The 60,948-nt window shown below is 36.9% G+C and overlaps 1 protein-coding gene and 1 pseudogene across 1 annotated transcript; one reads left to right on the top strand and one right to left on the bottom strand.

The window, feature by feature from the left end:
* Positions 1–11,416: 11,416 nt before the first annotated feature.
* LOC123827366 lies at positions 11,417–12,856 on the bottom strand (annotated as a pseudogene).
* Positions 12,857–15,359: 2,503 nt separating this feature from the next.
* On the top strand, positions 15,360–32,064 carry LOC123827364. Its single transcript, XM_045851884.1, has 5 exons — positions 15,360–15,453; positions 15,758–15,910; positions 18,213–18,267; positions 19,997–20,086; positions 31,827–32,064. The coding sequence occupies exons 1-5, from the start codon at positions 15,360–15,362 to the stop codon at positions 32,062–32,064; spliced, it is 630 nt and encodes a 209-aa protein (XP_045707840.1).
* The last annotated feature ends 28,884 nt before the right edge of the window (positions 32,065–60,948 follow it).

Below are 60,948 nucleotides of genomic sequence, written 5' to 3'. Positions count from 1 at the left end.
TGGCTATGGGCATAATTTGAAGTTGACAGACTTCAGTTCTTTTGGCTGACGCTGCTTGTACTCACACTTTCTGTCTGGTTTGTATTTCATGATCTTTCCAGATGAACTCATGCTGCTGGTTGCTCATTAAATTGTTCTTGCATAAGTACTTCCTGATCAATTCTATTATTATTTGTTCTTATTCTTTCCTAGTATTGATGTTAACTGCTTGGTAATTTCCTGGATCTCCCCTTTGGCACATCTTAAATATTAGAGAAGTTATTATTATAATTATTTCCTTGAATCTTTCCACAGCTCATCCATCATTCTCTATTTTCTGCATGTTTATGACTTGAAGATCTACAGGATATAAAATTATTATTCATATAAAACAAATATATTATCATGAGGATAATAGTCTCAAATATTTTTTAGCAAAAAAGATGATTCATATTTTGCTAAAATATGCTTTGAACATGCAAAAATGAGAGGCAAAATTAGAAGATAAAAATCTTAACAGCCTCTAAGTATGCCTCTAATGGCAAATTATTTGGCTTTTCCTGAATTAAAAAATGTAAAAGCCAATTATTAAAATTAATTACCTAAAATACAAAATACTACTTTATTTATACTATTTATCCATGAGCACCATTTTGTCTCTTTATTTTTTTGCTTTCTGATTTTTTCAGATATTGCTTATTATTATAATGTAGATATAGGCCAGTTTTTGGTCTTTAGTCTTAGAAGAGACACAATTAATTAATCAAAGCACCTATAATGACCACTGGATTAGGCCTGAGGCATCAGTAGGAGACAGTTTCTGAATATACGATGTTGACAATCTAATGAGGTAAGAACAGGAGGAATGTGTAATATTGTGTTTAAATATTAGAGGTTGCCCAGAAAATATAAAGAAGGCCAGAATTAACTCTGATATCTACAAGTTGGGGAAAGTATCCACACAAGTGTAGGTATTTAAGCCTTGCCTTGAAGGTTAAGGTATTCTACACAGAGGTCACTTTGACAGTGTGCTTTTTCCAACATGGGAAAAAAGGAAATGCAATGCTACTTTGTTTAATCCTGTTCTGTTCTGCTGAACTGGAATCCCCCTTCTGGTGGCCTTATTCACCAATAATCTGGCATAGTACTAGCACATAGTACATGCTCAGTAATATTTGTTGAAGGACTGAATGGATGAGGTGAGGACAAGATTGTAGAAGGCCAGGTTCAAGTGTGGACATATTTTGTGGGCAATCAGAGTCACAGGGGTCAATCAGCAGGAAGTCCTATGATCCCATTCGCTACATAGGGAGATGAAACGTAATTCTAGTAGAAATGCAGAGGATAGATCCAAATAGGACCAAACTGTAGGTCCACTGGGTTAGAAATTCCAGATTAGTTCAAAATTACAGAAAAGAAATGAAGACAACTTAAAATGGTGACTCTGTGGATGGTGGGACAAGCTTCCAAAAAGCAGTGGAAAGGATTCATTGACTAGATGGACATGAAGAGTGGGGAAGAGGTAGAAAGGAAAAGATGAGATTTCTGGGTTGGGAGGTGGTGGGTGGATGACAGTGTGGTGGAGGTCATGAAAAAAGGGACATATTTTAGAGGAAAGATGGGTTTAATTTTGGATGCACTCAGCTTGCTTTCTTGAAGGGCACCCAGGTAAAGCAGGATCTGGGCTGGAGTATGTAATTTTTTGAGTCATGTGTATAGAGTTGATGCTTGAGGCTGTGAGAGGAAATGAGGAATGCAAGAAAAAGTGAAAAGAGAAGGATAAAATGCAGATGAAATCTTGGGAAACATAGTTCTAAGGGACACGCAAGGGGGAAAGAGCCAAGAGACAGAAGAGCAAACATTGATTTGAACACAGACCTTGAAACAGATGCCATTTTAGGTACTTTGCATGTATTGCTTAGTTCCATTTCCACAACAGCTCTGGGAGGACTTATCAGAGAAGTAGGAGCTTTTTCAGAAAAGGCATCTTGAAACTTTGGCTGAAGGGAGCTTAAGTAGGCATTAGCAAACTTTTTCTGTAAGGGTCCGATAGTATATATTTTAGGCTTTTCAGGCAACTTTGCCTCCTCTGAAGTTCAAAAGCTGCCATAGACAAACACATAGGTGTCGCTGTGTCCCTGTAAAACTCTATTTATGGGCACTGACATTCACATTCTATATAATTTTCATATATCAACCATATTATTTTTCTTTTGATTTATAACCATTTAAAATGTGGAAACTCTTGTAAGCTCATGGGCTATATAAATGAGGGTGTCAAGTGTTATATGTGAGCCCTAAAATTATTACCGAATCTTACAAATAGGAGGCAGTTGGTGTCCCAGAAAAAATGGTTTCAGTAGAGTGGGGGGCAAGGCCCCGTCATAACAGGTTGGGGAATAATTAGGAGGGAGATAAAATAAGTGTAGAGACTTTTAAACAAGTTTGGCAGAGAGGGAAATGTTTTTTATTTTGTTTTATTTCTTTGTTCTATAATTTGGGCGATTTGACCACTTTGTGAAGGTGAAGGAGCCATGTGAAAAACAACAGAGACTATAGATTTCTCAGAAATGAAATCACTGGCAGGACAAGACACTGTGGAAGGCAGAGGACAGATTACCTTTGGTTTTCTGCCCTTTGGTAGAAGCATCTGAATGGTGCTTCTAAAATGGCTTCTGAGATGGCTAAGAGGAATTCATTTGATCTTTAAAATAATCCTGTCTGACAGATAATCTGGTGTTACTGTCTACATTGTACAGATGAAGAAACTGAGGATCAAGAGTTGAATGTATTCAGAGACATCTGGCAGATGGAAGGAAGATTAGAACCCAAACACTATTCTCGGCCCAATTCCCTTTCCCTTGTATTCTGCTTCCCTTCCCATTCTAAGTCATTTGCAACATGCTAGAGAGCTTAGTGGTGATGCAGGTAAAATTTGAATGATACCTTAAAGATCTTTTGATTTAGGAGCTTATGTTAAAAAGAAATCATATGCCTGTAGTTTTCTGCTCTGGAGGTCTGAAATAAATATGTACTAATTACTTTTATAGTTAAAGTTTTACTTTGGCTTCCAGTTTTTAAGACCTTTTAGGAAACCTGAATTACAACTCTTAGCTGCATAACTATAGTAATTCCTATCTATGCATAAGGCCTTGCTCTGGTGATGTCCTTTATGGAACAACTGTCATGGTAAGGCCATCCCCCAGTCCTTTCTAGCTACTAGACAGTCAGAGAGTAGGCAAATGGATGAAAAAAACTTGCCAAAAATTTAGGGAGGTTTGTAAGTAGTTGAAAAATAATGGAGACAGTTTATTTAATCCACATTATATCAAAAGCTCTATCTTTTTTCCCTTTACTTTAAAAATAAAAGAGATATAATCTAAAAAATAGTGATGGTGCATAAGCACTGGTGTTTAAAAACTAAATTCTACCTTCGGTTTGAATTTTGCCAGGGCCTCTGTGCACCCAGGGCAGTTTGGACACAATGCTGCCTAACTCAACAAAGACGTAACTCTCCTTTGACTCCTACCTCCTTGCATGGTACCTGCCTTTTGGTGCCATGCTCTGGTCTCACCTCTGCCGATGCAACAATTGCTGAAAACTTCAGCTCTATAGTTCTTAATGTCTGCTAACCAGGAAGGGCAAGGGGGCTCCAGGAAAAGTCATTTAAAAGAAAAAAATGAACAAGTGTAAAAACAACTATTGCACATGGAAACATTTTAGGTCATGAGAAAAGTATGCTGGGAAAGAGTTCAACAGAGAAAGAAAGCCTCAGTACAGCTTCAGAACACCTTGCACTTCAAAGAAGAAAAAAAAGTTTTAAAAACCGACAAAGAAATTACTCAAACCTGCAAAATTATTATTTAAATATTTCTCATTACCCATGATAAGTGACATCTCTAACATGCTCATATATGAAAGAAAACTCATGCCAAAGTTTAATGGAACTTTCTAAATTTCAAGGAATAGGAATCAATTATGTTATATTAAGACATCATTCTTTGAATAAATAATTTTGCATTTCATATTACGACTCTATTTCAAGTTGCATTTACTTTCAGTAGACCTTTTCGCTCCCATGCTGGTCCTGCTTTCTGTCTACTTCTCTGCCTGGATCCTGGAGTACATCACTTTCTCATCACTAGCCCAGACCCTTACTTACCCTGATAAATTACCTTGAGTCCAAAGCCACTCAGAATTCAATTTTATATATTTTCAGCACAATGATATTATTTTAATTATTTAACGATGTTTCCATACTATGATTCTTCTCTTCTGAAATCATACAGTTATATTCTCTGTGCCATATCTCCTTTCTAATACAGATGCTTGGAATGTGTGCTCTGGGACAAATAATTTCCATTAATCAAGATGTACCTAAGGTGTTTTTTCCATAGAGGTTGCAGGAATAAAATGTTTTTAGGATTTTTCCTTCTAATTTATTATATTCAGTGAGTGCTATAATTAAAGGTTAGGAACCAAAGGAAATTACTTCAAAACATAAAGTTTTCTGGAAAGGAAATATCTGTCTAATTACTAAGAAGGCTCCTATTTATAAAATTCAAAATATCCAAGTAAAAGAAACTCAGGTAATAACCTAAAATATTTTTTTTCTGCAAATATTTTTTTCTGCAACATATAGAAAAATACATAAAATAACATACACTGAAGCAAGTAATTGTAAAGCAAACATCCATGTAAACACCATCTGTTATCAACTGAATAGTATCCTCACAAATTTCATATGTTGATGTCCTAGCTCCAGTGTACCTCTGTGGATACAGGGCCTATAAGAAGGAAATAAAGGTTAAGTGAGGTCAAGGGTGGGACTTTAACTGGATAAGACTGGTGTTCTTCAAAGAAGAGGAAGAGAAAGTAGAGAGCTCTCTAGCACCCCACAAGCACACAGAAGAAATCCCATGTGAGGACACAGTGAGAAGGCACCCATCTAAAAGCCAGGAAGAGAGGCCTCAGTCCACCATGATGGTGCTGTGATCTTGGACTTTACAGTTTTCAGGACTGTGAGAAAATGAGTGTCTGTTGTTTAAGGCCCCCAAACTGTGGTATTCCATTATGGCAGCCCTAGCAGACTAGTACACCATCCTGATCAAAAAACAGAACGTGAACAGAGTGTCAGAAGTCCCCTATGTGTCTCTTTTCTATCACACTCTCCTTAGATCATCACTATGCTCATTTTTACGGTGATCATTTGTTTGTTTTCCTTTATACTCTTTCCACATATTCCTGTATCTCTAAACAATACCACTTTTAAACTTCATATAAATAGATCTATACTGTGAATATATTTGTCTCCATTTTGCTCAACATAATATTAATAAGAATTTTCCGTGTCACTGTTTGTAACTCTATTCTCTTCATTCACATTATGATGGAGTATTTCATTGCATAAATATACAATTGTGGGTAGACATTTGAGTTAAAGTTTGGCTATACGGGTATTGTAATGAATATCCCTGTATATGACTCCACTTATATTTTTTTTTCAGAGAAAAAGCTCTGGAATTAGGAGCATAGGCTTTAAATTGTTTACTTTGTAGTAGCTTTGCCACAACTACTTTCTTAGGAAATAAATTAAATGTTTTTTTCTTTTCATACTGTTGTTACTTGGTGAACTCCAAAAAGCATCCAGTTTACATTTCCAATTTCTATCTTAAGTCTCAAGAGCAGTTAGCTATCATGGTATTCTAATTAATCTGCATTTGCACTCCATACCTATCCCAAGTCCATTTTCTATTCTTCTCTTTCCTACTCTATTTCTTGGGAAGTTGACTCCTAGTGTGGGACTCATATGGTCTTCCTGATGATTAGTTTCTGGTTGGGTTTGGCCCATGGGGGATTGGGTTTGTTCAATGGGAGATTGGTATCTTGTTGAGTGTGGCTAATATGAGGCAGAGGCAGGATATCTGAAGGGTGAGAGGTTGGAACATCTTTTCCTGTCTCCCTCCCTGCTTTGGCATTGAGTCTCTAGCAGTGGTGTCACTCTTTGATGTATTTAGTTTTGTCTGGGAGGCTCAGTCTTCTTGGTTCTTTTTCTCACTGGATTATTTGACCAATGGTTCCTCCCTGTAGTCTCTTTAATCTCAGGGGTGGTAATGGCCTCCTACTATTGCTTGTCTCCAAGCACCTTACTGAGCCTTACTTGTTTCCTTATCCCTACACTCTTCTGCAAGGCTTGTGAAAATCTTCACTGATCTTTCTGGGGTGAAAACTGTTTCTTATTGGGACTCTGACTGATACCTGGATCTTGAATTTCTATTAAATAGAAGTTACAAGTATCTCTTTAAGTACAATGCCTATTCAAATTTTCTGAATAGCTGTCACATTTTATTTTAGGTTTAAGTAAAAAGTATTGCTAAAAATGAAAACACTGATCCAAATATAAAAAAGATGTCAAAGACTCACTAGTGTTATTGCATATTAGGCAAAATACATGGAAGTGAATTGAAATATGCCACATATGAATTAATCTAGGATCACAAATTGGAGCCCATATACCTTATCTTTAAGTTGGTGGCTAGTCAAATTATTTGTGGTTTTCTGAACCTCTAATACTCAAGGGTTTTTTATTTATCCCACTTTTATAAGTGCATTTAAGGAGTTCTTTTCTTTTTGAGACCTACTAAGCTATCCCCTGCATTTTGTATGAGTCTCTTCTGTTCTGGTCTCTGCAGAGAATACCTTGTACTTATGAGTGTGCCAAGGAGGCTGAGTCCCTGAAAGAGCCAGGAGCTTCAACGTATCAATTAGTCATAGGTTCTACCTCTGCTTTCTAACATTTAAGCTTGGAAGGAGAAAATATGCACAACTTTTCCAGAAGTCCTTTTCCTTTGAGCTCAGTACTGCGTGAAATCTTGGCTTAACTTTATAGGCTTTGTTGCTGTTGATGACTCTAAGCTTTTTGTGAATTCCTAATCTACACTGAGGAAACACCTATGTTTTCTAACCCATTTTGTCTTGCATATTTTGATTTTATCAAATTCTAGCCAAAAAACAAATGTTATTTAAAAAAAACTGTTACAGTTTAATTTGAGCATAATAAAAAATTGTCTTTTCATAGCACCATTTGTACAAGCATGAAATATTTAAGCACATACACCTAAAGGTTTCACACCTATACAGTGGAAAAAAGCCAAAAAACAAAAATAAGGGTCGATATATTCAGTTGATTCCAGAGATACTGGATTACCTTGAGTAGATATATGTGGTGAAGATTTTATTTGTTGATATATTTTATTTAGCTCCCTTTGAATACATAAACCTGAGTATGTAGCTAAAGTAATATAAGAAATCCTGGTCTTGGTATGTTATTTCCAAGGAAAAAGGTGATATAGTATTTTCCATGATATTCTTATTACTCAGAAGAATGTCTGGAACATAGTAGATGCTCAATAAAGATCATTTTTGTTGTTGTAGAGAAAGCCAATGTTATACATTTATTGAAGATATATACTTTGATTCTTTATACATACTAAATATTTATCTTATAAGATCATTTGATACTTTAACAATTCTGTTGCTTATACCTTTGGTATTTTGCATACAGTATGAAACATATCGTAAAGATGAACTACTACGGAGTATGCTGCGTTTGAAGCTAATTCCCAGCCACTGAGGTGCTGTTTGTATTGGTTAATAGCCTTTGAAATCAGTATGAGACTAATGTACAGTCAATAATTTTACAACTGTCCTCTCCTAACATAAAACATAAGGCTTTTAAATAAAGAGAACAAGTTAAATATAATTTGTACCAACACATTAGAGTAACATTTGCACTTATGGAAAAGAAAAAGAATGTAATGGGTTTCAGTGCATATTGCAGTAAAAGTGATGCTCAGCCTTACTTTCACATTGCAGTGTGTTAACAGTTTTTAAACATAATTATTATTTTTTTCTGTTAAATTTTAATTACTGAAACTTCTTAAATAAGTTAAAAATTTTTAGGATTTGAAATGAATTTATTATTTTAAATGTGTTTATATGCCATATGTATGTATATAATATTTTAAAGTTACCTAATTTCTGACTCTGGCTTCTGACCCTTGGCTATATTTTAACTGAATGTGTTCAATACTTGGAAAAATACAAGAAGAAACCAGTTAATAGCATGGAAAAAAACAGTACTAAGGTAGGATGTCAAAGTGAAATTAGAGTATAAAAAACATTGGCAATAGAAGGAGCAGGTTCAGCTGTGCCCAGTCAACACTGCCAGGTGAACTGATTCAAGTTCTTGGGTGCCTTTGAATCATGTAACAAGGCAGTACACATGTGAAAACACTTAGTACAGTTCTTGGAACATAGAAACAGCTCACTGCATTATTAGTAACATCCATCTTCCCTATATGTGACATGTTGTAATTTACCGACACATGCTTTAAAGCTTCCCTGATGAATAAAATCTGTATAGATTTCTCTCTATACTCTCCACAGACAGTAAAGCACATGAAAAGTGTCCTGTAAAGACATACTGATTTATAACAATTCCTAGAGCTGTAGAGAGCTGTAAAGAACTTGGAGTGCTCTCTCGTTGTGCAGATGGGGAAGCTGAAGCCTGGAGCAGATAAGCTACTCTTCCAGATTCACTTGTTACAGATAAAAACAGAATCTCCTGACTCCCTGGCCAGTGCTGTACTATTAGTACACATCAAATGATGAATTAAATTTATGAAGAATTGTGATAGATCAGAAAGAAATATTCTTCTTATAGTATAGGTTTTAATTTCGAAATCAATCCTTACGTAGCACAAATGTACCCCCCCAACAAATGGCCACTAAATGTAATAAATTCTGGATATTTTATAGGTAACAGTGAGATGTAAAAAGAAAACAAGAACTTTTACTATTTCACAGATTGATGATTTTAAGCTATTTTCTAAAAGCCCAGTAGAGAAGAGGAAATATAGACAGGGAGAAAACTGAGTTTTTGTCCTGAATTTATCATGTCTCAGCTATTTGACTTTGGAAAGATTATTTAACTTTTCTGAGTCTCAGAAACTTTGGCTTGAAAATGGATATATTCACATCTTGATTTTGGTGAGGAGATTATGTGATAACATTTTATAAACTGCAAAATATTATCATTACCTGGTAGAATTTAGTAGTTAAGAATGACTTGGATTATATTGTCTCTGTTGTAACAGTTTCTGCAATTTACTGGCAAGTTACCTTTCCAGGCCCTAGTGTCCTCTTGTATAAAATGGATACCACAATAGCACTTATATAGATTAATTTACACAAAACTAGCATATACCTAGCATACCTCATATGTTTTTCAATACTGTTTACAATGACATCAAAAGTTTTTATATTATAAAATTTATACTGTTTATATTGCTTAATTAATAATATGTTGTAATGATGGTAGTTATTAAGAAAGAAAAATATTATTATTTTTAAATAGTGCATTTTTAAAAATATATGACATACTGGTAAAAATGAAGCAAAGAAAAATTTCTTGAACAAATTCACATGGAGTTACTTGAGGATAAACATGAATGTTTAAAAATCAGGCTAATAACTATTCTTACTTAGAATACTTCTCATTTCTTGGCTCAACTGACTGTTATAACCTTATTTGTCTTAATGATAATTCCTCATTTTATTCTCAGCTGTGCACTATGTCCCAGAATCAAAGAGGAAAATAAAACGGACAGATTTTGGCCTGAGTCCAGTGTTCAGAGAGAGCAATTAAACATGTGAAGATTAGTAGTTTGTACTTTGCACACGAAAAAGAAGGAAATGAGAATCAATAAGCAACAGATAAATGGGGCTTTAAATAGACTGGTAAGAGTTTTGATCATAGAGTAAATCCCTTATCAAAATTTAACACTGCAACTTATTTAATTTAACTTTCTTTCATTTTTTTTACTGTGTTCAATTTATTTTTAATTTTTATTATTATTTGAAAAATTTAAATTATAGTTTATATTCAATATCATTTTGTATTAGTTTATGGTATGCAGCATAGTATACTTTATAAAGTGTTCCCCTGATATTTCCAGTACCCACATGGCACACATAGTTATTACAGCATTATTGACTATATTCTCTATGCTGTACTTTACATCTCCGTGACTATTTTGTAACTACCAATCTATACTTAATCCCGTCACCTTTTTCACCCAGTCCCCCATATCCCTTTTCCTCTGGCAACCATCAATCTGTTCTCTTTATCTATGAGTCTGTTTTTGTTTTATTGATTCATTTATATTCTTCTTTAGATTCCACATATCAATGAAATCATGAGGTATTTATCTTTCTCTGATTGGTTTATTTTACATAGCATAATAACGTCTAGGTCCATCCATGCTATTGCAAATGGTAAGAATTTTTTTAATGGACAAGTGATAATCCATTGCATATATGTGCCACTTCTTTGTCTACTCCAATACTGATGGACAGGCACCTGGGCTGCTTCCATAGCTTGTCTATTGTAAGTAACACCGAAATGAATGCAGGGGTGCATATACTCTTTAGAGTTTGTGTTTTGGAATCTTTCAGAATCACTGGGGCACAAAGTACTTCCATTTTTAATTTTTTTGAGGAAACTCCATACTATTTTCCACAGTGGCTGCACAAATCTGCATTCCCACCAGTGCGTGGAGGTTCCCTTTTCCCATATCCTTGCCAACACTTGTTTGTTGGTTTATTTTTTACTGATAGCCATTTTGACAGATATGATGTGATATCTCACTGTGGTTTTAGTTCACATTTCTATGATGATTAGTGATGTTGAGCATCTTTTCATATGCCTACTAGCCATTTGTATGTCCTCTTTAGAGAAGTGTCTCTTTAGGTTCTTTGCCCGGTTTTGAAATTAGATTGTTTGATGTGTGTGTGTGTGTGTGTGTTAAGTTGCATGAGTCCTTTTTTTTTCTTCTTTTTCTTCCTATTAAGTGGGTCTGTTATTCTTATGTTTTTCTTTTTTTTTAATCGATGGTCCCTTACCATCATGGAAGGTCCTCCTTCCATGAGTGGCCATGACCAGGTAGAAAAGGTGAGGAGAGCCAGGTGGTGTGGGGAGGGGTCATCTCTACAAAATTCCACTTATGCCCAGAACTAAACACATAAGCACAGAGTCACTGCTGTGGTAGAGGTTGACAGCGTGGGAAAAGGAGGATCGGGTGGAGAGTTGGGTTGTCATTAAATAATACGGATCCTCCCATACTGGAGTGACTATGGGGGCACCTGTTTTGCTTCAACCCAAGAGGAATCAGAGGATCAAAAATAGTTTGGGAAGGCCAAAACTGTCAGGGGTGGAAGGAGGATGAAAGTTCAGGGGCTGAGGGGGCTGTTTGGAAACTAGATGAAGGGATTGCCCTCACCCTGCTGCCCTCAGTCTGGCAGGAAGTGGGCAGCCTGCAACCCCATGGGCAGGTCTGGGCCTGCCAGATGCTGCAGGCAGGAGGCTGGAGGGGGTTCACAAAGGCTTGTCCTCCAGGGAGATAACAGCACTCACTGCCTGCCAGCTTCTCTGCCAGAGTGCCCCAGTCCTTGACCTTCTTGTCAGAATTTCCTTGTAATTCATGCTTGATGCCCATCAGCTTCTTCTTGATGGGGTTCTTGGTGTTGGCATAGATCACTTTGCTTGTAAGGGGTGCAGACTCAGGGGCCCAGAAGGTCCTCCTTCTTGCTGTTCTTGGGCTTATAGGTTGTGTCATACAGGTGTAGTGGCAGTCTTTGGCAGCATCTTGACAAAGACGGCATAGTGGTCGTCTACAATCTAGTATACCTCACCTACCATGATCTCCCTGCCCTCTTGTTCTTGGCTGATGTTCTTGTTCTCACTCAAGCAAAAGAGCTCCACCTTCTTGCGCTTCTTCATCTTCTCTGGTGTCAAGGACTTGGGAGCCTTCACATCATTGAACACTTTGATGACCCCATCAGAGACAGCCACACTGTGGGCCTTGTTTCCAGCAGAAGGGAGAGAGCAAGAAGAGCCTGAGAAGACAAGAGCCACTGCAGCTGCTGCTGGGATCTGGCTGCATGATTTCTTTCAAAACATATTCTGACAGTGAGAAAGAAATTCAATTTTCAGAAGGAAAAAAGCAGAAAGATTGCAAAGTCTTTGTGTTGATAGAGGTGTAGATTCTGTAACTGGAGGGACATTACATATTTACTTGAGATCTTTTTAGTGAACAGTCATGAAAATATTATCTTCAAGACAACTTTAGGGGTTTTGAAAGAAGATATTGTTGGGCAAACAAGGGGAGGTGACCCTCTGAGCCCATGTCAGGCCTTTCAGAGGGGCTTTTACTACAGGAAACTTGCAGCAGTGGCACACCTGCAGGTGTGTGGCCCCAGCTCTGAGGAAGCATGCAGAGATCTAGCAGTATCCCATGCCATTGCCAGACTCTAAGCAAAGGAACCCTTGAGCTGGAGACCTTTAAGCTGAATGATTGGGGAACACTAGTTCTCATCCTGCATGGATCAGGAGCTGAATGAACATTTCTTAAAGATGGTAAAGGGGCTTCACATGCTATGTTCAGCTGTGCATGGAAGAGTTTTATCATATTAGCTGGAAGCAGGACTTTGTTCCTGTTTTTATTTAGAAGTTAAATATGATTTAAAGGCATATATGGGTACCATGTTGACAAAAGGTGGACTACAATGGCTTTGGAATATGTGAACTTGGCTAGACTTAACTTTGTTTCTCAGAATTCCCTTCACTATATGTTTCCAGTTGAGGTGGGCCACAAGAGATATGTTTTGCAAGATTTGGAGGATGGAAAAGCAGCAGCCTCCACACTACTTTTGCATTCAGAAGGTTAATGCACATGGTACTGCATCTGACACATGTTGTCAGGTGCCGGCGTGGGGCAGCAACCAGGCCGGCTGCTTGCTTCACCTTCTTCCCCATCCTCTTTCTGCTTCCTTGACTCCTGGGTCAGGTGTGTGTTTAGTCCCATGATGGAGAGCACCAGCTCCTGTTTCTGACTGCATTAATTAGATACAAACACCAGCCCACCATTTTGTAGACTATTGGTTGAAGTGGACTCACTTTTTATTGACAAGGTATTTTAAAATCATAATTACAGGTATAATGTGTTACTTTAGAAAGTGGAGTCTGTTTTTCAATCATTTTTTCCTTTGCTCTTCAGGTATAGATGTATATCTAAGTGTGTCCATGCTTATTTCTGTGTGTCTTTGTGTGTGTATATGAGTGTGTGGTTGGGAGGGAGAGACTAGCTAAAGCAGAACATCTAAATATGGCAGTGATTATTTCATAGTTAACACAAGTTTTTGCTGTCATCCCATCACCATGCCTTTACTGTATTTAAATTCAGGAACATAAGCATATTTATCTGGTCAACACTTAAAATTCAATGAATATACAACTGTAAAAGTCCTTTATAGAAACAAGTATGAAACATGAAGAGTTTCTCTCTCTTTTTTTTAACTACGTAACTCATTTTTTAATGTTCTGCTCAAACTAATTCATATCATTTTACTCTCCCCATCTACTATGTATCTGTAAATTGGATAAGTAGGGTTTTTATAATAACTAGGATGTCACTGTGAACAAGTTGTTAGTAAAATCGAGTCACCTACAATGCTAGTCATTTACTTATTTTTTCATAAAATGCATAAAGTCTTTGAGTTTATGTGTAAAATTTTAGAGACTTGAATGATGGATAATTCCCCATAATACAGATTATTTTTTGTCTTATAGTAATAAAACCCTGCCTCAGCCATGCAAAATAAATGAAGGAAATTTCAGAAATAAGGCCATTTATCAAAAATGTTCTCCCTTGTTGGTTTCTTAGGAATCTCTCCTGAAATGTCATGCATATCACATATCATTCACTTCTTAAAAGCAGAGTGACTGGAGATATCCAAAACTTGTATGTTTTGCTTAATCTATCTATCTATTTATCCATCCATGCTTCTATCCTGCTTGCTTGTTAGTTAAATGCAAATATTTATTAGATAACTGCTATACACCAGATACTATACTAGGGGAGGGGCTACACTACCTGAATCTCCTTTAATCTTTATAAAAACTTAGTATCATCCATTTTACAGATGATAAAATTGAGATTTAAAGTGGACAAATTAATTTGTCCAAGGTCCTGGCATATAAGCACTTGAGCTGGGGTCAAATTCAGGTATGTCTGACTCCAGACACTACACATAGTTATCTCTTTTGGTAATTTTTTTTTCTGGAATGGAAGGAGTGGGGAAAGGGGAGAAGAGAGGGAACTCGGCAGCAGTTTGACTGAATCAACTTGTCTTACTTGTTTTTGAGTTGGAGGTTCAGCACTGGAGAGAATGGGGAAAGGGTACTTTATATCATATCTTAGTATTAAATAAAAAAGGCACTTCTTCCTTCAAACCAGAGTACACAGGCCAGAGAGCAGAGCATACACTCTTAATTCCAGCCCCTACTCGCCTCCTTGCCAGGTGTCCTTTTGCAGGGTGCTGCCTGCACAAGCATTTGTGGTGGTCCTGAATGGAAGCATATACCAAGGAGGCTGATAGGATGAAGGTAGGAACACAAGGCAGAAGACTTTTCTTGCAGCTGACTCCCACCCAGTTCTTGCATTCTCACCTTCAATGCCTGCTTCATTTATAAAATGGAGAAGGAAAGTAAAATATTATAATTGTATAGTTAAAAATTAGCTAATTTTCCCCATGCTACAAGTATGGGAAGTGCCTAACTCAGAATGCTTGGCTAGGCTGGCAATCTGGCTACAAACCCACTTCTTGTTGTGTATCCCCACCATCCTCCCTGCCTGGCATTTTCAAGTACATGGTATTTTACACAGAACAGAGCTAAGAAAGTTCTCATAAATGATAAAAGGAAAAGTAACATAAAAGTTAATAAAATATAATAAAGCTAGCAGGTTAAATAATAACATGTAAGATAAATATACCATGTTGTATCCCCAGTTAAGTACTGGAATAAAACAATAAAAATAAGGTTCTCTTTGCCACATAGGTACTTTGGAGAGATAATCTTCAAGGGAGCTGAGAATATTGGCAAGTGATTGCTGGAGAAGTGAAATACTAAGGCTAATGTTGAGAAGGAAAATGAGGAAGCGAGGAAGGATTGGTGGTTTGGAACAAAGTGGAGGGGTTGTGGGACTGGAGGACCCAGAAAGTAGAGGAACTAGAGGAACAAGAAAAGGAGTAACTGCATCAAAGAGTGGGCAGGAGCAAAGGTTGTAGTGCCAAAGCAGGAGGCTTTAATTTAGTTCTTTGAGTGCCTGTTTCAAGTCCAATGTTGCTGTGAGTGAACTGGATATGTGGGTCCCTGGCAATGAGAAGGTCAAGGAAAGAGGTCATGGTGTTGTATAGTCCCTGTGGACATTGATATTGCTCAGGGTGACATCAGATCTTGGGTGGAGAAATACAAAAAGATGGGTGCTATGTCTTCCAAAAGTGGTGGTGATGTGGAGGATGTTGCCAGAGAAGAGGAAGATGTTGCTATAAAAGTTAGAGAGAGGTGTAGAGGTCTGCAGGTGGCCCTGGGGAAGTGAGCTGATGCTGTGTCCCCTGTGAAGCTACAGGGAACATGATGTCCGATGAGAAAAAAAACAGTTTCTGTACAGGAAGTGGGAGATGAAATGTTTAGTTAAGAAGCTAGTACAGAGGATAGTTTGTTTATGATTCCACAAGGTTCCAGAGGGCACAGTGGGAGGATCTGAAGGGAAGAGTGAATCTGTTGGGTAAGAGGGCTAAGCAAGACAGGAATTAAGGAAGTAAAGGTGTGAGCCATGAAAGCTTTCATTGCTTCTAACTTTTGTGGTGTTGCCAGCTGTCTCCTGGTGTCTGCTCAGAGGAGAGAAGGATCAGGCCTTTGAGGACAGCTCAGCTCTTCCTGAGATGAACCACTTGTCCTGGGATCTCTTGGCAGAGATGATCAAGCTGGCCCTAGGACCTTTGCTGCTCTTATATCTAGTCAAATGTTGTGAGTTTTGCACTGAAGACTTGCACTTTTTACTTGAGGGTGTTGTGGGAAATATGGGAGAGTTTACACAGAACAAAGTAGCTAATTCCAGGCCCCTTGACTTTTAAGATTGAATTTCAGTCAAGTATAGTGTTTCCTAGCAAGGCAAGTTAACTTTTCAGGTTAATCTTGGGCTAGTGATAAATCCTAGAATGAAAAATGACACATGGGGATTGAGAGGACAGCAATTCCTATACATGGGCACGACTACCCCCAGGGTGGAGAAAGTGAGCATGTGCAAGTGAGAGACGATGTGAGAAAGAGCTGGAGTTGGTATTGAAATTTAGAGGATGAGCAACCACCTCTGGCTGTGAGGGGAATAAGTGGAAATGTTTGCCTGGGAGTTTCTTCCTGAGTGGTCTGAGTTGAGGATGACTTGGGGAAGGGCTGTGCCGCCAGTCCTGCTGACCAGCTGTAGACCAAGTGGGAATAAAAACTTTTTCTCAACACCAACATCTTTCTGACCCACAAATACTTTGATAGCTCTGAGACCATAGGAAATGAGAGATGTAGGCATAAAGTCATCAATCTGGTTCACCAGGTGGAGCGACAGGGCAGGGCACTGCATCTGTAGAAGAGTGTATGTAGTACCATTCAGGGGTGAAATCCCATGGGGTGCCTGGGAATATAAGGAAATAGAACTTTGCAAAACAGAAGTCATACTGGGAGTGTGAGTATGATAGTGGTCAGATTGTGAGCCTAGTCTAGGGGTCTGAACTTCATCCCTGAAGTCCATGTCTATGCTTTATAAAGAAGATACCAGGAGGCATAACAGTGTGATTCTTTATATACCTATGGAGTAGGTGGGACTCTGGGTCTTTGACCCAGAAGCAGAGTGCAGAACCCCTTCCCAATATCCTCAAGTAATGATTTAGTCACTTTTATTGACAAAAACCTGGAGAGTTTCTTATGCTAATTGCCTATTCTGATGAAATCTTTGGTCATCCCAACAGTTTCAACCCACTTCTGCTATTAAGAGAAAGAGCTTTGTTGTTATAAACATTTGTGTATCTGTCAGGGTGTTTGCTGGGTAGTTTAGCAAGCCAACAGGGAAGGATAAATAAACATGTTTCTCGGGGCAAGGAAGAGATTACAGATAATATAAAAACCTTTACAAAGCAGACTTGCAAAGAAACATTGTGTTGGAAAGTAATTTTAACTTTCTTATACAAATCATGGAGATAATGTTAAAAGAATGGAGATGAGAATACTTTTAGAAATTAAGAGTGTGAACATTTCTCCTCGAAAAGTTGAAGACCCAGTATATTCAAATATTCTCTTTCAATACCAGTTACAAACTTTTAAAATAAATAGACTGTGTTTAAATGATTTTTGTAGTAACGAAGAGCAGTGATCATTATTCATTATTTATTAGTTGAACCTAATTGAATTTTAGAGAAAAGCATAGTGGCAAATACAATTAAAGTAGCTCACACATTGTGTTTGCCTAGTATTATGGAGATATCAAAAACATGCAAAACACATTCTGAAGGAAATACATTTTTTAGTTCCTATGGTAAAATTTGTTTCTCTGTTTTTATGTGTTTGTGTTTGTGATCTACAGCTTACTTTTAGAACTTGTCAAAAGAGAAGAACTCAGACCAAAATGCTTCTGGTAGCTTTGATACTGACTGTAAAGTTTTCAAATTATTCCTGGTAAAGGGTAGGAGTGTGGGATGGTCAGTGATAGATAGATGCTGAGCAGGAAGAGGAAAAAGTAAGACCTGGTTGAAATAATAAATTCAGCACTATTTACACATTTTAAATTTAGAATACTGGAAAATAAGGTTGGCCCAGACCCATAAAAACCAATTGGGATTTTACCTTTCTTTTTTTTCTAAGACTTTATTTATTTATTTTTAGAGAGGGAAGGGAGGGAGAAAGAGAGAGAGAAAGAAACATCAATGTGTGGTTGCTGGGGGCTGCCGGGGGCTGCTGGGGGCTGCTGAGAGCTGCTGGGGGCTGCTGGGGGCTGTGGCCTGCAACCCAGGCACGTGCCCTGACTGGGAATCAAACCTGCGATGCTTTGGTTCGCAGCCCGTGCTCAATCCATTGAGCTATGCCAGCCAGGGCTGGGATTTTACCTTTCTTAATCTTTTCTACCCTCTTGGGAAGTAAAAAAAATACTCAAATAATAAATGTTAGAGAAAAAACAATTTGAGCCTCTATCAGAATGCATTTGTACACTTTGAGACAAGAATTTGCTAAAAAAAAATCACCTAACTACCTCTCTTTTTGTTTATTTGTTTATTTTGGATTTCAGGTGTACAGAGTAGAGTTTATACCAGTCCTCAATCCATGTCATGGTATCCACACTGGTTGGTGCAAGACCTCTCTTTTATTTTATTTATTTATTTGTTCTCTTTTACCCCTATTTTCCACCATAGCAATTCTAATGTGTTGAATGTACTCCCTTTTAATTTATGTGTATTCCTTAACATGTGTGCTGCTGTTAACACACATACACATTTAATTTCTATAAATGGTATCTTCAGTTGTGTTCCCTAGATGCAGAGCCTGAGACAGGAATTCCTGTTCAAGTAATGTACTGAGGGAAGCACACTTGAGAGAGGGGGAGTGGGGGAAGTGCTGCGGGTCAGAGAAAAGAGCTAGGCAAGCATGGGGCCTCAGAGACTGGCTTCAGTCTGATTCCACAAGGAAGCTTGGGTAGCACAAACTGTGCTACAGATGTGGTCCACCTTGAAGTCAGGGGCTGGACTTTTGTATACTCTGCTAGTTGGTCACTGGCTGAAGTCCTCCCACTCCTGGGTATGTTAGGGCAGAACTAGTTTGAGGACTAGGAGCTTCCCAGAAGGAGGCAGCTGTGAGCCATTAGCAGGCAACACAAGAGCTGGGAAAAGAGCACACCAGCTAGAAAGGTATGTAGATTAGACATTGATGGTGTCCACTACTGACTCTCCCTTGCATCACTCAGAAACACTGGCTTTTTACCTTAATTTTGCCCCATCCAGGCACAGCTTCTCTAGGGTTCTGTTTGGTTACAATCTCTGAAAACTTATAGAGGGAGTGTTAGCAGGACAGTGGACCTGATGCTATAGTGCATCTCAAAGGCTGTAATTGACCCTTCTATTTTCATTCTCCACCACTCATTCTAGATCCCTCCACTTTTGGCTGTCACTTCTACTGGGCTAGCTTTTTAGTATAATGATATCTTTCTTCAAGTGGGAGCCTCGCTGCTGAAAGTTACAGGGATACAAAGCACAAATTCTTCAAGTGGGTCTCTGGGGGTCGTGATGAGCAGTGCCACTCTGACTTCTACCACTTGGTTTCTGCACCCACATATTTTACCAACATAATAGCTTCAGTTTAATGGGGTTATCACATCCTAAAATACAGCACCTCATCTTCACAAGATACCATATTCAGGCTTGAGCCTCAGCTATGCCTTCGAGAGGCCATATCCTTGCTGGATAGGATCATTGAATCACATACTCATTTACTCATGACAGTACTTTCTTTGCTTGAAAATGGGTCTCTTGGTTTCAGATATTGGTATGTGTGGTTTTGTGAAGGTAGAGCAGATACTTCACGATACCTTAGAGAGTGGTGCTACCTGAGGCACTGCATGCAGGGAAGGTAACCCATACCCAGTGCACATGTTACAAGTTAAGGTACAAGAGGTTATCTTGTCTCCAAGTGGCTGGAAGTTTTCAGTGAGTGATTGGACCCAGACAGGGAGCTCAGCACTGGTCTCTGTTGCTGGCAGGTCAATGGTGGCAGTAGGTATATAATCCTCGGTGGGAGTAAGCCTGGGCTGTTAAGACCAGGAATTGCCTCCAACTCTGCAACCATAACTACTCTATTCATGAGATAATTGTGGAAACATTGGGATAGCTAAGAGAGAGACTGTCTGACATCTATGGACTGAATCCATTTGGTTTATTTAGTGACTTTTTTTGTGTTGGATGCTAATTGGTGGGCATTAATTGCAATAAAAATATCTTCACATGTTGTGGACACTTGTATAGGTTCATTCATATGCTTCTTTCTCAAGTATCTATGATTTTCCATCCTTATTTCTTTCAGGTGTCAGATCCACCAGCTAAGTCATTCTACACTGTCCATGAATCTTTGTGGATCTTCACTTGGGGCTACTTTCTCCACACAAAGTGAAAGGTCAGATATGCTGCCCATTTGGAAGACTCCTCCTCACGATCATCTTTTACGTCCACTTCTGAATGAGATTGTAGTGCCGCTCTAGTACATTTGGTATTTTACCCACTTAGCAAACCAATCCATTTGTGAGCCAAGCTCAGACTTTTTCCTTTTTTATCCACTGGCCATAGGTGTGAGTTGAAGAAATGATGTCAATGCAATAAGGGTAGGTGACATGGGACATCTGTTACCTCAGCTGACTTTTGCCCTCTGAACTTAAGCCCCAAACTGGATGTCTTATTTCATTTGGGCTGCTATCATAAAATACCATAGACTGGGTGGCTTATAAATGACAGAAATTTATTTCTCACAGTCTGGAGGCTGGAAAGTCCAGGATCATGGAACCCGCAAATTCCATGATTGGGAAGGGCCCACTTTCTGGATCATACATGGTGCTTTCTTGTTGTGTCTTCATGTAATGGAGGGGGCAAGAGATCTCTGTGGGGTCTCTTTTGTAAAACTTCTTATCCCATTCACAATGGCTCTACCCTCATGACCTACAAACCTCCCAAAGACCCCACTTCTTAATACCATGGTCTTTGGGGGTTAGGATCTTGACATGAGAATTTGAAGGCCTTCCATTTGACAATAGAAGCTACTGCTCTCCCAACTCTATTTCTTCATTGGTTTCATAGAAACCAACTCATGATAGGCAATTCTGTCTGTATGGTCACTTGATGTCCCATGGTCTTATACCCAGTTCCCATCAGGGCCAAGTAGCAGGCCAAGATGAATAATATACTTTTGAAGTATATATTTTTCTTTGCCACAGATGGTCTGGCCTTCTCTAAAACTACAGAGATCTTCACCACAACTCTCCTAGCATGCCAGACTTCTCATGATGTTTTCTTTACCACTGCTTGGATCTGTGGCAAAGCTCTGTTTGACTCTGGGCCCCATTCAAAGCAATCAATCTTCTGCATGATTCAGTAAGAGTTATTTTGGTATTCCCAGCTGTGGACTGTGCTGCTTCCAAAACCTAAAGAGAACCACCAAGTAATGTAATTTTTTTTGTCAGTGAAAGGAGGTATATTTTACTTTGAAAAGTATATTCCAGCATACTTCAGAATGCTTAAAAACTTCACTCAGATTGAACCTTGATCATTATAGGATTTGTTCTCCCACCTTCTAAAGCTTGTGTCTTACCAATGCATCCAAAGTGCTTGCCATTTCTTACCAATAAAGTCAGATTAACATGATTCATCAGTATAGTGGGCCAAAAGTGATATTCTGAGTGATGATCAGATAATAGAGTTTCCTTTGGACTATATTATGATAAACAGCAGGAGAATTAACATAGGTCTAAGGAAAAACAATGAATGTTCACTGTTGTACATTCCAAATGAATTCAAATTGCTTTTGGTCTTCCTTTTTGATAAATATGGAGAGATTCATTTGCCAAATCAATAGCTGAATATCATGTACCTGACACTGTGTTAATCTTTGTCATTAAAGATACCATATTCAGCATAGTAGTTGCAACTGGAGCAATGACTTTGTTAAGTTTGTGGTAGTCTACTGTCACCCACTGTGATACACCCTTTTTCTGCGAAGGCCAGACTAGTGAATTAAATAGGGATATTATGGAGATTGTGACCCCTACATCTTTTAGGTCCTTGAAGTTGCCGCTAATCTGCAATTCCCCCTGGGGGGAATTGTTACTATCTTGTTGTGATTTACTATCTTGTCAGAGTAGATAAGTAGTCTCAGATGTTTCCACTTGATGTAACTCTTGATTCTATAAACCAAAAAATCAGTGTGCTGGTTTACTAAGTGGATATACTAAGCAATGGTAGAATGTTTAGTATATCCATTCCAATTATTTATTTGAGAAATAATGAAATAATGATAAGATGGATTCATGTAATCTCTGTGAGACAGATGTGGGCAGGGACTCTAATTATTATCTGACACAAATATATCCCTTCTTTAACAGAGGAGTCATAACAGTGTTTTTTTTTAGATGCCTGAGTCAATTTTAACTTGGGCCTAGTATCCAGGAAGTGTTCCCCTTCCCTTAGTATATGGGTACCTGAGTGTCTGTAGGTTCCCTTTGGGGGTGAACTGAGAAATCACTGCTATACATATTTGCATGATGTGGGATGGTCCTTTCTTATGGGATATTGCCTGCTTTTAGTTGATTGGTTTTGTGTTTGAAAATGAGTCATCTAATCAATACTAATGCTCTAAATGTTGTTTTTCATGTTAAAAAATCAGAAACTCTTAAAACTCGGCAATACCTGGCTGGCATAGCTCAGTGGATTGAGTACAGGCTGCAAACCAAAGCGTCACAGGTTCAATTCCCAGTCAGGGCACATGCCTGGGTTGCAGGCCACGGCCCCCAGCAACCGCATATTGATGTTTCTCTCTCTCTCTCTCTTTCTCTCTCTAAAAATAAATAAATAAAATCTTAAAAAAAAACCCCAAAACCCCCTCACAATAAAAAACACACAAGCAATTTGATTAAAAATGGACCAAAGACCTTAATAGACACCTCATCAAAACAGAAATACAGATGTAAATAAGCATATGAAAAATATTTTACACCATGTATCATCAGGAAAATGCAAATTAAAACATCATTGAGATACCACTACACATGAATTAGAATGTCCAAAATCTGGAACAATAACAAGTCCAAATGGTACAGCTACTTTTCTTACAAAATTAGACATACTATTACCAAAAAATCCAGCAATGATGCTTCTTGGTATTTATCCAAATGAGCTGAAAACTTATGTCCACATAAAAACCTACACACAGATGTTTACAGCAGCCTTGTTCATAATTGCCAAAAAAGGGAAGCAGCAAAGATGTCCTTCAGTTGGTGAGTGGATATGTAAATTGTGATACATCCACACAAAGGGTATTATTCGGTGCCAAAAAAAAAAAAAGAGCTATCAGGCCCTGAAAAGACATATAAGAACCTTAGATGCATATTACTAAGTGAAAGAAGCCAATCTGAAAAGACTGTGTACTATCTGATTCCAACTATATGACATTCTGAAAAAGGCAAAACTATGGAGAGAATAAAAAGATCTGTAGTTGCCAGGATTTGGGGGAGGAGAGGAGAGAGAACATGAGGAACACAGAGGGTTTATAGAGTAGTAAAAATACTCTGTAGGATGTGGTGATGGTGGATAAATGTCATTATGCACATGTCCTAACCCACAGAATGTACAACAGCAGGAATGAAAAACTCGAATGTAAACTATGGTCTTTGGGTGATTCTTATGTGTCAGTTTAGGTCTACCAATTGTAATAAATGCATCGCCTCATTGGGAGATGTTACTATGGAGGAGACTTTGCATGTGTGAGAGTAGGGTATATGGAAACTCTCTGTACATTCTTAATTTTGTTGTGAACCTTAAACACTTCCAAAAAGATAAACTCTTAATAAAAAAAGAACAGTATTTGTTAACCAGCAACAAATGCTTAACCAGCATTTGTTGACCAATACAAAAATTGGAAATATGTATTCTTCCAGAGAAAAAGTCAGTTTCTGAGATGATACATGGTATGGTAATTCCTTCCTTCAAAGGGTTTACGATCAGATTGTGGAATTAATGTCTGTGTATATGGAAAAGTTATTGAAGTCTTTTAAGTAGATGGCTGATTACAGTTCATCTTTTTTATAGTATTTTTATTGATTATGCTATTACACTTTTCACATTTTTTTCTTCCTTTATCCTCTCTCCACCCTGACTCCTCCACCCTCTAGCATTCTCCCCCCTTAGCTCATGTCCACGGGGTGTCCTTATAAGTTCTTTGAGTCTTCTGTTTCCTATACCATTTTTTATCTTTTCCTGTCTATTTTATGCCTACTAATTATGCTTCTTCTTCCTTGTACCTTTCCGGCCCTACTCCTCCCTTCCTCCTTCCCACTGACCTTCCTTTGTGTGATGTCCATTTCTCTGATTCTGTTCCTGTTCTGATTGTTTGCTTAGTTTTGTTTTCATTGTTTTTCTTTTCTTTTAGGTTTATTTGTTAATAGTTGTGAGTTTGTTATCATTTTATTGTTCTTCTTTTGATCTTCTTTTTCTTGGATAAGTCCCTTTAACATTTCATGTAATAAGGGCTTGGTGATGATGAACTCCTTTAGCTTTAGTTTACTGGGAAGCACTTTATCTGCCCTTTCATTCTAAATGAAAGCTTTGCTGGATAGAGTAATCTTGGATGTAGGTCCTTGCCTTTCATGACTTTGAATACTTCTTTTCAGTCCCTTCTTGCCTGTAGGATTTCTTTTGAGAAATCAGCTGATAGCCTTATGGATATTCCTTTGTAGGTAATTTTCTCCTTTTCTCTTGCAGCTCTTAGGATTCTCTCTTTACATTTAATCTTGGTTAAGTTAACAGTGATGTGCCTTGGTGTGTTCCTCTTTGGGTCCAATTTCTTTGGCACTCTCTGGGCTTCCTGGACTTCCTGGAAGTCTATTTTCTTCACCAGATTAGGGAAGTTTTCCTTCATTATTTTTTCAAATAAGTTTTCAATCTCTTGCTAGTGTTTCTTTCCTTCTGGCACCCCTATAATTTGGATGTTGGAATGTTTTAGGTTGTCCCAGAGAATCCTCAGCCTCTCTACAATTTTTTGGATTCTTGTTTCTTTGTTCTTATCCAGTTGGATGTTTATTTCTTCTTTTTGTTCCAAATTGTTGCTTTGAATCCTGGTTTCCTTCTTGTCACTGGTAGTTCCCTAAATATTTTGCTTTACTTCATTTTGGGTATCTTTCATTTGTTCTTTCATTTTTTGACTAATCTCAATCAATTCTGTGAGCATTTTGATTACCAGAGCTTTAAATTCTCCATCAGATAGGTTGGCAATGTCCTCATCACTTAGTTCTGAGGTTTTGCTGTGTTCTTTCATGTGGGCCATATTTCTTTGTCTTGGGGCACCTGCTAAGTTGTAAGGGGAAGGGCCTTAGGTATTCACCTGGGAGGGGCAACTCTCTTTGCTGTGCTGCTTATGGGGGAGGGGCCAGAGAGGGAAAATTGCAGCTTGCCTGTTCATCTCTAGCACTTTCTAACAGACTGTCATGTAAGACTGGAGGTATCTCTCACCATGGCAGCCCCAGCCTAGCCCACAGTCAACTCTGAGTCTTAGTTTTCTCCTTAAGTCAGCCCCTCCCACACAGCTCTGTGGAGCTCCGCAGTCAGCCTCACCCCCGAGCCGCCTCACTTCGGTTTTTCTTAGTTCGTCCATGCAGTCCACCTTACTGGTCTGGTTGTTCTGGTTGATTTTTTCTTAAGTTTTTGGTTGTTGGAGTTCCATGTAGTTTGATTTTCTGGCATTTTTGGTTGTTTATTGATTTTAGATTGGTTGTTGTCCTCCTCTTGGTTGTGCAGGGAAGCAAAGGGTTTCTACCTACACCTCCATCTTGGATGGAACTCTACAGTTCATCTTAAAAGAATTTTCTGAGTGTATTCAAACTCACCCAACATTTTTATGGTCTGAGAAATGTGATTTTTGAAATCTGCTTTTGCAAGATTAATGCTGTTTCTAACACTATGTTTCACCTATAAAATGAGAATCCTCTGTGGATTCAACTCCTCTGACAAAATGTAAATTATTTTCTCCTTCAATTTAGGAAACTTTAATTAGAAGAACTACGTATAATCACTTGTTCGGAATTGTAATAAATGCAAAATGCACATAACTCCTGAAATTGAGTGGTTTGAAAATGGAGAAGTAAAAATCGAACCTCTTCTGTTAACAAGTAAATATTATACACTCAGCATGGAAAAAACCCTTTGGAAATACAAACCACATTTTCTCCTTGGCAGGGGTATGCTCCCCTGGTATTTGTCATACCTCTTTTTCTTCACAGGAGATGCTATTTCCAGGTGAATATCTAGAGGAATGTATAGAAGGTAATTTTCATTTGGTTCAAATGATGCACCAGGGATTTCTTAAATCTAAGCTTAAAAAGATTAAATTTACTTTTATTTACTGTCTCTTCAAATAAGTCTCTTTAAACTCACCCTTCTTAAATATACTTCACTCACTTCAAGTTCTCTCTTAATTACAAAGAGCTAAGTAAAATACTGCCAAGAAAAAGAGATAGCTACTCTTGCCAATCTTTTTTTTTTAAGAAATCTGGTTTTTTCAATGTACTTCTTGTTATGGTTTTCACAATTGATCATGTACTTCAAAGTCATATATACGTACATGTAAATACAAATTTAATTATATATGTAGTATTTCCTTTTGTAACTAGGGGTATTAGAAAGAGTACCGTAGGGTAAGTGGAGGCAGTCTGGCTTCCTTGTTCAGGTGTGTGGGTAACTAAGGGAAGCAGTGTTCCCATAGCCTTAGACGGGCCTGATAACCAGTGTTCTCATGGCCTTTCAACTGGGTCCCATAAACTGTTTTCATAACATTAAGAGAGCTCACCTGGGCAGAATTATGTTATGTTATATAATTTCTGGCATCTTGCCGGCTTTGTTCCCCTCTAGTACGTAAACAGGTAGGGACTCCCTGCTGGGGGTGATGATAATGAGAGACACGCAAAGGGATAGCTGCCACAAAGGGTGCTACTCGGGGGAGCAAGGGCCACGACATGAGACATGTAGACAGACACATAGCTTGCAGCATGTGTGGCTCGCCCACCCATGAATACAGGCATGCCAGACATCCCAACAGCTCTGTGAATTTTTGTCTGTCTGCACGAATACCATGAACCTGCCTGGCCTTGAAGGGTGGCAACACAAGTACGCCATGCCTCCATTCTCAAAGTTATATGTGTTAAAAAAAATTCATGATATGACTAAGTAAACCTTTAGGTAAAGAACTAGTAGTGGAAAAAGATACAAATCCTAAAAATAATGTCATTCAGGAAGGGAAGTTCAAACATGTTCCAGCAATATAGAAATAGTTGCAAATTCCCTTGCCCATGTTGCTCTGTCATGTCTGGGACACTTAATTCCTGTTTTACCCTCTGATAGAATTTCTTTTCTGCACTTTATCCTTTGTACTCACTACTCCTATGTATCCTCACATTCTCTAAATCCACTTCAAACATGGCCTCAGCCAAGAAAGCCCCCTGGTAGCCCCACTAGGCTGACTTACCTCCCTTTGTGTCCCTGGCATGTTGATGTGTGGCTTTCCATGAGATCCTGAGCTCTGGACTACAGGGATTTGTCTAGTGAGGTGCCCTTTGCAGCATTCTGACAATGAATTCATTGCATGTTCTTTAGTGAAATGTATTATTTTAAATAGCTCTTAAGGATTTTTTCAAAATTGAGCAAATATTGCTTGTCATTTGGAATGTAAATACTATTTTAAAATATATGGGACATCAACCATAAAGGACATAGAAGCTAAAGAAAACACCACTAGTTTCCCCATGATTCATTTTTCCCTCTGAGAATTATTCTCTGTGAAATTATGTTAGCCTAAAATTGTTTGTTTTTCTTGAAGCTGTGTTTATGAGACGCTGTGTTTAATGCAGATGATTTTTCTGAGTTAGATAAATTCCACACAAGTTCATCTATTTAAACACAAAATACTTGACCCTCATTTCATTTCAGTCTTCTAGTCAGTTTAAATGTTCCACACACCTCACTCTCACGTATTTCCATATCCCTTCCTCCTTTTCAACCACCCATACCCCTCACATAACCTTCAGAGGAAGAGCAATTATTTGAGAAAATGAAATCAAGCAAATAAGCTCTATTAAAAGAGAAACCAAGTAGCCAGCCATATTAAAATATACAGGGTTTGTGTGTCTTGGTGAAACAACAATAAATATTTATTGTGATGTTTCCTTTTATGAGCATTTCAGGGCTCATCTGTGGTATTAATGGCTTATCAAGCAAACCTATGCATTAAGAGAAACTGTTTTCATTTAGATAAATGCAAGCAGAGGCAAGGGAAAATGATGCAAGGTTCACCTTGTGAAAGTCACAAATTAGATGCGAAGCACTGCCACAGGCGAATTTGAATTCAATAGAATAAAGCTGGCAGCCATGAACATAAGGTAATAGGCTTATCAAATGAGGTTTGTATTTTTTTAATAATGTACATTTCATGGGGACCAGCATAAAACTAGTCACGAGAATAAAATATAATTTAAAAAGAAAAATTCAACAAGAGATTCTTTTTGTAAATTGAAACACCAACTGCCTCAAATTTGCATCAAGTGAAGGGCACAGAGAAGTTTGTGAGTAGACTTCCTCACCTGCTAATGCCTCTGGCTGTCCACAGTGTTTCATATCCTCCTTCCATGTATCCCTTCCTCAAGAACAAAATGAAAGAATGAAATACACAGGTCAACTCTGAGGATTTAAAACCACGCATATTCGACTTCAAAGGTTATTGTCTTTGCTTAGTGACATTATTCTGTAGGTGCATTTAACCAACATTCATTGAATACTCAATATATTCCAGGCCCTACTCTAGATGTTTTTATATTTATTATCTCATTTAATGCTCAGAAAAGTTTCAGCAAAAAATGAGATTATACCTTTTAGAATAAAATCCACTTATATAAAGCACAAACAATGCATATATGCCATAAAGTTTTTATGATGAACCATTTGTCTTAACCTAGGCTATCAGGTTTTGGCCTTATATCAGGATCTGTGTTTCCCTTAAACATTTGTTAAGTTTAGAAATTTATGGAAATGCATATGTTTTTCTCTTGTTGTCTTATTTGTAAGGCTGCATTGCTCATACTCATTCAGTGAGTAATTAGCAGCATACACTAAGATTCCTTCCCTTCATTGCTGTCTTCGTATTCCAGTAGTTAGCAGATTCTGTGTCTAATCCTCCATGGATCAGATTAATTTAAAATAAACAAAGTCCTAATTAGGCAGAAACCTAGCATATAGTCATAAATCATCTCTTGTAGCACCATTCTGCTAGGAGCTTTAGAGTATAGAAACCTGACAAATATGTATGTTGTAAGGTTGGCATATTTATAAACAGAGAATTCTAAAATATTGTGACATGCAAAAGTGGAATTATGTACAAACTAGGGAAGTACATGGCAGGAATGGAGCCCATTGACAGAATAATGCTCCACAGAAGCTTAGAAGCTGGGTTTTAAGGATTAATACAAGTTGATCAAGGACAAAGGGCTGGAGAGGTGAATGAATAGGCAGAGAAAATTCAGTGTTACAAGCAGAAGGATCGGTGTGTATAAACACATGAAAGAATGAAAATGCTTGGTCAGCCCGGGAAATTGCACACAGGTTGTTACTGCTGAAGCATGACACGCGCTCATGGTGAGGGGCTGGCGCACTCATCAGAATCATTTATGCTGCTGTTATAAGCAAGTCTCTAAATTTCAGTGGATGAACAGAAAACAGGTTAATTTCTTATTTATGTAAGGAGCCAGTCAGTGTCTTCCTGATCAGAAATGCCTTTCTTCTGTGCCCATGGAATGATTCAAGGATCCAGGCTTCTTCTGTCTTGTGGGTCTATCATCTCCTACCATCTGTTTTGTATCCAGCTGGCAAAAGAGAAAAGGAGTGAGGAGAAGAAATATTCACTTCTTCACATGTCTTGGCTCAGAAGTGACCCATCTCACTTAAGTTGACAGCCCATTGGCAAGAACTAGCCACATTGGCTCCACCTGGATGCAAGGAGAGCTAGGGAATGTAGTCTCTGGCTGGGCAGCCACTTCTCAGCAGCAGCTTATACTACGGAAAAGAGGAACACCAAGTGTGGGGGCAGCTAGCTGTTTCAGACATGAGAAACAACTTGCACCTTTAGCCATGTTGACTTCTGATTAGTTTAATTAAAGGCTGAAAATTGAGCTGAAGAATTATGGCAGCTGGTAGAGGGCGCATGGATGGTAGAAGGATAGTAGTCCTTTCCACTCTTCCTGGAACCCCAGATTTTCTAGAGCAATTGTGGATCTATTAAAGGGTCACTTATGCCCTGGCTGGTGTAACTCAGTGGATCGAGCATGGGCCCGTGAACTAAAGGGTTGCTGGTTCGATTCCCAGTCAAGGTACATGCTTGAGTTGTGGGCCAGACCCCCAGTATGGGGTGCACAAGAGGCAACCACACATTGATGTTTCTCTCCCTCTCTTTCTCCTTTCCTTTCTCCACTCTCTAAAAATAAATAAATGAAGTCTTTTTTTAAAGAAAGAGTCACATCTGAGGATCTTCTGAGTTGATTTCTCTTCAGTGGATCTACCCTTGCTTTAGAAAACTTGGGGGCTTCAGGAAGGGTGGAAAGAACAGCTATCTTATTCCCCCAACCTTTGATGATTAAATTTAGTTCTCATTTAATTGAGAGGTCAAAGAATTCATGTTCACTTTACTAGCTCCTTGATGGAGAGTTTAGATAGTTTTGTTTAAAAACAGTGTTTATTGTAAAATTACCTGACTCATGACAATTTTAAGAATTAAACTGTATATCAAATGTTTATGTTTTCCATTTATGGTGAAAGCATGCATTTACTTATGCACTGATTTACTCATTTAACAACATTTTGACGTATAGGAGGCATGGTGCTTGAAGAGGGACAGAGCTGTAAATATATCTTTGTGTGGGTGGAATTTAGAAGAGTAGTTCTCAACTTCTTTGCCAACATACACACCTAAAGGAAACCACATAGTCACAGTCAACAGATGTGGCTCATTGTGGCACCGATTTTCAACTGGTAGAAACTGTAGTTTCTCTCCCATTCCCACCTGCAAGGGGAAGCAGTACAAATCTCCAGTGACAGACTTCTGTAGGTGCAGCTTGACAAAGTACTATAGGTGATTCTGATATGACACACTGTGACAAACCATGTCTCTATATTGTGTCCCACTGCTAATAACTGATGCTGAGATTCAGCTACCACCTCAATGTGGCTGAATGGGCTCCACAAGAGTAAGCCAGAGACCTCACTGGTTAGAAGTGAGAATAAGTACTCCAGCTAAACCACCCAACTGTGCAATAGCTACCTACTTACTAAAGGCAGCTTTTTGACAGATGTTATCTGGGTGGGTATTTTTGGACCTGAAACAAAAAGAAAAAATTATATACTAATATGCTAAATTAAGATAAAAAATAGGAGAAAGTTTCAGCACTCTATGTTCTCGTGCAGTTTGACGATGTTAATATGCTTGAGTTACTGTTGAATAAAAAGGCCCAATTACAATGGTTGTTGCACATGTTCAACAAAATAGGTCCCTGGTGAGTCCAGATCCTTTGAAAGGCATGCATTTATGTAATCACTAAGAACTGTTTGTGCAAAATCACGTGCCTGGTCTGCTTATACTTTGCTACACAAAACTCCTTCACATTATTTAGATGAATTAATAACCACTACAGTTTCTAGCTGCATGAGAAGCAGAGGCTCTACCTTGAATGTTTATAGAAGGAGACATTTTGCTACTACTGTGGATAGATAGCAATCGTCCACTCAGGATTCCACAGATCTGGAATAGTTTTTTCCCTTCTGTAGCTTTAGGGTCAGTTTCTTGCTGTGAATGAGAAGCTGCCTTTGCCCTTCAAGAAAATGAAATAAAACTAGAATAACCTTCCTGCTCCCTGGCCTGCTTTCCAAGCCTAGTATTTCAGCAACTGAAGGGTTATTTTTGGATGTCATTAAATATAGCTAGTGATCCTTTAAATGAAATGGATTACATGGCAAATAGCTTACCATCTTCTGTCCTTTAGTTTGGTCACCTGAAAAAATTCATGATTCAAAATATGATGTAGAAAGTAACCCTAGCTTATATCTATTTCTGTTTTTCTTAGGGAAAAAGTTTCATTGGTGATAATGCTACAGTGTATGCTGATATGGGTATCTGTCATCAACATCTTCTTAACAGTAGAAAAGAAACTAGTCTCCTCAGTTGCCACACTTGAAATTTGGAAGTCAGCATGGTTTCCAAGATTTTATTCAGGAAGAAGAACTATAGTCACCTCCCCTCCCCAATATATGTTTTTGCCAATCGAGAGTTTCCTCTCTTTAAGAATTTTTCTAAATATGTGATATGTCAAGCTATTTATTTCTTAATTCCAACAATTTACTACCAATAGCCCTATAAGCAAAAAGCTGGGAATATATTGTGAAAGTCCTTTTATAATATATTAAAAATATATTGTATTATTAATATAAAGTTATAAAAACTATATATTAACAATATATTGTAAAATTATAATAAATTGGGAATTTATTGTAAAAGCTCTGCCTATGACTTAAGTGATTTTATATATATTTGTGTGTGTGTTTGTAAAAGATATATTTGTATATACATATAGCTGATGAAACAATTTGAGCATATTAATGATTAACTCGAAAGTGTTTTTAAAACTAAAGAACATCACCTCTCACACACCCTTTCTTTTGTTATTTCAAGGCTAAAGTCTTTTGTAATGAAATTCAGAATTGATTGGGCACATGAGCAAGTATGGATGTAAATATCATTAAGAGGAAACTTGGGTAAAATACCAGAAAATTTTTCCTTTTAAGATAACTAATTTATTAAACTGTGAAATTTTTTGGCTTTAATAAATATGTATTGGACACCATCTGTAGGTACAGAGATGAATCTGAGAGGGATGCGTGTGGAGCGGCACACGAAAGGTCTCTGGGTCCGCAGTCCCTCAGAGGCTGAGGATTTGGGACTGGGTTTAATTACGGGGCTTGCCATTTTTTGTATGAAAATAAATCAGAATCCAATGGTTGCAACCCTTGTCCCTCACTGTTTTCTCTCCCATTGTCAGACCTACTGTAATAGCCTAGGATGTGGAGAAATCAGTGTGACCCAGGTGCTTCGTAACTCTTCCCTTAAAGGAAAATAACATGTAAATTGGATTTTCCCATAAAGTAAACTCATCATATGGGTTAAGTCAAAGGATTAAAGAACAAAATATTCTTAGCTTGTCCTTCTTTAAGTTTCCTCAGTTACATGAGAAGGTTAACAGAATAAAAGTGTAGCCAGGGAATCTGAGGCAAAGTGTGGTTTTGTGTTATTATTAATAAAAATGAATAGGCTGAAAATTCCACACCTAATAATGTTTTAGAAACTATCATCTAATATGGGAGGAATGCTCATATTCTTATAATGTAGGCAATCTGCCAGAAAAATACTGATTTATCCAAGTATGAGGTGGGATAACCCACATCTGCCCACCCTTGTTGACAATGCCTGTTCTCACTTTATCCTTTCTTTCTGGATCAATACAGCATAAGTAGACTATAGTAGCCCACATGGACAGAGGAGAAGAGGGTTAGCAGGTGCAAAGAGATGTTCACAGGCTCTGATGATAATAGTGACCGCTGTGAAAACTTTTTGGAGAGTAATTTGGTGGTATGAGTCAAGACTTAAAAATACCCTTTGGCCCAGCAATTCCACTACAAGAAACTTATCTTAAAAAAACATCAGAGGAGTGTACAGAGATGAATGAATAAAAATGGGTTCTTCATCATAAGGCTTTTTGAATAGGGAAAAATCCTCTAAAAGAGGGAGTTATTTAATCAGGTGTAAAGCCAGTGAAAGGAAACTGAGGTCAGTCAAGCTGGCTGGGCACAGGACAGCAGAGGCAAATCTGCTGTCCTGTACCCTGTGCAGAGGTGCGGCAGACCCTGCAGGCAACCCTAGTGGATGGCTAGTTGGGGCTGTTGGCTTTGAGTTGTCAGAGTTTTGATTTATCAAAATAAACTGTAAACCCATATTTTTTGTAAGATACTTTAAAGTTTATAATTATGTACTGGAAAAACCAAATGCTACTGTGTGCTCCAAGGCATGGGCTGACACTATACACCATTTTACAGATCAAGTATAGGAAAATCTGCAGTGGAACAAAAATGCCATTACTAAAAGTGATGATATAACTGTTCCCTAACTGACATATAAAGATGTTCCAGCTGTTGCAAAGTAGCATGTGTAATGCAGTCTCAATTTTTGCAAATACATGTATCATATTTTTTTGCATTTGATTTGTATGCAGAGGGAAAAGACTTGATTATATCCACTAAAATCCCCTTGGATGAGGAATTCAGGGACATTTTAATTTATATTTTATAATTTTTCTACTTTGAGTATATGTTGGGTAATAAAGTTCAATTAAAAATAGCAAAACATCTTTGATTCTGCAATGGAAAATGTGATAGAAAATGCAACAGGAGAACAGAATGAGAAGAACCTAAAGATGGTGGTGAATTTAATAGAAAATTTAGAATGCTCAAAAACTGGTGGGACAAATTTAATGCATTCAAAAATCATTTTGACAAATATGTTTTATATTACTAGCAGAATTATTTTCCCAAAGGATACCAAAGTTACAAAGATAAATAAGACAGAATCTTTTCCCTCTAGGAGTCCACAGTCTAATGAGGATCTCCTGGTGTTACCTTTTCATTGTGTAACCTAGAAATGTAATCACAGAAAAGAAGACATAGGAACAAAGAAATTTAGAAATTGGGAAAACTGTAATATTGTTTTTGTGTCTTGGTTTAAAATGTCAGAATGATAAAAGTCTCAGAAATTGATATTGTTGTGAAATTATACTTGATTTTAACTGGGAAAATGTCATAACACAATTTAAAACTTTTAAAATAGAAAGGAAAATGTAATACTGATACATTTATGAGAAGATTCTACACAGAAAAATCACAAGTAATGTGTTTTCTTGGGATTCCAAACATAATTAGGTAAATACTATGTTTATCTAATTACCAAAATATACCAAATATAACATCATACCAAATATAATGGTTATTCCCTTTTGCTGGTGTCAAGTTCTACATCAAGCAGGTGTGTTTTGGACAGACATCCAAAGAAGTTTAATTGCCAAAAGTGTTCCATATCAATAAAAGCTGTTAAAAGGGTCACAGACACTTTCAGGAGATAATACTTTCAAGAGATTTTGATGTGTTTTTATTACTGTAACAAAAAATACTGAAGAGATTAAAAAATAAAAATTTCAGATAGTTAAAATTTTAACTTGTGGGTTATAAAAGCATCTTGTGGAACCTTACAAGAAGCATTAAAGACAATTAAAAATATATAAATAGACTGATCACTTGTGAATTAAAGTAGGAATTGACATGATGAAATGTGCAATGAAATAAAATGATAGTTGGGAATGCTAGACTTAAAGGACAAAATATAAATGATGGAATTGGCTGAGTAGAAAGAGCATAGGTAAATAGGTGGTATCTGTAACAGAAATGCAAGGTAATGATCCTAGACATCAAATTCAAAAGAAATGTGCTGTTAGTAACCACATGCTGCAAAACATTTAAGAGGATAAAATCTCTGCATATTGGTGCACATAGAATCTTCTGCATAGTTTTTCATAGCAATAAATCCTCTGAACAATTCAAGGAGCACTAATAAAAGAATCATGTTTTTGTGGAGGAAATTATGGAAGAATTTTTAAAAATATAACTGGGATTATATATCAAAGTCCATATACATTTTCTTTACTTTAAAAGTAGAGAGATGTTAAAGCTTAGAGAAACAGTACAAGCCAAATGACAAAAATCCAAGATTCGCTGAGAATAGAAAAAAATGAGACACAAAAGAGTACCAGCAGCAAACAAGGCTAAAAGAAAGGAGTTTAGGTGACAGTTCTGTACTTTTGAAAATAAACCACATTTTCAAATTTCTGTTATTTTCATAAATTCATTTCTATAATGTTTTTATTTTACTGATTTAAGTGTAGCTCTCTCACTAAACTAGAACAAATAATCCTAAAATTTATATGGAACCACAATAGAAGACCCTGAATAGCCATAGCAATCTTGAGGGAGAAGAAAAAGTTGGAGGTACCTGATATTAAACTATACTACAATGTTACTGTAATCAAAGCAGCATGACACTTACATAAAAACAGACATATATCAGCAGAACAGAATAGAGATCTCAGAAATAAACCCATGCCTATATGGTTAATTAATATATGACAAAGGAAGCAAGAATATACAATGGGATAAAGACAGTTTTTTAAATAAATGGTGTTGGGAAAACTGGACAGATACATGAAAAAATGAAACTAGACCATTTTCTTATACCATATACAAGAGTAAACTCAAAAAATGGACTAAGGACTTAAATGCAAGACTAGAAATCATAAGTTTCAGAAGAAAACACAGGCACTTAACTCTCTGACATTGCTCTTAGCAATATATATTTGTTTCTGATATATCTTCTTGGACAAAGGAAATAAAGACAAATTAAACAAATAGGGCTACATAAAATGAAAAGTTTTTGCACAGCAAAGAAAATCATCAACACAACAAAAACTATCCACTGAGTGGGAGAAGATATTTGCCAATGATACACTCAATAAGGGGATAATATCCAAAATTTATAAATAATTCATAGAACTCAACCAAACAATCCAATTAAAAACAGGCAGAGGAACTGAATAGACATTTCTACAAAGATGACATAAAGGTGGCAAACAGACATGAAAAGATCTTTGACACCACTAATCATCAGAGAAATGCAAATTAAAACTGCCCATACCCATCAGAATGGCTATCATCAATAAATCAACAAACAGTGTTGGTGAGAATGTGGGAAAAAGGAAACTCCTATGTACTGTAGGTCAGATTGAAAATTGGTGCAGCTACTGTAGAAAACAATATGGAATTACCTAAAAAAATTTAAAATAGAACTATCTGACCCAGCAATTCCACTTCTGTATAATTATCTGAAGAAACCAAAACACCAATTTGAAAAGGTATATGCCCCTCTATGTTCATTGTGGAGTTATTTACAATAGCCAACATTGGAAGTAGCTCAAATGCCCATCGGTAGATGAATGGATAAAAAAGCTGTGATACATTTATGCAATGGAATACTAGTCAGCCATAAAAAGAATGAAGTCTCATCATTTGTGACAACATGAATGCTTAGAGAGGGTATGATGCTAAGTGAAATAAGTCAGACAAGAAAGACAAATGCCATATGATTTCACTTAAATGTGGAATCGACAGAACAAAATAAACAAAACAGAAACAGGCTTGTAAATACAGAGACCAGACTGATGGCTGCCAGAGGGGAGAGGGACTGGAGGGCTGTGTGAAAAAGATGAAGGGGTTAAGAAATACAAATTGGTACTTTCAAAATAGACATGGGTGTAAAGTCCAACACAAGCAGTACAGTCAATAATACTGTAATAATTGTAGGGTATCAAGTGGGCACTAGACTTATTGGGGGATCACTTTAAAATTGTATAGTTGTCTAACCACTATGCTGTCTACCTGAATCTAATACAAAATAATATTGAATGTTAACTTTGATTGAAAAAACAACAATAAAATAAACCCAAATCCTTCCTCAATTTAATGTCTAATGTGTAACCCAATTTTACAGGCTGTATCGTGGGGAGTAGGAACAAGGTACTTAATGTGTAAGGCCTCCTAACATTGATCACAGTTTATAAAATTTTGAATTAAAATAATTTGAAATGTGACTTCAAATTTTAATGAGATATTACTGTAAAATGAAGTTGGTGCTCAAATGACATCCCAGTGGTAACTTTTCTCACACTTCTTGATCACAACCAGAAAGTGCAGGAGGAACCTGAGGCCCTGCTGTGTGTCCTGCCTTTACACTGAAAATCAAAATCAGAGGATCATTCCCTATGTTCTAAATTTAAAACAAAAATAAACCCAACAAAATCAATACTTTGTGTATATTCAAAGCTGATAAGCTGAATAAATTGTAAACCAGGGTGTTTGTATAGCTGGTAAACAGAGATGACAGCCAACCATGTCACAGACTTACTGACACTGGCACTTCTTGGTGCGTTCACTAAGCGGTGGCAAAAGAGCTAGTGCTGATCCACTCACCTTCAAGTCACTAACTTTGGAACCAAAGCTGGATGTCAGAAAACTATTGCCACACATTTAGGAGAGTACACTCTGCCAAACACCAGCAATGGTGGTGAGAAAATACAAAGGCAGCATTAAGTAAAAGTACATTCTGAAGATTGTACACTTATGCAAGCCAGGATGTATCCATACTTTCCATTTATCCCAATGGGAAAATTAATCTGAATGCCAGTTTCGAGTTATGGGTGGCCCTTCAGGAATACATGCCTGCATTGCATAAAACTCAACCACTCTGTAACTCAGAGATTGCCAGGGATCTCCTGCATCCTGACTTCTCTGCAGGCAAAAGGCAGTCTGGCAGCCTGGGGCTTCAGCTGCTTGAGATTTTTGAACTCCAATAACCCAGACAACAGAAACTCTGGAAAATCAGCAGTACCTGAAAATCAGCCTGCAGCTCTGCTTGTTTCACTACTGTGTGGTATCATGCAGCAAACTTAGTTTCTGCAATAATAGAAAATAATCAATATATTTAATTGTACACTTTTTATTTTTTATTGATTATGTTATTACAATTTTCACAATTTTTACCCCTTTATCTCCCCCTCCACCCTGCCCCTACAGCCCTCCACCATTCTCCTCCCTTAATTCATATCCATGTGTTGTCCTCATAAGTTCTTTGAGTCCTCTGTTCCTTATACCATTTTAATCTTTCCTTGTCTATTTTATGCTTATTAATTATGCTTCTTCTTCTCTGTACCTTTTCCCCACTATTCCTCCCTTCCCCCTGCCCACTGACCTTCCTCTGTGTGATGTCCATTTCTCTGATTCTGTTCCTGTTCTGGCTGTTTGCTTAGTTTTTGTTTTCATTGTTTTTCTTTTCTTTTAGGTTCATTTGTTAATAGTTGTGAATTTGTTGTCATTTTATTATGTTTTTATCTTCTTTTCTTAGATAAATCCCTTTAACACTTCATATAATAAGGGCTTGGTGATGATTAACTCTTAGTTTATCTGGGAAGCACTTTATCTGCCCTTCCATTCTAAATGATAGCTTTGCTGGATAGAGTAATCTTGGATGTAGGTCCTTGCCTTTCATGACTTTGAATACTTTCCAGCCCCTTCTTGCCTGTAAGGTTTCTTTTGAGAAATCAGCTGATAGCCTTATGGATATTCCTTTGCAGGTAACTATCTCCTTTTCTCTTGCCGCTCTTAGGATTTTTTCTTTGTCTTTAACTTGGGTAACTTAATGACAATGTGCTTTGGTGTGTTCCTCTTTGGGTCCAATTTCTTTGGGACTCTCTAGGCTTCCTGGACTTCCTGGAAGTCTATTTCCTTCACCAGATTAGGGAAGTTTTCCTTCATTATTTTTTCAAATAAGTTTTCATTTTCTTGCTAGTGTTCTTTTCCTTCTGGCACCCCTATAATTTGGATGTTGGAATGCTTCAGATTGTCCCAGAGTCCTCAGCCTCTCTTCATTTTTTTGGATTCTTGTTTCTTTGTTCTGATCCAGCTGGTTGTTTATTTCTTCCTTTTGTTCCAAATTGTTGCTTTGAATCCTGGTTTCCTTCTTGTCACTGGTAGTTCCCTGAATATTTTGCTTTTCTTCATTTTGGGTATCTTTCATTTGTTCTTTCATTTTCTGACTAATCTCAAGCAGTTCTGTGAGCATTTTGATTACTAGGGCTTTTAATTCTCCATCAGATAGGTTGGCAATATCCTCATCACTTAGTTCTGAGTTTTTGCTGTGTTCTTTCATGTGGGCCATATTTCTTTGTCATGGCACACAGGTCTGGTTGTTCTGGTTGATTTTTGCTTTAATTACTTGGTTTTTGGAGTTCCATGCAGTTTGATTTTCTGGTGCTTCTGGTTGTTTATTGATTTTAGATTGGTCGTTATCCTCCTTTTGGTTGTGAGAGGAAGCGAATGGTTTCTGCCTATGCCTCCATCTTGGCTGAAACTTGATTGTGTACTTTTGAAGACTTTTTCTTAGGTTAAACTGTTTGCCTAGAATTTTATGTTGCTGCTGCTGTTGTTCAAATAGATCATTGTTGAAAAGCCTGGGTGTACATCCCTTGTACAAATCCTGAGCTCTTTGGGGAGGTGGGCTTTCTCTATTATATTACAGTAGCTTTCCAGTTTCTTAAATTGTGCTAGATTGGTACTTGATAAACACATGTCAAAATGATGGAAAGCGTGAAATATGTTTTGTGGTATTACCTAGCTGCCTAAATAACGTTCATACCACTTCATCCATAAAGTAGATTTTGAGATTCAATTAACTGAGTTACAAATGTGCTATTGGAATTTATTCTATTGATTTAAATTAAGGCTGGTGTATAAACAATAAGTTGAGAATCGTAGTTTCAAATAGATTATTTGTGTGCATAGTAACATGGCAGAAAGCAAATGTGTCACATCTCTGAGGTAGCAAAACTCTTTTTAGTCAGGCTATGATGACTGAGTTTTTAACTTCCCCATCTTTAAGAAATGAATCTTTCTTTTTCAGCTGTAATCATCTTTATCTTGGCTCAAAAGACCTGGGCATATATATTTTCTTTTTTCTGCAAAGGCCTTATGATTCATTATAAGAAAAGGAAACTGGCCAAAATAAATTGTGCAATGATTCCTCAGGTAAAAGATTCAATTTTCCAGTTCACATTCTTTCTATAAGTTAATTGTGTCTTTTTAAAGTAAACAAAACAAAACAAAACAAAACAAGGCATGATAAACAAACTAATAAACACAACCTTTCACTTAGGACATTCTTTCCATCATGCTTTCGTATCTTTATTAATAAAAATGCACATATATTCCTGGCAATATTGGACCAATGATGCTCAGAGTCTGTGAAATGGCAGCCTCAGAAAAGACATGCATCACTGTCATGCTGTTGCTTGGCCTTCCATTGATTGGTTCAGAAACATAAATACATTGCACAACTATTGTGCAGCTTAATGACCCACTTGATCCATAGGAAAGTTCATAGATCAAGTTCAAAGAGTTGTGAAAAGCAAAATTATGATTTGAATATGAAATAAAAATTTTCCAGTTTTAACAAAAGAAGACTAAAAGATGGAGGGCAACTTGCAGAATAAGTGAATGCACATGGCTTATGAAATACAGCTCTCAAATTGTCATCTTTCTTATTGTTTTCACAGAAAATCAAGACAGAACTTAAAAAATTTACAAAAGGAGCTTGCATGCAGCAAGAGTATAAGCTAACACTGAAGATGTTGATAGTGCTAATAGCTAGTGTGATTTCTGTCATATCAACCATTATTCTAAAATGCTAAGTGGCTGATAAAGAGGTTGGCTGAAATTTCCATCTTTTTTGGTAGTCAGAGTGTAAAATGCATATACTCTGTCTCTAAATTGTCACTTTTTAATCACAAGTTGCTCATTATATTTACTTAGACTTGTGAAATGGAAAATATTTTATTTAAAGGAAATAAAGGCAGAAAGCACTGAATAAAATGGCACTGACTTTTTATAGAATATGCATCTTAATATTGTTAGCAGTGGTTATAGGCTATGAATGAGTCAATAGAAGCTAGGAATTCTTCTGGCAATTAAAAAGAAAAAAAAAGGAAAGCAAAAGCTAAACTAATATAGACAAATACAACCTGGGCAGGAGTTCTGGATTTTTTAAAAATTAGAAGTAATTTTGAAAGTCTCATTTGAATGGGACCTCAGTTAAAGCAGTTCAAGAAGCTTTTGAAATCATGTGTAAGTTGCTGACTTTAATCAGAATATATACTGGTTAACCTTTGATGGTTATAGGTACACATATAAATGAATATAATGCTACATATGAAAAGTTGTTAATACTGAAATGTCTCATTCAAAGATTAAAATGTATATAGAATATACTAGAATTTTGATCTAGTCTAAATACCAGAAGAAAGAAAAAAATGTGAGGAAAAGAGTTTATATTGTTTTCTTTAGGAGAGAATGTGGCAAAACTAATTTAGTTTCAGGATAAAATATTACAGTTTTTGAGTTTTATTTATTTTTATTGAGTTTAAGAGGTTTGCAAAATCATACAGCAGATAGATGCAAATTAAAACCATGTTGATGTATCACCTCATGCCTACCAGAATGGCTATCATCAATAAATTGACTTTTATTTTTTATTCTTCTTGTGGGGCCATTTCTTAGATGCTTGACATCAAAAAGCCAAGAGATAGTATGTTGCAGAATTTGAATTTATGTTAAACTTCCCTTTATACAGAATTCAGTTTGTACTCTGAAACATGTCCAATAGATAGAATTTAAATGCATGTATGGTACAATGAGAATGGCTGTACTTAGTAATAACCCACAAACTACCAGACCTTCAAATGATTTTTGAACCATAATCACAAAAAAATATTAAATTTTGTTCCTGGGTGACTTTACTCCATATATTTTGACTGGAGTTGAATTCTGTAAGAATTTCAAATATGTATGTAATATGTGTGAAATATCTCAGCTTATCAAAAAATTAACTGTCTCCTGTTGTTCTGAATGCATTAGAGCTGATTGTATCATATTATTATGATTTTTAAAAAATGCTATTTCAAAGCCAAATTCTTCATGAATGGGTAAGCTTTTATAATATAGAGGGCATTATTATAAGTATTATTTTTAAAAAATGTGTCTATAAAAAATAAGGATTTTATTTACTAGAAATACCTTAAAAGAGTAACTGTAATGTGACATCCATCATTTTAAGCCAGTGCACTAAAACATTATATCGATAGTGTGTGAAGTTTCTAATATATGCCTTTTAATCATGCTTCTTGCTTCTTTGAGCAAAAATCACTTACACTCATTGGCATTAAATGACAGAAATCATAGTTAGTAATTCTGGTTGAAGTCTTTTGTTAATACCTCATATTTATCAAAAAATTCCCTTTTCTAGGTTTTAATGTACATTGCAATTGAAAAACACAAATGGTACCAGAGAGCATACGGTTTTTTAATTTCCTTAAAAAGAAAAAGCTAGGGAATTAAATGCCTGCTAATGAAGTGTTACATTTCTTAGTTTTCTGCAACTCATTTTAATTGAAAAAAAAATCCCTTTAAGTGTCTCCCATTTTCCTATTCTCAGAAGAGAAATAAGAATAATCCATAAAAAAAACCCCATGCAGTTCAAAGACTAAAAAAGTGAATCAAGAGGAGGAATTCTCTTTAAAATCTTGCATTCCTTTTACATATGTGAGAAGAGATATAGAGTTCAGATGTTCAAAAGTTCATTTTTAACAGATTTTTTTCAACAGAATAGTCTCAATAGTTTATGGGAGTGACAAATGAACATTTTAGGCTCACCTGACCCGCCTCCCTGCAATAACACTGAACTAGATTACTTGTCCTCCAAATGGATCCCTCCATACATCTCTCTCTTCCCTGAAATGCCAATTAACACAGCAAGAGGCTGATGAAAAATACGTTGTGTTGACACAGGGATAAAGTAACAATGGGAATGTGTGAAATCATGATGTGGCTCTGGGACCAGGTCCCACATGGACAGCAAGATATGAGAAGACTTTCTGAGGCTCAGTGCCTGGGACAACTTGAGATGCATAGCCCAAGGGTGGCTGGTGAGCTTACGTCTGCAGGGCTTCTGTATGACCTGGGATGTCTAAGTTCTCCTTTGTGTCCTGCCTTTGACTCAAGGCAAGAATAGTGCTATTCATGAGGGACTGTTTCAATAGCACCCTTGGTTTCGAGATACTTTGTTATTAGCCATGGAATGAGCATAAGAAGCACAGAACAGTGGTTCTACATATGCAGGACGTTGTCTCTTCAGACCCCTTAGAAGCTGAAGAGAGAGAATGTGGTAGGGAACTGTGGAGAGCAGGACCAATAAAATGGCAGTGGTCTGATTAAGACAGCATAAAGTATATGAAACAAAGTGGAGTCACATGTCAATTAAAATGGCTTTCAGTCAGCCAAGACAATTTGGTTCAAGAGGAAAATTACTTATGTCAGAGCAAATACATCTGACAAGGAGAAATATCTGCCCATGTGTCAGAGCAGACACATCTGGCAAAGAGACTCACTTGAGATATCTGCCCATGTGATCAGAACAGCAATGTTTGCTGAGCGGGACCACCCATAGATAGTCTCCTGGGGAAATTCCACACTCGCCAGCAGGGGTGTCAAGCAGAACAGCCATGTACCAACCATAGGCTCCTGGGAAAATTGCACACTTGGCATCGGGGGTCCCAGGACATCTATTGAAAGGACCCAGAAGGGTAGAGTACAGCATTTTCAATGTATTGTTGAGGCAGGGTCCAGACCACTGCTGAGAGAGTTGAGCTCCACACGCCAGAATGCTGCTCCACGCCACGGTGATCTGTCTTGGCATCGGCTGCCCGAGGCTCTGCCCTGCTGGACTGAGGACTTCGTCTACCCTGCTGCCCACCTGGCTCTGGAGATGCTTCCTTGCAAGACGCTGACAACTCCCTTGCAACTTGCCTCCAAGACTTGCAGACTGAGACTCTGGGGTGTGGGTTAATTATCCCCCATTGATTGCTGTGTATGTTTTATATTCCTCTTAGATTACTAGAGTGTGAGTAGGATATTAATATATGTTGATGTTTTAGTTTGAGTGGACCTACATTCAATAAAGCTGAGTGAGTAGCATAGTTACTGTGTGTGACTCTTGTCTATTTGTTGGTGCCAGCCTGCCCAGCAGGCAGCTAGCTGAGCAGTTGCCCAGCTGACTTTAGGAAAGACTATATGACAAACATATGCTCGTGACAGGAATATGGAAGAAAGAGGTGGGAAAGGATGCCTGAAGGGAGGGGAGGGAAGGAGAAAGAAGAGAAGAGTACAGGGGGAAAGTAGCAGAGGAAGTGGAGGAAGAAAAGAAGAAATAGAGTGGGAGGCTGATGTCTCTGTTTTTTCTGGTGAAGCATATCATCTAGAATCATTGACATGAAAGTACCTTTGAGATGGTAAAATACTACCTATGTGTGCAGCTACTTGTACTGGAGGGTGCACTTGAGGCCCCATGCAGGTATGTGTGCAATGTTTGCTCATCTGTTCTAGCTTTTAGCTTCCTCTCTCAGAAAGCCCCTGGGTGGTAGGGGCCTCAGTGGCACAAAGGATTGGACTCTATGTTCTCTGAGAAGATTGTGGACACGTATGTTAGAACTATGGGGCTTTGCTCCATGTTCAGGCAGAGAAAATGTCTTTTGACACTCCCCCAAATCCCTTTGCTCTTTGGATGTCCAATCTCCAGAATTCTGAGGATGCCTATAACCTTGTTTTAAAGGAATTTAAGTGCCTGGGATATCTTAGTATCTAACTATTTAACAAAGCTATTTTATTTACCTAGTTCCTGCTCTTCATGGAAGGGTGAAGTATCTCATAGAGAGGGGAAACATGGTAGTATCTGCTTCAGAGACATGAAAATTAAATATGAACTTATATTTTTCATAGGATACTACTCTTTTAGAAAATATGAAACATGTACAGCATGCAACATTTATACATTTCCCAAGAGTACAAATATTTCTTTTACTAATTTATGTACCTATTTTTGCCACTTGTAATTCAAAGCAGCAGTTGAGACCATATATGTGATCAATTTTTAGAAAATTGATCATGAGAGTAGTTGAGCAGGAAATGAATAAAGTAGGGTAATAAAGTAATTATTCCCTGTATAAATAAGTTCATCAAGGAATTCTTTCAAAAGTCAAGCTGATTGCATGCATGCTCATTCATTTATTTGATACAGATGAAGAAGGAAAGGGTGATATTTAAAGTTAAAATTTAGGTACTACAGGTGGATGAAGATCAATTACAACAAGGGAAGAAGATTACTGATTGTCAGAATTTCAATTCACACGCATTCTCTCCTTCCAGCTTCCAGAGCTAAATTCTGAGACTTTTGAGGGACTATATTACAAACTGGATAAGTTCACCAGAGGTATTTTTTGCATGGGGACTGAGGATTCTCCTTGGAAAACATTTACCCTGCAGAAAAAGCCACCCGCACTGAAACACTGAGTAAGAAAGAATCATTTTGAGTCAAAGAATACTGCCCTTCAGCTTTATCTTCTGGCACAAGCATCTTTATGTCTGACGAATGAGTAAGTGCCATGCAGATTAGAGCAGCTGCAAGAGAGACCTGTTGACCTGAAAGCTTTGTAAATCTCTGGAACACAAATAGCGTACCTTTAGAGCACTTGTGAGCCTTCAAGTGCTTCTGGGATGATGTTTACTTGAACAGTGTGGATACCAGTTGGCAAGTTCAGTTCCTGAGAAACACGGATGAACAATATCACAGCTTGTTAGAGCTGTGGTGCTCTATGGGAGTATTCTTGTATGTGAGGAACCTCTTGAATATCACTACACATGTTTAATGGGGATTTTGTAAGGTGCTGAATGTTTTGAATGTTCTATAAAGGGCCAGAGCCAGTGAAATGTGAGTTACAGCTTTTATTGTCATCTCATTCTTTCATGAAGCTCAGAAACACTGATTTTAAACAGAAATCACTATTTTGGGTAAGATGAGCTGAAAATGTTGACTTAGCTTTCTATTTCTGTGGGCTTACAATATTTCTGACTTGCAGACATTTTATTTTTATAATTTTTTTAAAAAATTGTTTTTCCTTTTATTGAATTTATTGGAATGACAATGGTTAACATAATTATACAGGTTTCAGGTGCACCATGTCACAACACATCATCTGTGCACTGCATTGTGTGTTCACCACCCCAAGCACAGTTTCCGTTGATGACCGTTTATCTCCCCTTTCCCTTCTTCTACCTCCTCCCACACCCCTCCCCCTGGCAATCACCGCACTGAGGTTTTTTCTCTTTTTTTTTCCCAAGCCCTCTGCACTCCCATTCAGGCCCCCAACACCTCCTTCCCTCCAAATTTGTCAGCCTTTACTTTATCTATGTGATTTATAGGCATTTTAGATTATCCTCCTGGCGGGGAAGAAACTCCTGGTTTTAACCTTAGAAACTGTCAGATTGCCTCAGCACTCTAGGGGATCTGGACAGAGAGTTATGTTTTTGCCAGTAGAAACTGCGATTTAAAACACCTCTAGGTTTTCAGTTAAACAAGCTTAAACTGTGGCGGACTCTCAGAGCTTCCCTGGAGCGTGTTTGGAGGTGTGTCTGCAGGAACTGGTGGCCACACCACCCACAATCACCCTGCAGCACTGTAATCTGGCATCCTTGTGAAAACCTTTTGTTGCAGATTTCTGCAAAGTTTATACACAGTGATGTCCTATTTGACCAGAAGTTAGAGTCCCAGCACCCTCTGTTCCCTGAATTACAAACTCATAAATAGGTAAAATATATTCTTGAGTACCCAAAATAACTTCCTTGTCCCCAGACTGAAGCCATGGACTTTCCTTCTCAAAGATTTACATGCTCTCACTTAGGGATTGTTTATTCTTACTTAACCAAGGTCATCATGATTGTGGGTTTTTTGGTTTCCCAGATAAACATGGATTATAAGTAACAAATTAGAAAGGGGTAAGAAAATATTAGAGGCAAGAAAACTGGCATTAATGAAGTGACAAGTTGTTAGATAAGGTAGAAGAAAGCAGAAAATTAAGAACACAGGCATAAGACTGTGTGTATTTTACAGAATAATGTAGTGATAGTGATTCAAGATGATGGCACAGTTATCAGAAAGGCCATATTATGTTCAGCAGTTGCTATTTTAAAAAGGCAGGGAAGAATTTAATATAGTTTTTAAAATTTACATAACATGATGTAAAAATTAGGTTTGAGCATCCAAAGGGGTAAGTTTGAGCTATCTAGATGAAATGCTCAGCCTGCCTCCTTCCCAAAGATGATGACTATATTTGAATTCTCAGAGCATGTTATTTGTACCTTTCTAATGACACTTGCTGTTTTCATCATTGTGTTACAATCATTTGAGTCATGCTAAATGCCATTTAACTCATTTGGAGGTGTGAAGGAAACTGGATTTAGTCTCTATCATGCCATGATATATGGGACTTGGATGAGTCAGTCTGTCTCTCTGTGCTTTAGCTTTCTTATTTATAAGACATGTGATTTGGAACAAATGAACTTGAGATCCTTCCAGCTTATGAATTTTATTCTTCTGTGTAGTAAATGATAAGAATTTTATAGCAAGGTACAGAATGGATCTCAATTTTACACTTTAAGGACAGCCGTAGTCACAACAAAAATAATTACATGGGCTTATTGCCTGATCAATGTTCATTCCTTGCAATATAAATAAAGGAATTTTTTTCAAAGTTGTATTTGCTATCTACTGTTTTTACTTGCATGGCCACCATTTTCTGTTCTGATACTACTCTGGAAAAATGCTTTTGGTATTATCTTAGTCTGTGTAGTAAGGCTTCTTCATCCTTTGGCTCTGGCATAGTCAAGTGACCCAGGCTTGACCAGTAAGCATAAGCCACTCTTTAGGGCAGAGTGATTGGGTTGGTGATAGATATGTGACCCAAGTTGATTCCAAGCCTTTTACTGGAACTATTCACACATTCAGGAAATGTGTAGGCATTGTACCTTGCTAATGTTATATATTTTCTAGAAAAGTAGATTCCTGGAATAATATAAGTGCATTGAGATATAACTCCCATTCACTAATATATAAATCAACATATATCACTATTTAAAACATATTTCTTTCATTCTCTAACTAAATTAAATTATTTAGTCACAGAGATTGATCATAAATCACCTGAATGGATTCAAAAATTTTGCTAACTTTAGGTATTATTGATGTGATTTTATTTTTATGTTGTTGCATTTGTTTTTTGCTAAATAATGCCCAATCCAAGACATGACTTCAAATAGGAAATGCCATTACACCCTTTCCATGATTCCTCATCATAAAGATTTAATTTAGGACAGTGTCATCATCCCCTGGAAGAAATTCCATATTTGTTAGCAATCATGCCTCATTCTTCCTCCACTAGTATAAACTCCCACCTCCCTGTACCCTCCACGCTGGCCCCAGGCAACTGCTAATTTACTTTTGGTCTCTATTAATTTGCCTGTTTGGACAGTTTATATAAATGGAATTATACAACATGTGATTTTTTTTGACTTGCTTCTTTTACTTGGTATAATGATTTCAAAGTTCATTGCCAGTAGAAACTGCAGTTTACAACAACTCTAGGTTCTCAGTAAACAAGCTGAAGTTAAAAAAATTCTTTTTTATTGTTGGATAATATCCTATTGTATATGTATGCTATATTTTGCTTATCCATTCACCATTAAAGGAAAATTTGGCTGTTTCAGTTTTGGGGATACTATAAATAATGCTGCTGTAAATGTTTGTGTACAAGTCTTTGTGTGGACATATGTTTTCATTTTTCTTGGGTATGTACGTAGGAGTGGATTTGCTGGGTTATATAGACTCAAAAGATCTTATACTCAGGTCTGTCTAACTGTGAGCCTTGTTATGTTTTAGTTACTCAAGATGGCTTTTCTAACTTCCACATAATTTATGTAGAAGGATTTTCTACTTGGATTTTTTCTATTTTATTTTTTTTGCATTTTTGAAAATTGTTCAGTTACAGTTGTCTCACCTTTTCCCCCATTGTTCTCCACTGCCCATCACCCCTCTCTTTCACAGTCAATCCCCCCTATTGTCTGTGCCTGTGAGTCCTGTATTCGTGTTCCTTGGCTTGTCTCTTCCCCTTCTTTCCCCCATGATCCTCCTCCCTGATTTTAACTTCAACTTTGTTCTTGCTTTTATAAGAAGTCGAATCAGTAACAAGTAATTTTCTCCCTTCTGTACCTCACATTACTCAACACACCACCATTAGAAGATAGTCTTGCCAATTTGTTTCTAGATATGTTGTCCTAAGGGAAATTAAAACTACTTTGTGTTTCAAAGGCAATAAATAAATAAGTCCCATGTAGGTCCTTTAGGGAAAAGATGTGTGAAGGGAGAGGAATTGGGAGAATGGAAGGTTTGGTTTTTATGAGTTTCCATGAGATATTGGATATGTGTTCTCTAAATGAAATGAACAGTTATGTGTATTTATTGGGAAGATTCTGGGAGCAGTGGGTGGAGTCCTCTGTAGCTGTGGATAGCTGTTAATAGTATCTCTGTAACTTGTCAGGAGACCTAGTGAAGGGCTAGAAGAAAATAATAGTAAATGTTATTGCAGCAAAGGTGGTGATCACCAAGGATCAGGCCTATTCCTTTATCCCCTGTAGCAACATAAATTCCTAGGGCACCTGAATAATGTCGAAGGTGACAGCCTCAATAATGTCCAGAACTGGACCGATCCTGCCCAACTTGGTGGGTTCAGTTTCATTGATTTAGGAAAACAAATATGTGACTTAAATGCTAAAGAGAATAGTTACATCTGTTTTAAGTTTATAAAGAATGCCAAGTCATATACCAGTCTTTCAAGATATTAAAGCCATCATGCTTTTAAACAGTATAAGTATCACTATTACTATGTAATTTCAAATAAATGATAACTAGTAGGGCAATTTAACTGAGACACACAGAAAATGATTACTAATGTAAGAACCATTTGACATCCCATGGTGTGCAGATGTGAAAATGGGCAGCCATCGTCATGACTTTTTCTCTTATGTCACTGGAAAGCCCTTTTTAAAACAGGAAGTGCTCATGAAACCTGTTCAACAGTAGACATTTAACTAGTTATATTGAAATGAGCACCACTTACAATGACTTTTCCTTTTTGAAAGTTTATTTTTGCCTCAATGTTTTTACACATCTGATTACAGGTACATAAGTGTGTATATAATCCTTCTGAGAATATAATTCTTAACTACTTATTGATAGTTTCTAGTTCTTGGCGCTGGCTGGAAGGCGTACATATATTGGCTCTTCTGACTTTTGCAATGAAAGTTTTTGGTGGATGTTATTTTCATCCTTTCATTGATGAAAAACAGGGGCTCAGAAGATTAAGGAATCTTCCCAAGGTTATACATATAATAATTGGTCAAGCTGGTTTTTAATCTTGGTCGTCCCACCATATTTTGCTTTCTGAATCATTAATTAATTCAAATTGCACTATTTATTGAACACCTACTATGCCAGGCACTGGGGTAAGAGTACTAGGGATAGAACAACTCTGAGCTGAGTCCTTGCATGTTGTCACTTAAATTTTAATTAATATTTTCCTCTCATCTCCTGCTTGGCTGCTCGTTTCTCCCTTCTCACCTCATTTGTGTCCCATCAGTGCCACCACCTTTTTAATGATGTCCTGACAGTACACTTCCTGTTCAAAATGTTCTAGTAAAGCAAGTCACATATGACTTAAAGCCAGGAAAGAAAAACATCGAAGAGGAAGTGAAAATCTGGCAGTGCATTCACCAGGTTTCCTGGGAACAGCTAAATGTGGAACATTGATTACAAGTTTAAGGTATAAGGAGGTTTATGGAGAAAATAATTCACAATGGTAAGCGCCATAGAGGTACATGTACATTTTATACTACAATTAACCAAAGCATATCAACAAACCTTTAAAGCAAAGTCTTAATGTTAGAAAATAAAGTTTCATAAATGCAGAATAACTTCAAGATAGATTTAGCAATTTGAAAATGCAAGAATCATTTAAGGATTTAATCCCAAACTTAGTCTACTAAATCATATGGATTCATCCTCTTTCTTTCAAATATGACAACCAGGAAGAAACTTACTAGCTAATTAGATTTTGACTAAACATATAAACACTGAGGAAATATCAACCAAAAATGTGAAAGTAGGACACCAGCTCTTGGTAGGCTGAACTTTTCTCCTGAGTCTTGTATATACAAAAATTAAAAAATAAATGAAAACAAAAAACCTCAAATGCCAAAAATAAACCAAAGTGAAACACCAAGTAAAGTATTCCTTCTTTCTGTCTTAAATGTTTCTGTGGAGTAAGTCAGCCTGAAGGAATTCAAGTTCTGTTTTGATTATTTCCCCACTTACTACCCCAGGGATCTATGCCTTGCCTGACTCAGCATCAACATCCTGAAATAGAGCAAGCATTTGGTGTGTACACCTCCTGAAGACCATTAAGTATTAAACTCCAAACTCCAAATGTACTTGATGGGGCTGCAGATGAAAAATGGTTGTGTCTGAACTTGTTTATTTTTGCCATGGGAGTAATTAAATTTTATCTTATGTGTTATTGTATACCAGAAATGAATTAGTATTGTTTCAAAGCAAATGCTTAAAATCCTTGTTTTTAATTTGGTTTGTGTTCAATAATTCCCATATTCTGACTTTTTTCACATTTCTTTTTCTTTAGTGGAGACAATATTTTATAAAGTAACAAAACTGTAAAAAGTCCTCTGTTTTATTTTGCATTAGTTTAATCCCTTGGCTAAATGTGCGACTGTTCTTCATTGTTTTCTTATATGCATTTTCCTGTACCGTTGCTTCCTTCAGTGAAAGAGAAATGCATTGAAATGACCCAAGTTAATCTAAGGAGTTTTAATACATGAGTTTCTCTACCTGTGTAGAGAGCACCACATTGTGCTTTTATTTATTTATTTACTTACTTACTTACTCACTCACTTACTTATTTGGCAGGTTAATACAGAAAAGTACTTTTTGGGATAATCAACCAAGGCAGAGTTCTATTATGTAAGTTTGTTATTTTATTTACCAATACCTTAATATAAACTCACAGCTATCAACAAATGAACGTAAAAAAATAAAAGAGAGAAAAAACTATGAAAACAAAAACTAAGCATAACAACTAGAACAGGAACAAAATCAGAGAAATGGACATCACATGGAGGGTTTTCAGTGGGGGGGGGAGGGGAGGAATGGGGGGAAAAGGTACAGGGAAGAAGAAGCATAATTAGCAGGCATAAAATAGACACGGAAAGATTAAAATGGTATAGGGAACAGAGGACTCAAAGAACTTATAAGGACAACCCGTGGACATGACCTAAGCGAGGGATGCTGGAAGGTTGGGGGATGCAGAGTAGAGGGGGGAATAAAGTGGGAAAAATTGAGAAAACTGTAATAACATAAACAATAAAATATAATTTAAAAATTATTTTGCCCATTCTGATGTGTGTAGGGTATATCATATTTTGGATTTAATTTGCATTTCCTTGATGATTAATGAAGTTTAGCATCTTTTAATATATTTATTGTGCATTTGAATATACTCTTGTGAAATGTTTATTCCAGTCTTTTGCCCATTTTTCTATTTTCTTGCTTTTTTCATATAATCTGTAGGAGTTTTTATGTATTTGAAATAAAAGCCCTTTGTCAATTATACATGCTACAATTATCTTCTCTACCTTTGTGGCTTGCTTATTTATACACTTAATAAAATATTTTATTAGGAAGCAGTTGTAAATTTTTATGTAACCCCAATTTTCTTTTATGATTAATGCTCTATGTATCCTACTTAAGTCATTTTTACTGCCTTAAGATCATAACTATATCCTCTCATATTAACTCCTTGAACCTCTACCATTATCCCTTCATCTTTAGATCTATGATTCATATGGGACTGATTTTTCTGTGTTGTATGAGGGTTCTAGTATAATTATTTTCCATATGAATAGCTAATCCTTCCAGTAACATTTAAGAAGTTTTAAATCCATTGCCTTACAGTGCCACCCTTATCATAAATCAAACACCCCCAAATATGTGGATCTGCTTCTAAATTTCTGTTCTGCTCCACTGGTCTATTTTTGTACCAGTAAAAGTTGCCTTAATTACTATATTCAAACATTAAGTCCTAGTGTCCAGTAAATAAGCAAGAGTACTCCTTCAATTTGTTTCTTCTTCAGAATCATTTGACAATTCTTGGTTATTTAAATTCACATGCATTTGAGGATCAGATTAACACACAAAAATTTTGCTGGAATTTTGATTTGTATTGTATTGATCTAAAGATTAATTCAGGAAGAACTCACAATTTATTTTTATAATCTTGTGTCTTCCAGTACAAGAAATTAGTATTATTTTTCTGTTTATTTAAACATTCTTCATTCTCTTTAAATAATGTTTAATAGTGTTTTTTGATGAAGAATTCTTCATTGTACTTTTGTGAGGAAGTCTTTGTTTACATTCATTCCTTAGGTATTAGAAGCCTTTTGATTTTACTGTAGATTGTTATTTTTTAAAATTTTATTTTCTAATTATTATGGCTGATTTATAGAAACAAATTGACTTTTATATTGGTTTTATATCCAGTGCCCTTGCTAAATTTACTTATTAATTCTAAACTCATAGATTTTATTGAATTATCTACATAAAGAATTATGTCAATCATGTTCTCTTTTATTATTTTTTGGAAGGGACTGCAGAAAGTTGGTATAATTTCTTTCTTAAATGTTTGGTAGAATTCACAGATGAGGCATATTTGGTCTTGGCATTATCTTTGTGTTAACAGTTTTAATAATAATTTTAATTTCTTTATTAGATGTAGAAATATCCAAAAATTACTACTTTTTGCTACATTTCTATATTAGTTTTGGTAAGTAGATTTTCAGTTCTGTTCTTTTAGGAATTTGTTTATTATTTACTTAGTTTGGATTTAATTTTATGTTTTCAGTTTTTTAAGATGAAGATTGGATAATTAATTTTAGCATTTTTCTTTTCTAATGTACACATTTAAAGTCACAAATACAGAAGAAAGCACCTTGAGACTGGTAGGAGGGGCAGAGACTCAGAATGGGCTGGTCCCACACCCATGTGTGATGGTTAAGAATCAGGAGGAATATCCCAGCTGGAGAGGTCCCCCCATGAGTGAGGGGTCTCAGCCTCTCACAATGCTCCCAACCCAGAGTTCCAGCTCTAGGGAGAGAAGTCCTCATAACTTCTGGCTGTGAAAACCAGCAGAGATTGTGGTTGAGTGAGTTGCAGGGCTTCTGGAGTCCAAGACATTCCTCCTAAATGGTCCAAACATGGACTTAACCATTGATAGACTTACTCATTCTGAGCTGTAATGCTGAGGCAACAGCTAAGAAGGCATCAGGGACATAAGAAGAGGAACTGAATTGTCTGGTTTTAGAGCAAGGCTGAAGGGACAACTTTCTCCCAGGCAGAAGTGCTGGCAGAGGCCATTGTTCCTTTATTGTTGCACTTACTCAGGTTGCAGGTACTATATCTGAGTCTCCATCAATCTAACTAACACTCTTCACCCTGATCTGGTGATTCCCTGAGACTCTGACCCACTCAAAGTGAAGGCCTACCCAAACCTCTTCCAGTGGTTTTTCCACAAAATGGCCTGTCTTGGTTCACACTATGGCCTTTCCTCAAATTCCTCAAATGTTCACAACCCACCAAGTGAGTAGCATCAGGTTGTTGGCCTGCCCCATACCTCTTGCTAAGCAGCCACAAGCCCAGCACTAATGACAGTTGGCCTCAGTTTTCAGCTTCGAGTCTCCCAGGCACCGCCAAGCCCAGCACAAAGGCTCAGCCATCTGCAGATCACTTTGTACCTCATACCAAGTGGCTCCAGAATCAACATACCAGTGGCCAGCTTTAGACTACAGCAGAACACAACCCAACCAATACCAAAAATGACACATTCTGGGCAGGCTCAGCATGCACCAGAGCCCCTCTAAGGCCATTCCTACTCCAAAAGGTCAGCAGTTGTCCTTCACTATAGTTGTGGTCAGTCCTCATATCCAATTAGCCTGATGGTCAGTCCAGGCTCAACTACAAGAGGAGGGCATGCACAATCCACAAAAGGGGCACACCTGGTTCCTTGCCAACTGAGAGACAGGTTGGTGGGATGGATGAAAACGGTGAAGGGATTAAGAAGTACAAATTGGTAGTTACAGAACAGTCATGGGGATCTAAAGTACAGCATGGGGAATATAGTCAACATTATAATAACTATGTGTGCTGTTAGATGGATATTAGATTTATCATGGTGATTACTTTATAAATTGTGTAAAATGTCTAGTCACTGTTGTACACCTGAAACTAATATAATATTGTATGTCAACTATAATTTAAAAATAAAATTATTTTTTAAAGCTGATTATAATAATCCACAAAATGCTTTAAAAAACAAAGTATATAGTAGCTGGATATGTTTATTTGAGTTTCTATATATATTAAAATTATATTTATAACTAGATATTTCTCTTGCCTGAATCCTACTATAGGTTTGAAACACCAACATATAATAACTGCTAGATAATCATGTAACATGTTAAAATATCAACATAAAAAAACTACTAAATTAAAATCAATAAATTTTTGAAAATAATTTCAAAATAGTATAAAATACCTAGGAATGCAGAGGTTACTTGAAAATATGATCATATAACTATGTATTATATTAAATATTATAATAACAACTAATTTGTCTTGATACATTTGTTGGGACTCAGGGCAAACAGCTCCCAAATACCCTACCATGACACAATGATTATTTTGAATTAAGGATACTTAAAAAGCAGCTGGTACAAGAACACACTGACCCTCCTTTGTCTTCTTGGAATCTAGGAAGTAAATCTCTCCAGGTGAAAGATGACTTTCTTGCTCTCAGGGTGCTGAGGGAGTCACCTTTATTGCCAGAGTTAAGGAATCCAGGTTCAAAAAGCCTCTTTCCACAGACCTTGTTACTTCTTTACTAATTTAATACCTCAGTATCTCTCTATGTTTAGATTCCTTACTAATGAGCACCCAAAGCTAACTTTGTTCTGCCAAATCCTCACAAGTTTATCATTTGTCTAAAAAATATAAGAAGCTGCCTACTTTGATAATTTCTCTGAGCATCATTTATGATCTCCCATGTGCATGTATTAAATTGTTTTTCTTTTGTTAATCAATCTGGTTTTGTGTCAGTTTATTTTTAATTCAGTCACGTGAGCTCAAGAGTAGTAAAGGAGTGGGGGATTCTCCTTCTCCCTGACGCATTTTTAATTTATGTTGACATTTATTCTTTTTGTCTCCAAATAAATATATTAGAGATTAACTTGTACCATTATGTCATTGACCTTTAAATTTTCATTATTAGTATTTTTCAGAGGATTAATGTGTACTTTTAAATATATTTTTAAAAGATTTTATTTATTTATTTTTAGATAGAAGGGAAGGTGGGGAGAAAGAGAGAAAGAGAAACATCAATGTGTGGTTGCTTCTCATGTGGCCCCCACTGGGGACCTGACCCACAACCCAGGCATGTGCCTTGACTGGAATCGAACTGGCGACCCTTTGGTTTGCAGTCTGCTTTCAGTCCACTGAGCTACACCAGCCAGGGCTACTTTTAAATATTTTTTGCATCTAATCATCACAAAAAAATTATGCAGAAAATGAATAATGGGAAAATTAATGTTAATGTCTTCTGACTTAGGTTGTTTTTATTTGACAGTCAAATCCAAAGTAATGAAAACTGGTGCCCTCCTTCATGGTGACTTAGTTTTTATGTTACATAAAATATTTCTTGTAAATATTTCTCAACTGAAGGTTGTGCATTAAAAAATTCACTGGCTGGGAATCATAACAACAAATGTAATTCAGTATAGGTTTAAGGACTTAAAGAAATAATATTCTTAGTTCTTTTTTTGAATAAGGCTAAATTTATTCATCTTACATACTTATTTCTGGAATATTTCAATGATCATTTCTTAGAATCCTGTTATGGGTTCATGAAAGGTTGAAACACATTAACAATTAACATTGCTGATGGGGGTAGGAGATAGAAAGAATTTAAAACAAGGATAAGGTTTTTTCTTATATAATAAATTTAATTTTATACATGGAAGTAATTTCTGTCCTTCTGCTATTTTGTGACTAGAAAAATCTACTCTGAATTTTTCAATCTGCATTTGGGAATTTGAGTATTCTACCCAAAGGGCTGTCCTAAATTATCCTTGGATTTTCAGCCATGCCCAGTGGGCAGTGGGGAGTGTCCTGATCCCGGTGGTCCAAAGGCTGGCACTGTTCAGGGGTCAATCAACTGTACATTAAAAATATCAGATCCTCTTGAAAATAATTTCATGACTGATTTAGTTTATGTTAGTTGTAGTGGCTCCTACAATACAGAAAATTTCAAAATGGCCTTGAAAATAGAAAAAGAAACAATGTAAATAATTCCAAATGGAATGTTTGGGGGTTATTGTACAACAAAATGCTTAATACTTTCCTTTTTTGTGCATATTCTAGTTCTGCTAGTCATAAGTTCTGCCTATATTTCTTACTCTTGATTTGGGTGGAATACTATGATGCAGTATTTCTTAGAGAATATGGCTACTTCCTTTCAATAAAGCGGGAGTCCTAGAACTTTTTCCTAAAAAATTAAATTTTATGGTGCAATGATAATAATCAAATAATAGAATTTGTCCATTAATAATTACTTAGTTTAAAAATTTTTACTATTCTAATCATTTATTTTATTTATAGTACCACCTGTTAACTGCTATAGATATTTTCATCATTAACCTATTAATATGTGTCAGCAACTGAGTGTTCCTATTTTACCCAGAATATCAACATTAGTTTTAAAGAGGAATGTCTCACACAGGTCGTACAATGGACCATTACATTATTTGAGCAGTATTATTACCAGTTCTGTTTTAACTGAATGTGTGACCTAAGGTAAGGCATTTAACCTTCCCAGACCTAGACTTTAGTTTCTTCATTTGTAAAAAAGATGATTAAATTAAAACATTTCTCTGGTCCTTCCAGTTCTAAACGTTTATGAGTTCATCATATCATTACCCTAGGATAATCTAGCCCTCTCTAGTAGATAGCATGAAAATGATCTGCATGGAAGTCGTTGAATGTCTTCTGGCACCTGTTCCTTCCTTCCTCTAGCTTAAATTACTCTGATTTTGTTCTGGTATCCTCTCCTCCCCTTCCTGCCATGTACGCCTGCACAGGCACTCGCATGCACCTTCCCCTGCCCCTAGGAGATCCAGAAGTGAGCTCCGATTAGTAAATAGAAATCGGAGCTGTCACACCCCTTGGCCAGTGATTGATTCAGGAATCGACATGAAATGAACGTGATTTGGGGCAATGAGAAGCCTCAATGAGGGATTTCTGGAAGACTTTTTCATTCATCATTTAAAAGAATTTTCACGAGAGACACTCTTCAACTGCGTACGTAAGAGGAAGAATGTTACTGCAGTTCTATTTTCGGCGGCTGTCCTTTGAGGAAAGCAGCTATGAGGCTGACATTGGAAAGCAGAGCATAGAATCAGGATCCCGATGATATCATTAAACTGCCTCGTTAGTCACACTGGAAAATTTCATTATCTATAGAACCTTTGTATTTTATTATTGTTTTGCCAGTTTGATTCAGGTTTTCTGTTAATGACAGTTGAAACATCCATATATAATGTATTGTATCTCATAAAAAAATACACAAGAAAGATGCCCCAGGAGTAAAAAGTGTCATAAAAATTCAAGGGCCAAATTGTTTGATGGAACTGCTTCTCTGCAATTAACGTGTTTATGTAAATGTATTTGTCCTAGAAATATTTTTCGAGAGCTTGAGATGTGCTGTGCACCATATAAGGAGGTTAACTTTTAGGACACATCCCGGTCACCGACTTCCTCCCAGCTACACAGGCAGAGACGGACAGAAGAGCCGCAATCTAGATTTTCTACAAGGACTTTATCGCCTGACTTTGAGTAACCTAATACATTTTTTCACTTCTGGAAAGAGACTTTTAGAGTTAGGATTTGCTATTCATAAGACAAATGTTCTCAGATATTTCCAGCTAAAACTGAGGTATTTTACAATTTTCTGAAACCATTCTAAGTGGGAAATTTGATGATGATAGAATAAACAAACTACTTCAAATCCATTGTTATTACAGAAAAATTCAGATATTTGGGTAAATAATGTGTGGTGTTCTTTTAGTACGTCATGTCTGAAACTCACACAGGATTGATGAATAACATTTTCATTACCATTTCCTTTAGTGGTAATAATGCTTTTCACCTTGTAATTTGGTTAATGTCAAACTCTCTCCATTCATTCACCAAATATTAAGTTCTTACTGTATGTTGAACATTATGCTGGTAAGAATGAGAGTCCTCACTTCATATCCTTCATGCCTCCCAAGAATTTCTAGTAAATTGGCAAAATTTTTATATCTTCCAGGATCTTCACATTCTATCTACCTTTCCATTTATCTTTTGCTGCTCCATTCTGGAGTTTCCCCCACCACCCTGCTGAAAGCAGATCCTTCTTGGTCCCCAAATGCTCTTTGCTATCAACCACTATCTACATTTTACTTTAGAACACTTTTATTCTTGCTCATCTGTTTTGAAGAAAATTATTTTAAAACTAGGATTTTGCACCCAAATATTAGGTGTGAGGGAATATTAAAAACAGTTTTCAAAAACAAGGACTCATAAAATTTATCTATACACTGCCATCCCAAAATCATTGCTTGAAGGCATAATTTTGTAAAATAAAAAAATCTGTAACACAAGAAATAGGACAACATGATAAACTTAAAAAATTTTCTTCTATTGGTGTTATTCTATTATGTTCTTACCCCCCTGAACCTTATTTTGTCTATCTGGAGTTACTTTTTCTCTATATTTTCAATTTCTGCGTTTTTGCTTTTGTCTTCAGAGATTTATTCAACCTTATCTTCTATGTCACAAATTTAATCTTCAGCAATGTTCATTTTGTGATTCAGCCAGTTGAAAAATTTTATTAATAACTTTATGACCTACATTCCAAGAACATCTTTTCTTTGATTGCCCCTTTTTATAGAAGTATATTCTAGTTTTATGAATGCAGGTGTAGTTTCATTTCTCTGACATTAATTTAGAATGATTTCAAATTTCTCTTTTGCAGTACTACTGTTTCCTCTAGGGCTAGAGGTTCTGTTAGTTTATCGTAGTCTTTTTCTTTCACACTCTTCATTTTACTCAGATGCTTGTTGAGTCTGAATTGTCCTTTCATATTTATGAAGGAAGAATTAGTTTGATAATTTGGTGCAACTAATATTGTGGTTCTTCTGCAGTTGTGTAGGCCAATTTACACAGAAGGTCACCCCCTGGAATGGGGAAGCTAACTAAGGGCTGCCCTGAGTATGTGGGAAATAAAGAGACAAGTGAGCTTACTCCCACAATACTGATGAAGTTGAGTCCAGGGCTATGTCAGAACCTGTTGTGTTTTTCTCTGGCCCTAACACTCTTGCTGGACAGCTTGC

Source organism: Phyllostomus hastatus, unplaced genomic scaffold, assembly GCF_019186645.2.
Source record: "Phyllostomus hastatus isolate PE091 unplaced genomic scaffold, TTU_PhHast_1.1 phas_contig_86, whole genome shotgun sequence".
Lineage (NCBI taxonomy): Eukaryota > Metazoa > Chordata > Mammalia > Chiroptera > Phyllostomidae > Phyllostomus > Phyllostomus hastatus.
The sequence above is the reverse complement of the archived record's forward strand: the minus strand, read 5'-3'. Positions and strand labels throughout refer to the sequence as shown.

What these genes read in the sequence shown, in the direction of transcription:
- LOC123827364 (XM_045851884.1), top strand. Translation starts at nt 15,360, where the DNA reads ATGGGTGCTATGTCTTCCAAAAGTGGTGGTGATGTGGAGGATGTTGCC. An exon ending in AGTTAGAGAGAGGTGTAGAG is followed by an intron (nt 15,454 to 15,757) that starts GTCTGCAGGTGG and finishes TGGTGTTGCCAG; the next exon opens with CTGTCTCCTGGTGTCTGCTC. An exon ending in CTTATATCTAGTCAAATGTT is followed by an intron (nt 15,911 to 18,212) that starts GTGAGTTTTGCA and finishes TTTGGATTTCAG; the next exon opens with GTGTACAGAGTAGAGTTTAT.